The following is a 72,089-nucleotide window of genomic DNA, read 5'->3' as shown; positions in this document are numbered from 1 at the left end:
ACCTTATTCCTTTTTTATATATGGGTACCAATGAGATCCTGCAAATAAAGTGAATCCAAACACATTCATAAAAGTCCTTCACAAGCCATATAACAATAACTACAATTAAACCTATTATGTCACAAGTGGTTATGGCAATGTTTTCTTATTATTTTCTTTTTCAAAGCTTGTGGAAAAGAAAATAAAACCATATTAAACCACAAAAAGACAATGGGCTTATAATAACATGGTGTAAGTTATCCTTCTTTGTAGCCGAATTTGTAACCCCTTCTGAAGCCCTGAGATGCTCTGTTGGAACGACGTTGCTCCCTGCTGGCTTCAGTCAGCACTGCTAATATCTGAGTATACCATTTTGACTCAACACCACCTTGCTGTAGCTAATGCATTTCTCTGCATGTTTAAATAGACAGACAGACCCAGTCAAACAAAGGTGAGTGTCGGGATTGCTGGAAGAAAATCTGGCATTTCGAGCAGATCTTTGGAAATACTCAAGAGTCAGTGAATGTCACTGTGTTTCTCATACCCACTTTTTCCAGAGATGAGCACACTAGGGATGAAATCTCTGTGATGACGTCAGCAGTACACCTCCAGATTCTGCTCCGGCCTGAGTCCTAGTCTCTTCTAAAACTCAGCCATGGATCTTGATATAAGAACACAAGTTAAGCAAAGAGTGTTTGAAAAGCTAGTCCTTTACTTCTTTACATTATTTTTTCTAAGTCTGGAGAGAGACAGTAAAAACTTCAATGCCACAAATCATATGAGTATCCTATTTATCTTAAGCAGCACTTTTAAATAATCCACTTTTTATCTTGTTTGTCAACACTGTGTTTGATGCCCAAAAAGATTTACTCGAAGTGCAAACATTATCAGATACCTACTGTTCCTCTGTAGTACCTCAGGGGGGTTTCAAAACCGGCCAGCTTAGATCTCCTTACTTCAAAGAATTTCCCCTGAAACCTTGTTTACAGCATAAGCAGAAAAACAAGGTCCCTTTCCCCTTTTGTACTACCATTAACCACATTAAAGCACAACACTCCACTAAATAATTCCTCCAGAACATACACAAAAACTGCACCACTATCTAAAATAGGTCAATTGCTTTCATTTTAGCATGCTAATTTACAACCACAGAAACCTGATACTGGGAGAGACAAGAATGTTTTACAGTAATTTCTGCCCCATCCCCTGCTGCTCACCTATGTTATTTCACAGCTTCCCAGAGCTTTGTGGTAAGATACATTGACACATATATATGACATTAAAAAATTAGATTAAAATCGAAATTTTAAGAACTTTCTCTTTTGTCCTCATGCCTTGAATATGTCAGAGAGGTTTATAGCAGTTAATCTAATATTTTATTGGTCGTGTCTTTCTTTTGAGTTGTGCTTTCTTTGTTTTATTGCAGTGAAGGCTATGACTGAATTAAACAGCACATCCGAGCATGCTCCAATAGCTTTAAACACAAAATGAGAGGTGCCTACATAAATATATACACTGTGCACTCACACCGGATGTGCAAACTCTCCAAAAGCCAATTACAGTTGTAACTTTGTTGTGGTTTGACCTTGACTGTCTGCCAGACCCCCACCCAAGCACTCTCTTCTCAATACCACAGGAGGAGACATTAAGATGGACAAGCTCATTGGTTGAGATAAAGGCAGTTTAATAACAAAAGCAAAAATCACACATGGAATCAAAGCAAAAAGAGGAAATTTAGTCTCTACTTCGCATCATCAGGCAGATGTCCAGCCACTTCCTGGGAAGCGGGTAATCAACATGTGTAGCAGTTGCTTGGGAAGACAAACACCACGAACTCCTTCCTGTTCCTCTTTCCTTTCCCCTAGCTTTTATTGCTGAGCATGATGTCATATGGAGTGAGATATTCCTCTGCTCAGTTGGGGTCCCTCCCAGACTCTTGCCCATCCACAAGACTACTAGTCTTGTGAGGAAGAGACAGGTGTTTGGTGACCTAGCCTTAATGCCATGTCAGCACTGCTTAGCAATAGCCAAAATACTGCTGCATTATCAACACTGTTCTAGCCACCAAACAAAAGCACAGCACCATATGGGCTGCTATGAGGAAAGTTAACTCCGTCCCACCCAGATTGAACATACTGTTGAACAGCATCATAAAGTATGTTTATTTCTAGCAATGATTTGGAGTCTAATCCTTCTCACCTGCTTGTAACAATCCAAAATTATTCTGCTGACATAAATGAGGTTATATATCAACGTGTGCAACTAAAGTAACTTAGAAGAGCATAATGTTAACTTACATAGCTAGTTTTATGAAAACCTACTAAAACCTTGCAAATTCTACAAACTTGGAAAGCACACTGTCCTGGTTTCAGTTAAAACAAGACCAACTATCTTATAGTGAATTTTGCTTTCAGCTAAGTTTCTTCTAAGTGACTACACTTCTCTGAAGCTGGCTACTTGTTTTTCAGACAGTGTCTGCTCCAGGGCTAATAACACCTGATGTTTACAGTTTTATTGATCTAATGGTGGGAGTAGTATGCTGAAAAGGCCCGGGTTTGAACTCTTTTCTATACAAACCAAGGTTGTTGATAGATCTCTTATGTTCCATAAGTTGAAGAGCCATAAAAGGGTGATACTTGCAGGAAGGGTCAGACAGAACAGGTGACACAAATTGACCAACAAGGTGTCACATTTTCTCTTATCTTTCGCCGTACAGTTTCTCTTCATTCCCCGTACGAGCCACCAATAAATCTGCCACAGTTTAATTGCAAGGTGACAATAAACCATGGCAGATGCTCTCTGTTAATCCCTGCTGCCCTCTACTCTCTCCGCATGGGAAAAATTCCTTGCTAAGGGAAGGTGATAGGACAGAAAAAGAGACTTCGAGTTGGAAAGGTTTTAAAGGCTTTACTAATGCTACTAATAAATAGAGAAAATAATACAAAATATACAAAATTCAATCTTGAATATTCCAGGTAGCAGCGTTTAACCCCTCCTGTGGTGGGTGGAGCTGGTGTGGCTCCAGCAGCTGCAGGGCAGGCACCCGGAAGTCCTGGGCAGGACTTCACAGCAAATCGGAAACTGAATTCAGGGATGCAGGGTCTCAGGCCTTGGACTGCAGGGACAACAGGCAGGGTCCTCTCTAGGTGTCATCCATGGTCGAAGAGAACGAGACCCTCGTGATCTCCCTCTTTTACAGGGTGTATGATGTGTATGGGATGGAATACTCAGTTGGTCAGTTTTAGTCACCTGTTCTGTCCACCCCTCCTTGCTCATATACCCCTCTCATGACAGAATGTGCGAAATCTTATCAGAATTCCCGGTTGTTATAGTAATAAATCTAAACATGAGCTTCTTCTGCATTCTATTGGTCACTCTTATCAGTCTGGAGCGCAGTGTCCAAAAAACATGCAGTTACTTAGAAGGTACTTAGAAGAACTTAGCTGAAAGGAAAAATCACTAAAAGAGAACTGATCTTTTTTTAACAAAACCAGGACACAAGGTATTCCATGCCATACAGATCATACACAGTATAAACCTGGGACATCATGAGGATCTCACTTGCTTTGTCTCTGTGTAGCACCTGCAGAGGACCCTGCCTGTTCTCCTGCCTGCAATCATGATCCTGGTTTCAGTCTATGCATTACTGAATGCAGTCCCTGTCTACTGATGTGTCCAGTCCAGGACTTCCTTGTGTTTGCCCTGCAGCTGCTAGTACAATGCCAGCCCTTGTGGCATGCAATTCCCTGATCATCTGGGAGACTCAGTATTGGTTGTATATATTTTACATCAATTCTTTTACTAGTAGTATTATTAGTAAAGCTGTTGAATTTTCCAACTGGTAAGTCTCTCTTCCTTTTCCTCCTTTTCCCTTTCCTTAGTGGGGAAGGCAGGGGCTAATGAAGAGCCTCTGCCACACTTTACTTTTACCCTTCAACATGTAGTGACATACACATAAAAAACATCCATAGTTTTTTGAATTTGATTCACAAGGCTGTAAAGTGGGAATTCACATCTAAAAGGAGATGTCAACAGCATCCAGAAATTTCCCTTGCTGTTTCTATTCTTATATAGCTATTTTCCCTGTTGCAAATGTAAGCATAACTTTAATGAACAACTTTGTTTTCATAGTGTGTAATGTCTTCATAAAGCCTACTTAACAATAAAGGAACCAAAATATTTGAAAAACTGAGTAAATTAAATATTTCTGTTTCTATTTTTCAATTTTATACCTGATTCATCCTTAAAAACAATTTGTCTTTTACCAAGACAATTATCCATTGAAGTTATTTGGTTTCCTTGTGTTGCAATAATAATATTACACCACCAAAACCGAGTGACCCTCTCTTACAGAACACATGAAAAACTGAGTTTGTGATGATGAACATGGGCAAATCTCTAATATTTCTCAACGTCATCTGAAGTTTATTTAAAAGTTACCTTCTGCTCTCAGGGATGAGAGCAGTAACTTTCAGTTACAGAATCACAGAAACACAGAATCACAGAATGGTTAGGGTTGGAAGGGACTTCTGGAGATCACAGAATCACACAGAATCACAGAATATTATGGATTGGAAGGGACCTTGAAAGATCATCTAGTCCAATCCCCCTGCCAGAGCAGGAACACCTAGATGAGGTTACACAGGAATGTGTCCAGGTGGCTTTTGAATAACTTCAGAGAAGGAGACTCCACAACCTCCCTGGACAGCTTCTTCCAGTGTTCTGTCACCCTCACCGTGAAGAAGTTTCTTCTCATATTTAAGTGGAACATCCTGTGTTCCAGTTTGAACCCATTGCCCCTTGTCCTATCATTGGTTGTCACCGAGAAGAGCCTGGATCCATCCTCCTGACACTCACCCTTTATATATTTATAAACATTAATGAGGTCACCCCTCAGTCTCCTCCAAGCTAAAGAGCCCCAGCTCTCTCAGCCTTTCCTCATAAGGGAGACGCTCCACTCCCTTCATCATCTTTGTTGCCCTACACTGGACTCTCTCCAGCAGTTCCCTGTCCTTCTTGAAATGAGGGGCCCAGAACTGGACACAATATTCCAGATATGGTCTCACCAGGGCAGAGTAGAGGGGGAGGAGAACCTCTCTCGACCTACTAACCACCCCCCTTCTAATACACCCCAGGATGCCATTGGCCTTCTTGGCCACAAGGGCACAGTGCTGGCTCATGGTCATCCTGCTGTCCACCAGGACCCCCAGGTCCCTTTCCCCTACACTGCTCTCCAACAAGTTGTTCCCCAACTTGTATTGGAACCTGGGGTTGTTCTTGCCCAGATGTAAGACTCTACACTTGTCCTTGTTATATTTCATTAAATTTTTCCCCGTCCAACTCTCCAGCCTGTCCGGGTCTTGCTGGATGGCAGCACAGCCCTCTGGTGTGTCAGCCACTCCTCCCAGTTTGGTGTCATCAGCAAACTTGCTGGCAGTGCACGCTATTCCTCATCCAAGTCATTGATGTACATATTGAACAGTACTGGTCCCAGCACCAACCCTTGAGGTACTCCACTAGATACAGGCCTCCAACTAGACTCTGTCCCATTTACCACAACTCTCTGGCTTCTTTCCTTCAGCCAGTTCACAGTCCACATCACTATCCGATCGCACAGGAATGTGTCCAGGTGAGTTTTGAATGTCTCCAGAGACGGAGACTCCACAACGTCTCTGGGCAGCCTGTTCCAGTGCTCTGTCAAAGTAAAAAAGTCTCTCCTCATATTCAGATGGAACCTCCTACGCTTCAGCCTGTGCCTGTTGCCCCCCATCCTATCATTGGGTACCACTGAAAGGAGTCTAATCCCATCCTCTTGACACCCACCCTTCAGATATTTATAAACATTGATGAGATCCCCACTCAGCCTTCTCCAGGCTGAACAGACCCAACTCTCCCAGTCTCTCCTCAAAAGAAAGGTGCTCTAGGCCCATAATCACCTTCATAGCCTGCTGCTGGAGTTCCTCCAGTAATTCCTCATCCTCTCGTGCCATTGTAGCCAAGAAAGCCAACGGTATCCTGCGGTGCATTAAGGAAAGTATGACCAGCGGGTCAAGGCACTCCCTCTCTACTCTGTCATGGTGAGGCCACATCTGAAGTACTGCATGCAGTTCTGTACTCCTCAGTTTAAAAAGGGCAAGGATTTACTGGAGGGAGTCCAGCAGAGAGCTACGAAGGTGATTAGGGGTCTAGAGCATCTTTCTTATGAGGAGAGACTGGGAGATCTGGGCCTGTTCAGCCTGGAGAGGAGAAGGCTGAGAGGGGATCTCATCAATGTTTATAAATATCTGAAGGATGAGTATCAAGAGGATGGGACCAGACTCTTTTCAGTGGTGCCCAATGATAGGATGAGGGGCAACCAGCACAGACTGAAGTGTAGGAGGTTCCATCTGAATATGAGGAGAAACTTCTTTACTTTGAGGGTGACAGAGCACTGGACGAGGCTGCCCAGAGAGTTGTGGAGTCTCCTTCTCTGGACATGTTCAAAACCTGCCTGGACACATTCCTGGGCAATCTACTCTAGGTGACCTTGCTTTAGCAGGTGTTTTGGACTATATGATCTCCAGAGGTCACTTCTAACCCTAACCATTCTGTGATTCTCACAAACGAGAAGCAAACAGGGGTTAACATCTTGACCTCATCTATTCATCTGTGCTTTCAAATCAGAAAGGGTCTTTTCATGCACTTTGAAGCTACAAACTGCTGCTAATCTTCGATGATACAGTGACATTTTACCAATCTCAGTAACACCTGGTAAGTGCCTCCTGTTGACAAGAGTACTGTGTTTTAATGAACAAATAAATGGCTCATCTACCACTCTTGGCAAGAAGCCCCAGCTACTGAGGCAGAGCACCAGCTCTCCCAGTGTTACTTGGGCTAATTGACTCCTTGGATGAAGTTAAATCACATTATCCCCAGTGGGATGTATGTTTGCCAGTAATCAATAGCTCAACAAGATCCACATGGCAGGTAATTAAGTGGAAAGTAATTAATACTCATCAAATGTTTTATTAAGTGTTTGCCGTTCCTTCACTCAAAAGTCCCAGTGTATCATAAATAAGGCTGTGAAGAAAGGAATTAGTATGGTCTGTGTTTTCTAACGACTTATATATTACTGCTAAATTCTTCACTGTTCTGTACACCATTTCAAAGTAGCAACTCATACACAAAAATGTTGTCGTCTTACATCTAAGGAGAGATTTTCAGCTGACAGTGTCCTAAGGATTTGGAAGTTGCCTGAAAAAAAAGAGATGGTTCAGTCCAAACCAAGGGAATTACATTAGTTATGGTGAGCATTTGCAGAGTTTATTTTTTGCAGTGTTTTAGCTGTCATACAAGTAAGGCAAGACATGTAAGGAAATGTAAAATCTTTCATATCCACCAATAAAACTGAAAAAAAAAACCCAACAGTCAAGATTTTTGGCACAAAGACTTGTGAACAGTTATTCATAAGTGTATCAGCAGAAACACACCCCTCACTCACCCTATTCTTTGCCTCCTTAAACTTTGCCACCATAGTCTTTTGTGCACTTTGAATACATTGCAGACTGACTGTTAAAGGGCAAATAGTAATGCTTTATGCAGACTAAGATAGAGATGGATTTCCACTTTATAAAATTTCCTGAGTGAATTCTTACCTTGCCCAAAACTTTGCAAAACTGAAAGCTACCACAGAAGACGAAGCTCATCACAAGGAACCTTCATTCTCCCATATTAGCCTTTCCAGCTGCAGAGGCTAAGCTCACCATTCTTTCCACATGTTGTTCATCTGCATTTTTATTTATTGTTTTTCTTCATTTATTGCTTTCACTCAGTTGTATATAACCCAAGAAGCACTGAGACAGCAGTATTCCTAGAACCATTATTTTAACAATAGGCTGTCACTTTCACTTCCAAGCCCTGGCACCTTTGCAGAACATTTTCCTAGTGCTATTCCAGTGACAGAGTTTGGCCTGTCACAAGATGTTGGTAGGAGGACTCAGCTACTGGAGTATTTGAAATTTAACATTTGTGGAGATTTAAAATATCAATTATTTTCTTGTGATTTGGTTTTGAATGGTGCATCCTCTGCCAAATACCTCTATTAAATTTCAGTCCTGAATTCACGCTGCCTATTGATTCATAATCTAGCCTTGACTTTTAAGATTCTTCTTGTGCTAGAAGCACACTTCTTCCCTCAAAATATCAACAAAAGTGTAAATGCTTGGGAGTGAAGGGGAAGTACAAGGAAACAGGTAATTGAGTACACTGGTGGGCATTACCAGTGTCTTTTATCGAGACACAGAATTCTTCCTTTACTGTAGTGTTTCCTAGTTCCTGTGGAAGTCTGCAGGAGCAGTAGACTTTGTCTTTCCTGGCCTTGGTCAGGAGTGCTGCTAAACTGTAACCTGCTTATATAGATTTTTCCATTCCCCCACCAAAACTTCCTGTCCAACTTTCCCATCACCTTAAGATACTAAAAAATGCTTGTCTTTCTCCTTATACTTTGGGAGGATGTACCCTTTTTATCAGCTACAATAAGATATTGCAGACCTCTCTGGACAAATCAGCTTTTTGTGGTGGGAGACACCTTCCAGTCTAAATATGTGTTTGCACCTGGAGGGAGAGTCACCTCTGTATAATAACAGTTTATTGGTAGTCTGGCCAACAAGCCCCTCAGTTATAGTGTAAAAAAGGTTGAAAATATAAAATGAAGGCAAAGAGCAGCTTGTGGCTTTAGCAGTAAAAAGATTTAGGAATATATTCACAGATGGCATTTGTAATTGCAAACAGAGTACACAAAAGGAAAACACCGAGACTCCCATATTGCCTAGAAATTTAATTCAGTTTAAATTATCTGCTTGTTAAAAATTCGCTATTTTGACACTATTTTATTATGGTACAACTCATTCCTTGCCAAAATGGGCTTTACATTAACTCTTTCTGTATTCTGAAGATTGATTCAAAGAAGACAGAAACAAATACAGTAAGCGTTTTTTAATACGTTTCCTGGTGTGGTATCTCTTAGGGTTGTTTTCCAGACATTTTAACATATCTAAATAAGCCTGAATCTTGTGTTGCTGTGCAAGCAAAACTCGCAATCAAAGTCTAAGGGACTAAGAATGTAGTCCAAGTGAGAGCAATAATGCTCTCTAGTATAAGTACAAGATTTCATAAATATGAAAAATAATCATAGCAGAAAGGAATTGTGGAAACTCATCCTCTGTTTTCTGCTATAAACTAAAACATGCAAAATATAGATGAAATATGCTGTGTATATTTATAGATATGCCTATTTCAAATCTGTTCTGATGTGTATTACATATGTGTGTTAAGAATGCCCCATTACTGTCAAATACACACAGCAGGATTAGGAGGATTTATAGATTATGTCACTGTTCTGAATATTTCAGATTTCTTATAATCTCTAGATCTTCCTATACGAAGTATAAAGCATTTGATTGAACAAAAAATGTGCTCTGATACACACACACAGAATTCCCATTGATTTCTGTGCTGCTGAATTCAATGGGAGTTGAATGTGTGTATTGGAGGGCAAAAGGCAGCTATTTATAGTCTAGCTTTCCCAGACAAAATGAGCAGGCTGGGTGTCCTTTATCCTGTCATCTACACTAACTCATCTAACACTTTCTGAATTGTCTTTTATCATTTAATCTAATTCATTACAAATGAACTATAGCAGAAGATAATCCTCTAATGAATAACTGCAATGAAAAGAAAATGGAAAATAATCTAATAATCAGCTAGTTTTGAAAGACAAAAAAACCCCTGTGATCTTCTTCCCTTGTTTCTAAATAATTTGTCTGCAAGTACTGTTAATTTCTAAAAATCATGTGTTGTCTAGTAATCTAACAGAGATCTCTTGGAATTTCTTTTTAGTACAGAAGAACTGATAGAGTTTTACAAAAAACACAGTTTTCTCAGCTTTGTAAAACCAGCAAAATGACCAAAAAAGTCAAGCAAGCATCTTTATCCATGTATATTCATGTATTTTTAGAAAGCTATGCAGTCATACAGGTGGTCTGCTGTTTCATAATGCCTTTCCATTATGTCTGGATATTTCAAAAAATACAGAAAATCAAGGATATTTTGACATCAATAAACACAAAAAAGAGAAAGGGAAGAAGATTAATTTTCTGAATAAAATAAGAAAGCATCAATGTTGCTAAATCTTTGAAAGATTTGCACAACAACATTCTGGGTTTCAAAGTGAAAAATAGAAAGCCTTTCTTATGTGTGAAATTGTTCTCCACTTTGTTTTCCAGCCAAGAGGATCCTATACCTTGCAATCTGAAATTAGAAAGGTTCCATGGCAAAATGTCTGGTTTTGTTTTCCACTATCTTGGCTTTGCAGAGAAAGCATGAGTTTGAACTAGGGCTCGAGACACGTCAGAGGTACAATCCTTTCATGTTTGAGGAAACAGGAACAAGCAAATTCAGCTTGAGTGTAGGACTAAGAACCTACAGTTCAGAAAAAGGTAAATATAAACAGTCTTAAAACAAGGTCAAGGTCTAATTCTGTCTGGCTGAATTTATCACTTGTCAATGTGATTCAACTTTCTTTCTCTTAAGCCAAGAATACCTTCCCCATCTTCCCCATAACACTTCTCTTGGTAATATTTGAGTTTTTAATTCTAATACCTTACTGAAATAAAAAAGATCTTGACTTAGGATTTGGCCACACACTTCGAAAAACACTATCTGGAATACTCAGAGTATCTCTGAGGAGTGGTACCACCAGGAACTTTATATTGAACATTCCTTAGATTTCAAGGCCACACATTTTTCTGGGCTAGGTAACTTAACAAACAAAACTCTGGAGTTTGATACTAGGACACCCCTTACAAGAACAGGAAGTTTTAAGATCCTACCTGCAGCTTTAGGTGTGGTTTTGGTATCTCAGCAGTAAATAAAAGTTTATCTCCATCCAGAGTTGCCAAGAAAATCATAATTGCACCCTTAATGTGACAGATGGTCACTGGATAGCAGTAAAAACAGGTACATAGGAAACAATGAAATTTTAAACTCTTGAAGAAAAAAAAAAAAAACACAAAAAGACAAGTAAAGCAGTAGCACTACTCAAAAATGTAAATGAACGATGTGGAAGGGGATTCCCTGTAAAAGACTGCAGTTGTAGTGAATGTGTTCATTCCAGACCTATCTGATTCCCTCCTAAATCTCTTAGCATAGGTAAAATATCAGATGTTTAAGGACTGACCCTTCTGCCAAATCCTCACCAAGGTCAAAATCACTTTTCTGCAGACAGCTCAAGGCCTTGTTCTCTCAGAACTAAATCATCAATAGCAGCTATAGCAGCTATTCCAGCTGTTGCTGCCACAGCGCAGACTGTTCAAATCACCTTTACAATGGCTAATCTTCAGCAAAACCATCTTCGTTTAATCTGTTTTAGGATTTCAAACAAGTATATTTACATTACAGTTATTTTCCAACACCTCATTAAACAAAGTTTCTGTAAAATTAATTTTAAATCCAGAGACTTTGTCTGAAAACAAGTATAACAAACATATATACATGTATATGACAGAAAATGTTATGTTCCAAGATCTCATCCTCACTGATGCAAGAAGGAAGGCATAAAAACATTTCTGTCCAGTGACAGAACTAACATCTTAGTCTCAAGTATGTTTCAAGTGCCAGAGTCAATCTTCCTTGGTAGCAGCATGTCACAATAATACTTCCAATAAGTTAAATTAAAATGATGAGCTGAAAAATGTGTGCTTGGGGTGTGTCTCCCATTCTGTTTTAAATTTAAAGTGCTCTATATAAATGACCTGCACTTTTGCAGTAAACATGCTTTGTTTTGATTGATTGTGTTTCTGCAGCTGAATTTCCATATGAGGAAAATCAAACTTGAAGCAATCCACTCACAGGAAAGCTACTTAAGTTTTAAATTAAGTCATTTGATAGAAGAGGCCTGTGAGGGGGTCATCCGTTAACAGAAATGTATATCAAATTATGCTAGATCCGTGTCCAAATTCTCTTTTAGCAGCATAAAACTTATGTAACTTAACAAACTAATAAGAAGCTCTATCTTGGGTAGTGGGGAAATAAAAGTGAATGCACAGAGTTTCAGGTAAACATTGTTGCGCGTGTGGAACTGGATGACAGGAATTCATGCCATCTTAGGAAAGATTAAACTGTCCTCTGCATGTTGTTCTGTCTTACCGTTTAAGAGGAAACAATATTTCCTCATTGCTGTGAAGATGACAAATATTAATGTATACTGGAGATACAAAAAAAGAAAATGAAACATTGATATACCACCTTTTCAGTGACTGAAAAACCAAGGCCAGTGCTTATCTATGTGATAATAAATATCAAGTTGAATTGTTCAGGTTTAATTTCAAATACATTACTAGTAAAAGAAAGGGGCTTGGCCGAAAGAGAGGTCCTGAAGCATTAAAACTGAAAACACCTCGGAGTGCAGTCATTACCAAGATCATCATTACCAAGATCTCAGCATGTTAGACTGTGTGTCATTATTTGTTCTTCCAGTCAACAATAAACACTAAAAGAACTAGTGTCATGAGTAAAAAGCAATCCCTAACTTACAAATATCCCATGTTACCGAACAGTGCCTTTTCCAAAATCTTGACTGAAAAGGAAAAAAGTCTGTGTTTAAAAGATACACATTTAAAAGCTGGCAAAACGTTGTATTTAGGAGTCTACAGGATAACTTAATGCCTTTCTTTAAGTGGTAGCAAAAGTGTAGCAAACAAGTCTAAGAAAGAGATTCTTCCTGCTCATCTGGGAACTGGAAGACTATCTTTGGATGTCTGTATCATGGTTTAGGATCCCCAGAAGAGGACATGGATATACCGGAGTGAGACCAGCAGTAGCTACCAAGCTGGTAAGGATGCTGGAGCACAAGACATGCAAGGAGTGTCTGAGAGCTAGGTTTGTTTGGCCTCAGGGAGAAAAAAAAAAAAAAAAAAAAAAAAGAACCCGAGAAGATAATTGATGGCTCTCCACAGCTACCTAATGAAGAGGACATAAAGAGGACATAAGCAAAACAAAGCTGGAAGCTTTGTTAGGAAATGCTGGCTAGATTCTAGGAAAAAAAAACTTTTCATCATGAGTGTGGTAAAACAGTGGAAGATATTGCTCAGGGAGGGTATGGAATCACCTTCCTTGCAGATACTCAAAACTCAGCTGAACAGAATTCCCTTCCAATCTAAACTATTTCTCAGTTCTAAGTGTTTGCTTTCACTGTTAAGATAAAAACATCAGGAAAGGTTTCCTGGGCCTTGGTTTCTGATGAAAAGACAGAGTCCATTGTTCCCTTAGAATAACTGTCTGAGTTAGGTCCTTCTGTTGATTTGTGGACAGCTCAATGCCCATGGTAGGCCAGAAGAATCGCAGAATAGAAAGACAGATGTTAGAGTGCATAGAGTTTTGTTGCTGATTTTTACACATTATTTGTATAATTTGTTATAGACACATTATCCATAGTCTTGGATACAGCTTCTGTTTCTTGATCTTAATGTGAATCATATAAATTGCTTAGAAGAATTTTCTTTTTTGTTTTCTATGATGAAATCTCTTGTTTTTGTCTCCACAGAAAATAGAAGAAAGGATATTAAATCAGTTTTGGGACACAGAAAACACTTCAGCTGTATTATACTGTCTATCTGGACACCCTCACTATAAAATGGAATTCATGTTTATCAGAAATCGTTGCAACCCTTATTGTCCTGGTTTTGTTAAAAACAAGACCAGTTTCTCTTTTAGTGAATTTTCCTTTCAGCTAAGTTCTTCTAAGTAACTGCACTTTCCTGAAGTTACCTGCATATTTTTCTCAGACACTGTGCTCGGTGCTGAAAAGGTGACCAACGGAATGCAGAAGAGCCCCATGTTTAGATTTATTACTATGGTAACCAAGGTTAGCTGATAACGGGACATATTTGCAAGGAGGGGCGGACAGAACAGGTGACTAAAACTGACCAACTGAGTATTCCATCCCATACACATCATACACCCTATATCAGAGGGAGATCACGAGGGCCTCCCTCTCTTCAACCACAGCCAGCATCTAGAGAGGACCCTGCCTGTTGTCCCTGCAATCCAAGGCCCGAGACCCTGCATCCCTGAATTCAGTTTCCAGTTTGCTGTGAAGTCCTGCCCAGGACTTCTGGGTGCCTGCCCTGCAGCTGCTGGAGCCACACCAGCTCCGCCCACCACAGGAGGGGTTAAACGCTGCTACCTGGGATATTCAAGATTGGGTCTTGTGTATTTTGTATATTTTCTATATTTATCAGTAGCATTAGTAAAGCCTTTTAAACCTTACCAACTTGAAGTCTCTCTCCCTGTTTCCTTCCTATCACCTTCCCTTAGCAAGGACTTTTTCCTATGCGGAGAGGATAGAGGGTGAGGGGGATTAACAGAGAGCATCTGCCATGGTTTATTGTCGCCTTGCATTAAACCTTGACACTCGTGAATAAGAGCTCCATTCCTAATCCTTCCCAGGGTTTCCCACCATGTATCTGAGGGCATTGTCGAATCACTTCTTGAATACTGTCAGGCTTAGGGCCATGACACCTCCCTGGGGAGCCTGTTCCAGTGCTCCACCACCCTCTGGGTGAAGAACCTTTTTCTAATGTCCAACCTAAACCTCCCCTGGCTCATCTTCCTGTCATTCCCTCAGGTCCTGTCATCAGTCACCAGAGAGATCAGTGCCTGCCCCTCCTCCTCCCCTTGTGAGGAAGCTGTAGCCATCATGAAGTCTCCCCTCAGCCTCCTCTAAGCTGAAGAAACCAAGTGACTTTAGCTACTCCTCATATGGCTTCCCTTCTAAACCCTTCACCAATTTTGTGGCTCTCCTCTAGACACTCTCTAGTAGTTTTACATCCTTTTTATTCTGTGATGCCCTGAACTGCATACAGTGCTCCAGATGAGGTTGCACCAATGCATACCCAGGACATTCTATGATTCTGTGATTCTATGACACGTTGCGCTTGTGTGATATTCAGATAGGTGGAGTGAAGGAATCTGAGAAAATCACCTACCTCATCTTCATAAAATGGGAGTAAGACACAAACACCTCCTAGAGGATAGTGCCGCAAAGCCAAGCTGTGAGATATGAATAGATGCTCTGTCCAGGTTCTTCATAGCCCTTTGAAGTAGCTCTACGCAAGTGTCTAAAGTGAATCTTGGAAACAAAGATCGGTCATGAAGATTACTGGGGTCTGTTTTCATTTTGCAGGATGAAAAATGTTGCCTAGTCACAATACCAGCCCTAAAAGCAGGAATGAACCATAACTTCTATTAATCTTTTTCCACCAAATGGGAAAGTGAATGGCAATTAAGCTCAATGGTTCTTGCTGAAATTATTTACTAAACTCTCATGTTCTTTATTGCTATCTTCTGATTCCTTCAGTATAGAAAAGCTGAAGCCTGCTCTGGAGTACTGGCATAATCACATCTAGCATTGTGGTACCTAAAGCTTGTCCTAATTCTCTTATGTTTACAAGCCTAATCCAACAGTTTTTCTTCCTTACCTCTGTTTTAATGCTAAAACACACATTTTCCTCTCCTTGGAATATCCAGTATTAATATCCAGAATCTGGTACTCTAATAAAGGAAAAATAACATGCCCATGCACAAGGGCAAAAGTACATTCCTGGTTTAAAAAAAAAAAATAGATTATTTTTCTGTAGGTGTCAATGCAGTTCAGAAGATACTGTAAGAATGTGTCAGACTGGAAAAAAAAAAAAAAAAGCTAAAAACCCCCCCAAACAACAACAACAACAACAAAAACATAAACAAAACCCAAAAACTAGACTACTCTCCATTTTATAAGGTTTTTCACAAAATTACAAAGCTAGAATTATTTTTTTTGGTTGGTTTGTTTTTTGTTTGCTTTTTTTTTTTTTTTTGATTTTGTGTTGAAACATAAGCAAGTCCCTGATGTCCCCAGGTTTCACGGATCAGAAGAGCATCTCTTTTAAGATAGAACCCTCCTGTACCCAGGATTAAGCCAGTATAAGCCATTAGGAGATTTGTCTAGAGATTGCTTAAAAATATATTTACTTGTGTAAGTTGACCTGAACAAAAGCGTTTAGAGGTGGATTTTTCCAGGCTTGTCCCAATGGGATGCTACTATATAGAAAGTGACAATGATTTTTTACTGTTTTATGATGGGAAACTCTAAATCTTATACAGTCTGGGAGCTACAATCACATACCTTTGTAGTTTTCTTGTTTGTTGGTTTGTTTGTTTGCTGCTATATTTGGTTGGTGTAGTGAGAAAGAAGATTCAGAATTTTTCTAAATCAGGCAGTCCTGGCATTTGATTTAGTGATGCACAGTACTGCATTTTGACATTTGTCAGTGCCACTGAGTTCAACAGTAAAAGCCGCAGGAAGAAGCACAGTGGAATCAAATTCTATTTCAGATTTTCTTGATGTTTTAGAAGTCTGTGTGGGGTTTTGCATGTTGGTTGTGGCCAATTTTCTATTTCTGTGATTTCCTCTTAAGGCTCCTGAGTTGTCTTCTAGTGTAGTCACTGAGCTTTGTGTTAGACCTAAAATCAAATGTTCTTTTTCCTTCTATTCTTGCCCTTTACTGCTTTCAAATCAGATCAAAATGTATACTGTCAAAAAAAAAAAAAAAAGGAAAAAAAGGAAAAAAATACTTCCTCTTTCTTTTAGATACCTTTTGAAAGAAAAAAGCTGTGGAAAATATTATTTGGGGTTCTTCATTTCATGAGATCTCTTGCAGTAAGTGCTTTTTCAATGGTGAGAATGCATAACAGTAGTTCTTCAGACTCTGTGCTAGCTGCATATTTCTCCCTATGTTTTTCCAGTTCTTTCTAAGCTTGAACAGAAAAGATTTTTGGTTTGGGATTCAGCTGTCAGCTTTGAATATGCTGCTATCGTACAAGAAAAGCTACATCATGCAGAGTACGGATAGTTATCAGTCATCACAAAGAGGGGAGAGTGAGAAGCTGAGGATATGACAAAGGAGTCAATTTTGGCTTTAGTATTGTTTAGGGTTTGGTTTTTTTAATTTGCTTGTTTTTTAATGTTAAAATAGAGAAAGTACGTGGATTCTTAACATTACATCAGCATCATATATAGCAGAAAGATAAATATAAGTGGTGACAAAGAACATTGCTAGAAAACTCTCTGGCTCTCTATCACAATGTTAATAGTTGAAGATGAACATATGTAGAAAAACTAAGACAGACTTCTCAGGATCTCCATGGAGGAGCCTGGCTGGTGTCAGGAGCTTGGAATAGAACCAGGAAAACTTATGCAGGCTGGTAGGAAAGAGGAAGTAGATAAGTATGATGCAATACATTGCTTCAAACTGTAAAATTAAAAAGATAAATCTGCAGTTTACAGTTAAAACCTCTTGCTTTTAGATCAAATAACTCCCTCTTATCTCTTTTCTAGTTTTACAACCCTCTAGTTTGCAGTGGTATTAGGACAATAGATTCAACAGTGCAATATCAAAATAACAACTAGAAAAAATCCATACTAGTGAGATATTCTCACTCTTAAATTTATTTATCGGTAGTTCTGTTGATAGGTTTTACTGTCAATGCAGGACTGGCATTATTTATTATTAATAACAAAATGATTAAATAAGCATTCCAAATATGCATTTTTGTAATAATTGTTTTTTAAAATAATACATTAGGCAAACACGAATGACTACACTTTAGGATGGAATATCGATTACCTGCCTGCTACTGTATCATAAGGAATCTGTTCACTGGTGAAAGCCCTTATTAGTAACAGTAGTTGGAAACATTTCTGTTGAAAAATATCCCTAATAAGGATTCACTAATCACCTTTCTTTTAGAATAACCTCATTTTCATCTAGGAATTTTAAATATTTCTTTAGACAAACAAACTTGTTTGATTTTGAGTTTTGCATTTTTGAGAATTTCTTACCTCTTCCCCTCTTTTTCCCATTGAAAATGCAATTGAAAAGTATGAGGGTTTATAATTTTCCTTTACCAGTTCTAACTACAGGAAAGAAATCCTAAGTTAAAGTATTATAAAAGCTTTAACTGCTTTTTTGTTTCCATTTTTGTTTTTCCCTACAGATACACTAATTCTGTACAAAAAAAATAAAGATGAGAGCATGGAGAAGACAAGGAAAAACATTTATTTGGAACAGTGAAAAGAATTGGAAACTGAAAATCAGTTCCATTTTAAGCACCTCCTAATAAACCTAGACTCAGTCTTGAAGAATTATACCAAAATTATGTTTTCCAATTCTGCAGACAGCTTTTTTTTTTGTAACAGCTGCACATTTTTTATTGATTAGAGTCATGCTGTGGCCATACCAGCTCTCTACAACTGCTGAGTGTTTAAATGAAAGCATAAGCAATTAGAACAGGAGTGGTCAGTAAATTTTCTTACGAGTTCTATCAAGCCCTATTAAAATATATGACTGATGTATATCTGAGGGCCTTCTTATATGACATCTTACATCTTAATGCTCACTTTGGAGGATTAGTTGGGGTTATACAACTTTTCTAGGATTCATAGCTGAAACTTCACTTATCTACTTTCCTCTTGACTTATATCTACCAGATATATCCCTCATGATTGAAGGATCTTCACTTTGATGTTATTTCTTTTCAGCATGGTATACATTTTAACCTTTTCAAGACAGATCACTAGAGTAAAGTGATGGTCAAAAGTTAAAAACACACTATGAAACCATACCTGAAGACATTCCACAGGAAAAGAAGATGCATTCAGGGGCATGATGGTAATTCCTATGGCCTTAAAGCTAGACTAATTTTCAACTTTATTTACAAAAATATATGTGAAAAGTCTACTGTAGTATATTGTGGTTCAATGGCACCATAAACTTTCAGACTGACCATCACAGTCAGGAACACAAACTTAAGAACTATGATATAGTTAGAACCATATATTGCATGTTAGAGACAAGTGAAGGTAGATAATAACTTTATCTGTTGTCCTAGCAGGGAGAGAAACAGAAGTAAATAGTGATAGAAACAGGACATAAGGAAGACAGAAACAAATATTGATTTAGATTGTTTTGTAGTATTTCATCTCAGCTACAAAATAATGCAATCTTCCATTGAAAAAGCAGCATCCTGGGAGCAACCATGCAAACAGCAGCAATTTTCAAATGCTCCTTTTGTAATAATGTGTCATCTGGAGGTCAAAAGTGTGATTCTTGCATAAGCTTTGGTGAAAGTGATTTGCATAATATCAGGGTCCCTGCTTTCAGGTTATAACAGTCTTTACTGCTGCCAGGGACAATCCTGGAACACACACAATGATCCTCAGAATGCAGCAGTGCAAAGCAAATAATTACTGTAATAGCATAATGAAAGTAAGAAATGCAGAAATGAAGGGAAAAGTGTGGTAAGAAATTGCTTCCATCTAGTATTTAGGAAGGCTATAGATTGCATTAGCTGCAATTCCTAATAAGTATTTTTGTACACCTATGAGTCCTTGTACAATACAGATTTTGACAATTCCCATAATATAAAATGGCTCAAACTACCATTACAATCAACAGCCATTACAATCAACCACAGGAAATTGTAGGAAGATTCTGAAATGTCTTTTCTGCCAGCTTGTCATTCACTGAGACTGACCTCAGACCATATTTTTTTCCTTGCTGATTAGACCATCCTTTACGGCAGCCAGGACTCTGATTTGATACAAAAGAATAACACGGTAATTCTTTGTTGCTGGGATTTTTTGTTGTCTTGTCACTTTTCGAAGGTTTCTAACATTTTGCCAGTTTCAAGAATGTAGATCAAAGTTGCTCAGGGCGTTTTAATAGATTTATGTGTGCTGACTACCACCATCTTTGCTGATTTTATGCCATTATAACTACAAGCTGGGAAAAAAAAAAAAAGACAGGCTTTCCTCTAAAAACATACTAACAAGGACTTTCTACATCGACATCCCCCCCCCCAAAAAAAAAAAAACCAAACCAAAAAAAACCGAAACAAACACAACTTCCTCTCCTCCCCCCACTTTGAGTTGTCACGTGTCAACCTGCTGCTCCTCTGGTTTACAAATATTTCTGTTGTTGCATCTGAAAACAATGTAGTAGCAACGGGCTTACCTGCAAAGTCTGATATTTTATTTTCTTATGAGTTCTTTCACTTTTATCTCTGTGAAGGCAGCAGTCCAGACATAACTCGGTATGCCACAGTATGGTGTTCCCCTAAATACACTGCAGAAGGGTATAATGACTGAACTAAAATCCACCACAGACGAGAGTGTGGAGTCTAGTGCTTTTTTACTGAAAGTGGACTTAGGCAAATGCAGTTCTGTTGATGTCAGTGATATCAGAGGAAGTGACAATAGAATGGTGAATTTCAGCTTTAAAAACAGAATGACCGTTTTATCTCTGAAGACATGACAGTGGAGATTTCTGTGATACTTATCTGCGGTAGATTAATTGCCATTATGGCTCACAATTGGATTAGAAAAGGTAGCTGGCTCGAAAGAGCAGATGGATTTTGAGATGTTGGGAAAAGTCTGATTTCAGTGGGTTTTTTTCTTCCAGTGGATGGTCAATCATTAAATTCCCTTTAACTTGCTGGAGCATGTGTTTGTTCCCCAATATGTTGCACACGATGTCTGAAGATGTATTACAAATAGTTATGTTGAATTTCTCACATCAATGCAGAATTTAAAAATAAAAATACCTGGATGACCTCAAAAAAGATGAGCTTATGACTGTTTTCAAACATCTTATCACCTATCTTTTTTTGGGTGGGACAGACAACGGACTATTGTGTATATAGAAGAGCAGCCAGATAAAGCAGCATAACTTTCTCATAAGGGCAGCAGTAACATTAGCTACACATTTCACATGGGACTTATTGGCATCCATTTGTCTTAAACTTGCCTTCAAGAAAGTAGGAATTCTGTAAAATGGCAAAGATCCCTTCTGGCAGTTCTTGCTTCCATTAGGTAATTTTTTTTTCCTGAAAAGAGAAATCAAATCTCATCAGATACATTTCATAAGTAACAATATACAGAATTATGTTTTTGTTCATTTGTTGTTGTTGCTAGAAAGTCACAAAGTTACGGTTCTTTGCTAGAGGAACAGAATTAAATGAAAATTAATTCAAAGCATCTTCCCTGTTCATTAACACCTGCCAAATAAGTAATGGGAGTAGTCTTGTTTCTTCAGTGGCAAAATATACAGCTCCATTTAAAAAATGATAAGACAGCTGTTTTCTCTGGAGTGTATGTGCGCAACAGAAATTAGTTCTTTAACTCTGACATGATTTCTGGAAGATGGTTCCCTGAAAGGAGTGTGTACTCCAAAGTAAAGGCTGGACGCTGTGAAAGTGCAAGGAGGATCCAAGGAAGATTTGCCATGAGTCCAGAAAACACAGCACCAACCTTAGAAATAGCTTCAAATGGCTTCAGCAGGTGTTCCAAAACTGTCAGTGGAAGTAGGAATCTGTTTGAAAAGCTAAGTGAGACATGAAGGTAAAAGACATATCAACAGCCATTCTGACCTCTTCTCAGCAGCTGCACTTACTTGTGACATTGGCCTTAGTGTCAGCCCTTAGCAGAGGGGGCTACAGAGCACATGCTGTCACACTTTTTTGTTTTCTGGTTTTGAGTATGTTCTCATGCTTTCATGAGCACTTTCAGTAAAATGAAAACAATTACTCTTTTTACATCACATGGCAAGCAACTTACTAAACTGCTTCATCAGTGAAACTGTGAGATGTTTTTAAGTGCATACAATGAGGGCTAATGGGAGCCAATGGTCTGGCAAAACATGTCTGCTGGGGACCTCTATGGAAGTTTGACCAAATATGCTCCTTCAGGTGTATCTTTGTGCATAGTTTCTTTCTGTATTAAATGATCATTAACAGTCACTTCATGGATGCAATCTCTCATGTGCAGTCACTGGAATAAATACTACATGTGAGTATATGCTTAGATGCATTGTTATTATTAAGAGGGCAATGAAGCTGGTGAGGGGTCTGGAGAAAAAGTCAGATGAGTAGCAGCAGAAGGAACTGGGGTTGCTTAGCCTGGAGAAAAGGAGGCTGAGAGGAGATGTTATTGCTGTCTACAACTACCTGAAAGGAGGTTGTAGCATGGAGGGTGTTGGTCTCTTCTCCCTAGCAGCAAGTGATAGGATGAGAAGAAATGGCCTCAAGTTGCACCAGGGAGGGTTCAGATTAGATATCAGGAAAAATTTATCCACAGAAAGAGTTGTGAAGCAGTGGAACAGGCTGCCCAGGGAACTGGTTGAGTCACCATCCCTGGAGGTGTTTAAAAAACTTGTAGATGAGGTCCTTAGGGACATGGTTTAGTGCCAGAGTTAGGTTATGGTTGGACTCAATGATCCTGAGGGTCTCTTCCAATGAAAATGATTCTATGATTCTGTGATTCTATGATTCTATGATTAAGACGTCTTGATACAGTGTAGCTGTGCTTATCTTCCAGCTTTTTAATTGGATTTGCCTATTTCAATGCAGAAATGCTATAAACTGTACTGTGAAAATGTATTCTTGGTACTAGCCATTTAACAGAACATGGTACTTCCCATTCTGTCAAAGAATTCTAGTATTTGTGAAGAATTACATATTAAAAAAAGATTAATTTTTATTTTACTTAAAGCATCTCAGCCTTTTTGTCATCGTCACATAAAGTACATTGTCATTGTCATTTGTCACATAAAGTATATGTGTAGAGGCAGATGAGTCCATGTGAAACACCAAGAGCCTTGTGCTCTTATTAATTTTTTTATCTTGAGAGGCATCTAAAAATTTTCAGAGTCTAAGAGGCACTTCACCTACCTGGAGATTATTAGGTCTAGCCAAAAAGGATGTATGTGGCAACAGGATATTTGAGAGCATAACAAGTGTAGCTACTGTCCCTGTTATTGAAAGGGTTAGTCTAGGTTTGTAATTTAGGACTGCTTTTTGGACTGGGACTGTTCTCATATTTCCATTTGGTTCTCCTGATTGAAAGCGTTTATATTGATCTGAATGTGACAATCTTTTCATCAAGGGTCAGGCTCACCACAGTGGGTCAGGCACATGTAACTTTTAGACGAAATCACTCTGGTACTCTCTGCAATATCTTCAAAAGGCTATTGAAAACTCTGAAGCTGGATGCAGCTGCCCTTCTATTAAGCCGTGGCAGCCGTAAGGAGTGTGTCACACTACCTGCATCGCACTTGTTTCCACCAGCAGTCCAAAGCATTGAGCATGAGGGCTACACATGCATCCAGGAATCTTGATGTACTTTGCAGGTGCCATGAAGGAAAGGGATACCTACTCCAGTCCAAGGACCAGAAAAATAGCAAGGGGCAGAGCAGACCTTTAGCCAAATTCTCTGATGATTAGTAACTTGTTTAAATCCACAGAACAGAATTTTCTTATTTCTAGGTACATGAAATGCAGTGCAACACCTCTTTTGAACTTCATCAACAAATTCATTGTAACCATAGAAAGCAAGCTAAAAAGGTTTCAGGCGCTTTTAGTCAGAGTCAGAGCAGGCAGTTTAAATGAATCAGGGATACTAGTAATGTTTTGTATTTGTATGTGTTTGCATTTCTTTTCTAAGTAAACAAGTTTGTGTGGCAGCAAGAAACTCAGTTTCAGAATCATCTTTATAATAACTGACAATCCATTTCAGATTCTATAATTCAGATACTTCAAGTAAAAAAAAAAAAAAAAGATGGGTTTGGTTAAAATAAAAGTTCATTTAGTGTAAAATGGATGACATCAGTTTGGGAGTTCAGGCTTGTTATCCTTTTTGATACCAAATGACTGAGTCATTGCTGGAATTTTTAAGCTGTAGTAGTTTGTTTTGATTGCATTTGCAAGTATCTGATGAAAATGTGCAAATCAGCCAACCTAGGCTTTAAATCTTCTTGTTGATTATACAAAATGGTATGTACACAGAGTGCTTGTTTTCATGACCCTCTGTACTATATACATATAAAGCAAAACGGTTGTACCTCTGAGAGGGACATCACAGAGTTCATGGCTCAAGGAGACCAGACACCTGTTTGAAACACAGATTAGGTACAGTATGGGAAACAGAAGCAAAAAATTACTTTTCCTACCCTACTTCACAGCTTTTGCTGAGATATATCTCTGAGGTAGTTTTTGTACACTCTTTCTTTACCTTGTATACAATTTTTATAATGTGACTTTTGTCTTGTAAGACCTAGAATTTCCAAGAGCAGCAGCTCTCCTGAGTGTGATTTCAGCTTTGAAAATCATTTGAGTAGTTACCATCTCTGTACAGGAGGTTCATAACCCTCCATCCCTGTTAATAAAACTGATATTTCCTCTTTTTTTTTCTTTTTTTTAAAAACAAATGAATAAACAGACCACCACCAACTGGGATTTAAGAATTTACTTTTCTATACTATATTATGGTATTCTATATATAGTATTCTATACTATATTGTATATTTCTATACTAATTTTCTATATTATTCGATTTCATATTTTCCATGCACAAGACAATTAATATGACAAAAGAATACCAAAAGTTATACATGAATATGAATACATTCAGTGAAAATACACCTGATTTGAAAAAGGCTTTGATACTCAGTAAGCCAATGGTGCAGGTATACTTGTTTCTCTTACAGTACCAGTATTTAATCTCCACTTCATACAATTACCAGTTAGACATAACACACCAAATTTTCACCTCCAGGATGGAAGCTTTGTTAGCATAACTGTTTCCTTAAAAATATGCATAAAGAGAATTATTTGCTGGTAAAAGTCTTGCAGAAACAGCTCCTTTCTTTGTCTGAAAAGAAAATAAAAGCATATTTGTGGCACACATACATTCCAGAATGGATCCAGGCAGATCTATTAGATCCATGTTTGACACATTTCATGCATTTGAAAGACAATTTTCACCCATCCTGCAGAATTACAGAGAATTCAGCTCAGTTCTGCAGAACTTTGCAAGTAGAAATACCTGAAGATTTCTCCAATTTGTATGCATAATTTAAGGCTTTGGGGATACATAAAGTTCTACCTTAAAAAACACCTCTTTGGATTAATATGATTCAATGTCAGTTGAAAAGCTTAGCCTAGGTGTACAGCCAACAATATATTTATTGCTAAGAGAAAGGAGAAGTTTTGAAAGAGAGATGCAGAACTACTATTCATAATTAAGTATATCTTATTACATCAGCTTTTTTAATTTGTTAAGTGACTGCTCATTTATCCTGCACCTGCCTGGGGAGAAGAGGCATACAAATACAGAAAAACGGAATTAAATAGAAAAAGAAAGTTGCTGTGGTATAAGAATAAATATCCAAGTATGATGTTTTCCTTAGGGATGAATGACAACCTGGTGGATGCTAGACATTAATGACAGATAATTCCTGTCTATCTTTCAAATGTCTGTTTTATTTGTACTGTAAGTGTGTGCACAGTGTGTCCTCATGCACCTGCACCTAGTTCATCATAAAATATGAAATCAGGCAGGAGAAATCTCCTGCTAATGGCTAGCATTGAAGAAGCAAACATGAGGGGAAGAGTATGACTTAGTAGCGGAAAGAGCTGTCTGTCTGTTTGTCACTGTAGTCTTCACAGTTCCAGAGGAAAAACTGTAAAAGCAGAAGCAGAAGGGGAAGCACAAGTTTGCTATACAACTCCCAGCCTTGCAGTGGGACAGGAGAAAAACAACGCTGAGTGGGAAAACAAGGAAAAGAGGAAATGAATCAAGACTATATCAAAGTAGGAAGAAAGAGAGAAGGGGAGGGAGAAAATGCACCTATGCTGATGAAAGTCCTAGTGAACAGCATCAGAGAGAAAAGACAAACAGTTAATGATGAAAAGCACCAGTCAATTTCAAAGTAACAGGAAGGTCAGCAAGAAAACTGTGTTGTACGAAAGGCAAAACACATGAATAGCCCTTTAGCTGAGTGAGTGCAGTCAAAGGTGCAACTGGAGAGATGAGACCACAGATTTATGAGAATAAGGCCATAAGAGAGTCATCAGTATGGAAGAGGAAGTCCTCAGAGAAATGTCAATGTCTGAAAAGAGAGCACAAAGAGAGCAAACAGATCACATATGGCAGTATGATGTCAACAAAATACAGCCAGATGCAGAAATGTCTTTCGCAAAATAAAAAATATTGAAAAAGAGAGGGAGGAATACAAGTGACAAGGGAAATAAAACTGAGCCAGAGACCCTTGGTTCTTGATGCAAGGTAGGAAGGGACAAGAGGCAGATGAATTCTTAACATGCAAGTAGCTTCCGAGACAGTGCTGGTGGAAGAGATAGGGGTCTCTACTGCCATCAGAGACTGAGGAACTGAGCACATACAGTGAGATTATTTCCAAGGGAGAAATAATCATTCTAGAGATACCAGGAAATTGAGGAAAAGGAAAAAGAGGAGAGATACAATGTTAGAAACCAAAGCACTGCGAATGACAAGAAAAGTCTTCACAGGAGATCTGAATTTGTACTAGATTTCTGATAAAACATCTTAAGGGCTTGTCTTCTCCTCCTGTATCCCTAGGATATGGAATTGGAAAAAGTCGGAAATGAGGAGGGAAGGGTAAGAAGGTGGCAGAGAAAGGGAGAGGAGAGGACGTATTCTATGAGGCTGGAACAGTGAGAGCAAAACCGCATTGAAGTAAGCAGCGGCATGGGACTAGGTGTAGGAAAACAAGAGCCAAGAAGTGAAACCAGCGGACAGAACAATAGGCAAGAAGATCACACTTGTCAAGAAGATCAAATAAAACAGGACAACTTCAGAAAGAGTAAGACTGCTGCTGTTTTTCTCCTGGCTTGGTGGCTGGAGTAGATTTACACTGGCTGAGCAAGGAAAGATGCCTAAGAAACCAGTTTAATTCATTATTATCTTAATGCTTCAGGGATTAATTTTAGTTTGAATTCTGGAGTTTCTCACAGCAAAATTCCTGGAGGTGAATTCTGGTTTTGTTTAAATACCTATAACCCTATCACTCTGACCATTAGACTGTTTATTTATACTGACAATCTACTGCACTGCTGCCTTGACCAGGCATTTGCCATGCTTTGAAGGCAAGATGTCTGGACAGGTTATCAGTGCTTCTGTGAAAATCAGCTGGGCATCACAGAGGCACAGTATCATATATGGATCTACTAATATTAATATAGGTGTATTTATACTACAGCAATTACACTAAAAAGCAAAAGAAGCAAAACTGAGAAAAGGAGATGGGCTCAAATGACAAATGACCAAGGGAGTGGATGACACTGTTACGTGAAAGTTTTTTTGTATCATTCAAGTAGGGGTGTAGATGCAATTGTTCTACCAGTAGTTTGTATGTATAACACAACTCACGGTAATAACAAATAAAACACTTTCACTAACTGTACACTAAACCCAAATCTTCATGCATCTCTCTCAGTAATATGACATTCACAGATGTACTGGTACATGTGCTTGTCAACTGTCGGTCATGAACGCTCTCCTGTAACTACAACTTAGTTATATTAACTATTTGTTTGCATTCATGAGCTAGAAATGTAAAGCAACATCAGACCTCTGCTTCAGCTCTTTTTCATTCACAGGGCATGAATGAAACATGAAAACCAGGAAAATGCATGAGCATCCACCACCATTTTCATCCTTTCTGTCTCTTTCTCTCTGAATGCACATTTTACAATTATACATTAGAAAAACATCTAAATACAAACACATGTGCCTGCAAACATACTTTTCTTAACCACTGCAGAGGAAAATGATACTAAAAGTTTTGTATGTGCTAACACATTCCTTATTTTTATTGATAAAGAAATTCGTATTTCTGCATGTTATCTTCTTAATTAAACTATCTCTATAAAATATAACAGAGTAGCACTGTCAATAGTATTTTGAATTTTATTATGGTACTGGTAGCTGGAAAAAAAAAAACTGTAAAATCAATATTGCAAATCGGGTATCCTTATAAATACAATTTCCATGAAGATGGTAGAACAGAATGTGGGACATTTCTAGATGTCACTGAAAATAAAATCTCATGATATATTTTAATTTGGTTCTGCAAGCACTCCTTGATATATTGCCAAGTGGTCACCGAGTTCAACAATCTAGACAGATTACTAGAGGACTTCTATTTTTAGAGATCTGTCTGGTATTGTGGCAATTGCAGCTGATCGGATTACTGCTATATCCTAGCTATGTAAAATGCGTTGAAGCTGCAAGAGAAACTTGCACTATGTCACTCTAGTTGCAATGTCAAGCCAATTGCTGGAAGTATATATCCTAATTTATTTTCAAGCATAATTACTTTATAATAAATTCATGAAAAATCATGTCATCTTTAAATTTCCTACTCTTAACTTTCTCTATCACATGTAATGGAAAAGAGACTGGAAAATCTAGGGACTGTGAAAGACGCTCCCTAATATTTTAAACAAAACCACAATATGAAGATTTGTTTTAAAAAAAATCCAAAACACCACACCCACACACAACAAAAAAACAACCAACCAACAAACAAAAAACCACACACACAAACAGAAAAAAACCCGTCTACTTTCTCGAGGGGTGAGGGAATAAAAATGTGTCTTTCTCCTGCAAGTATCAAGAGCTACATCTAGTGGTTTTAGGCAGCACAGGCAATTTCTTCTACAGCCAATCCACATTTCAGGAAAGCATTTTGTATTTTTCATTAAGGGGAAAGGTAAAAATATTCTCCAAAATAAAGCTATGTAATTAATACCCCTAATGATTCACTGAAGCATCTTTTTTTTTTGTTAGTTTTCAGTTTATCTTGTGCAAATTAATCTATGGAAACTGGAGTTCTTTTGTCACTGTAAATTGTGAGTTGTGTGTTTGTAAGAGTTTCATATATTACATGTGTCTATTTTCCTTACTAATAAGCTAAACACATCTGTAGATGAAATGCACCTCAAATTATAAATTCTAAAGTCTAATATTTACAATTTGTGGGGTGGGATTAAGCAAGTTCAAGCAATTTTCTACATGTTCATATCTGCATTTGATAAAAAGAGAAACAACTACAGCATTTTTTCCAGACATGGTTAAGGTACCATGGATTAACAAAATCTTCCATTTTCCATAGACCAAGTGTCATGTTTTTTAGACATTCCAGAAGTGTTCACCTCAATCAAATAGCAGCAAACTGATACATTTCAAGCAATGCCACATACTGATAATTTCAGATAATGCAACAAATATTCCAAACACAACATGCCTGGCCTTTTCTGAAGAACGGAACAGCGTTCACAAGAATAATAAACAATGTATGGTAATTATTCACATAGACTTGTTATTTGGAATAAGCGACTCTGGAAATAAGAATATCAATTCTTAAATCAAAAGTATGTATTTGTCAATACCTTCATACTAACTGAAATGTGAAACACTTAGAAAAATTAATTAAAAATCACCTAATCATTCTCATAATTAAACATACATGACTCCATGAAGAGTGGAGTGTTTTGCTGTAAAATTGCAAAAATAGCAGAAGCTTCAGAATTCAATTTGCCTTCTTGAAGTCTGACATAGCCTCCCAAGAAGCTTATAAAAAATCATCAGTAGCTTACCAGCCAAGTTCTAGCATAGGTTAAAATATGATAAGAGGTGGTGGAAGAAAAAGGAAGTGTTGAATTTCAAAGTAGATAAAAATGAGCACTAAGAAGTCCAAGCTTCCTGTTCATTCATCAATTTACATTCACCAGCTATGCAAAAGCTCAAATGGCAAGTCTTGATAATGACCCACAGTCACATAATGTGGACAGGAAGGAAGGACTAAGTGGAGTTTGAAATAGGAATAGTGAATTTGATTGCAGATGCATATTATTGCCAGCATCATATAAATGCATATTAGACAATACTAATTAATTGCAACTGTTCTGGATACCTAGATCAGAATCACAGTGAACAATTCAATGAAAGCTTCTGCATAGTATGATCAAAGAACATATGAGATCTAATTTCTGCTATTCCTCATTCAGAGAAATACAGAAACATCCTGATCCATTGAAGTATAAAGAATAGCACAGAAAAGAATACTAAATATGGTGATGGTCACCTTCTCTAGCTGTAATAAATTGCCACAATTTTTGAAATATCTGAATTCCTTAAAAGCCGTTTGTTTAGCTTTTCTATAATTAGTTGAGCTGAATGAAGGAGGTACTTCAACAGATTGCAAAAAAAAAAAATACATTGAAAAATCAAAGGCTAGATTTTCAAAGGCCTTTTGGTCTTTGACAATTTGTCCAATGATTTTAACAAAAAGAAGGCTACAAAAAATGCAAAAAACAATTGAAATCTTTCTTCACAGATTGTCTCCAGAATGGAGATGGAAAATCAGCTAAATTTCCAAAAGCAAACTGGTGTATTTTTATCCTTATGCTAAACACACAAGGCTGCTTAGCTGTATCACCCCGCCATATCACTTGCTATTATGGCATCTATTAGAAAATCACCCTTATTTGCCCAAATCTGCTGAATAAGAATCTCATAAACACCTCCGTTCAGAGCCTCCTTTGTATCACACGAGACAGAAAGAGAGGTTTCAGGATGGGTGAGTCTGTCTTTCAAGTGCAGGGATTTGTGTAAGTACCCATACACACTTGACACATTTGGGTGGTGGTGGGATTTGGTTTGGTTGGTTTGGTTTGGGTTTTTTGTTTGTGTTTCGTTTGTTTGCTTTCATATTCTATGATTGTCTGTCACAGTGCTCTGAGAAACCTCTCTTTGTATCTCTACTTAAGAACACACTGGCTAGTTCTAGTTCATTCTTTCCCCTGCTCTTTCCTTTTGAAACCAGAGCTCAATAAAAAGCTACTGGAGAAAAAAAAAAAAATAGGCTGAACTGGTTTAGCTCTCATCATTCTGATGGCCTGCTACTGCCAAGCAGTGTTTGATGAGATCTTTACTTGTTTGTGACTGAATTTGTACTGTATAACATTTCCTTGTCCTTGCTATCAATTTGCTCACGAGGTGGCACCAGAGTTCAAATTTTTGGAAACACCATTAGGACATTCTGGATTACTTTTTCTAGCCTCTTGCAAATTTTTAAGTTGTTTTGTCAGGACAAAGCCAATAGAACCAGAGATCATTCACAGTGAAGTAAAAATGGGAGAACCTCTCCAACTAGTTCAGGAGATGGCTGATCAGAAAGCTAGATGTGATAAATTTAGCATTTTCAGTGCATCTTATCAAACAGTAGAGAAAGAATAAGTTCTATTTGATGGAATGGCTTTCCAATACTTTCTAACTGATTAAAAGATTACCGTCCCCTAAGAAAGCTTTTCCTGTCTTGAATCACTGAAGATGAAGGGTGATTCTTTCATTTACAGGGTTGCTTTGAAGCTGTGTCCTCACTGTATTTTCCTGGTTATAGGCTACAAGTGTACCACGATGAAAAAAACAAAAAAAAACACAAAAAAACCAACCAACCAACCAAACAAACAAACAAACCCCAACCAACCAAACAAACAAAAAAACCACAAAAACCAAACAAACACCAAACAAAATGAAAGCACCTTTCAATTATCTTGGGGTTTTTTTGTGACCCCTCCGTCCCCCCCACTCCCACCAACTTACATCAAAGCAAGGAAGCCTTCTCATGAATTTCACTATGGCTTTTTCTGTAGCATAGTAACTGACATTTGCTTTCCTCCTGATTTCACCTCTCAACTAACCTTCTTAAGGTTTAAACGGCTGGATGACCATTCACCATTAAATGGGTGGGCTACTATTGCTCAGAAGTCTTAGTTGGATGCAAAAATCTCCACTCTACCTCAATTCTAACAATATTTTTTTCATTCTCCTCTCTTATTTTTCCATTTACTAGAGTATAATTTCTAGTGTTTATTTGGAATACAGCTGCAGAAAATGTGCAAACATCCCATTTTGGTAGAAATCTCTGAACTCAACCCATGCTTGAAGCTCAGCACAGAGAGAAGCACGCTATTGAATGGAGTTCTTAGGAACTTACATTGCAAACTCATTTGCAGAGATTTTATGTGACATTTTATCTTTTGATACACTGAAAGGTAAGAGCAAACAAGATCCAAATGACCTTTGCTTACTTGTCTCCCGTGGTAACCCAGCTTCTTGTAACAGTGTTCTGACAAGAATCACTTAATCCTTTGAGCTTCACTTACATTGCCCTGTTGATTCCCTTATTAAGTTGCACTGAAAACACTACCTTACTTTTGCTGGTCCATTAAGTTCTCTTGCTTTCTTCCCCCCTTGATTATGCAGTATAGCTCTTTAGGACAATGACTACCCTTTCTTAATGCCAGGAAATTACTTTGCCACTTATGTGTTGCTATAACTGAAAACCTCTTTTTTTTTTTTTTTAGTTTAGAAATATTCTCCCCTTCCACTGCAACCATAAAGGAGCCTTCTGGCACTGAAATGGATGGTGCAATCACTCTGTTCCACAAGCATTAACCTAAGCCCTATTTTTCGCAGTACTTGAAAACATTTATGGACTATAATGGTTGGCTGAAAATTTCCCATGGAAATAAGGAGTCATATAAATACATCATAACATCACACTTGTGAAATGTCCATGTGAGCAGAACATTAAAAAAATATATATGTATATATTTTTTTAAATGCGTGTGGAAGTAGTACCCTCACTGTACAGAAATGTGTGCTTCTCAGAGAGAAGTGAATGCCTAGGGGAATTTAGCTGGCTTGCAGTGGTAGCAAACCAGTCACTTCTCATTGATGTACCACTATGCAGACCTCCACCAATCCTTCCTCTTCAATGCAAGCAGCATTTGCATTTGTAGAAGCAAACACAAACAGAATACAATCAAAATGCAGCTACTCTTGTTTCTAGCAAGAGTGCACATAAAATTATAGGGAGATATCTTAAAATTAGAAACACTGTTTATAATGCAGCAATGTACATAATCATTTACTTGTGTTGCACAGTCCTGCAAAACTCATAATCAGATAACAAACATTTTTCTATTAATAACACATTTAACTTCATACCATCCCCTCTTTTACTCTAAATGAAAATTCTGGGTGCTCACTTGTTTTAATTTTGAAGTTGAATTGTTAGGCTGGTCTCTTGCACTTAGCATGTTGCTGCTGAGCCCCTCTTGAATTCAGCCAAAAAGAAAGAGACTACTTCAAATAAAATTAAATTTCCAACCATTCCTTCAGTATTACTTGGAAGTAATTTAAAAAACTCTGCTATATCTTTTTTTCGTGAATTTTTTGCATCTTTTGGCTTCTCTGGTAAACATACCTCTTGAAAAACAATTCTCCTGTGCTGTTGAAATCACATTCTTTCCCTTTGCTTAGCAATACCACCTCTCAATTTCACAATGACTGAAATTTTGAAACAAGAGTTTCACAATTATGCCTAGTGATCTACTGGCTACAAGTGAATTCATTATGACCCATACGAGTGCAGGTTTACTCTGTTTTCTTTGTTTCACTAAGAGTCCAGTCAGCATCACGGGCAGTATCTCAAAATCCATTTGTTGAAGTTTCTTCACTTTTAAAAAGTTTTACCCAAGCCAAAGAGGTTAACAAAGCACATATGCTTCATACGCATATATAGTTACATAGATATATTTATATGCAGATGATATAAACATACACAATTATCACCACAAGTTCAAAAGGAAACCACAGCTGCAAGTCCTCATTCTTAGAATCATAGAACACTTCGGGTTGGAATAGACCTCCAAGTATCATCTAGTCCAACCTCCCTGCAATGAGCAGGGACATCTTCAACTAGTTCAGGTTGATCACAGCCCCGTCCAGCCTCCCTGGAATGTTTCCAGGCATGGGGCATCTACCACCTCTCTGGGCAACCTGTGCCAGTGTTTTGCCACTCTCATTGTAAAACGTTTGTTCCTTATGTCTAGCCTGAATCTCCCATCTTTTAGTTTAACACCATTAACCGTTGTCCTGTTGCAACAGGCCCTGCTAAAAAGTCTGTCCCCCTCTTTCTTACAGGCCCCTTTTAAGTACTGAAAGGCCACAATAAGGTCTCCCTGGAACCTTCTCTTCTCCAGGCTAAACTCCCTCAGCCTGTCCTCATAGGAGAGGTGTTCTATCCCTCTGATCACTTTTGTGGCCCTCTTCTGGACCCTTTCCAACAGGTTCATGTCTTTCACATACTGAGGGATCCAGAGCTGGATGCAGAACTCCAGGTAGGGTATCACCAGAGCAGAGTAAAGGGGCAGAATCAACTTCCTTGACCTGTTGGCCGCACTCTTTTTGATGCAGCCTAAGATATGACTTGCCTTCTATGCTGCAAGTGCTTGGTCTTGTTCAACCTCATGAGTTTCCCATGCATTTTCTTCAGTAAGAAAGGAAATAAAGGGATTCTGGTAAAGAATTAAGATACCAACTTCATTTCATATTCAGTAAAGTTAGACTTTCCACCCAATCAACTTTTACTGTCACAATCAGCCTTTCCAACTCATCATTATATCGACTAAAGGGCTGGGGAATAGTATTCTCCTGACAACTGCCTCTTAAGAAAATGGACCAGTGCAACACTCAAACCACAAAAGGTACTTTCATTTTATTTTCTCTGAAGCTTGTCATTTGACCAAACAAGATCCCTCAGCACATGATCTCTGGGCATCTATCTGCTTGTTTGTTCATTTTTGTGTTCTAATTGATGACTCCCATGTCCATGCCCATCAACTTCTTTGGTCAGAATCTCTCTCTTCCACTTATCCTATAAGAACAATAAGAATTGCCAACAAAGTAAACTGTGGTAGAGTAGGAACTATAGATCTAAGAAAATAGTTGGGGTAGATCAAAACTTGGCCTTGTGGACGGCACATGGGAATTTTCTCTTCAGCTCTAGCAATGCCAGTGTTTCCTTTCGAATAACACTTCCAGACACCTACTTCTGTTATCCTAGGCCATACCAATACAAACCGAAGATGGTCTGCAATGTTTAATACAATTTAGCCAAGATTATCTTTGATCTTCCTACAGTTTAGCATGCCATTTTTCATGTAAGTGATTAGAGGCCACCATAGAGAAGACCAGCAGTGTTTGCATGAAATGAAGAACCAACATATAATGCTTAATTCCACCAGTGCACCTGAGTGCCATAATAACTCGTTTGTGCAGCATCTAGCACAATCAGGACAGTAATGCCAGGTGTGAACTCTGTCAAAATGAGAGGCAGTGACAGTAGTTTTTTACTTGGGAGATAATATAAAAATTTACAGAACTCATCAGGAAAAAGATAAAAGTCCTACATGGGCTATGAAGATATTTTCCACTCCATTTTTCTTTCCTCTGTGTACAAAATATAAAGGGTTTATTTACTCTAGAATTCAAAAGAAAAAGAGTATGATGGAGATATTGTTAGCTTTTTTATATTGTTCATTTTTAAAATAAGTTATCTTTAGTTATTTTTCTTACATCTGGCTTACATACGGCCTAGCTGAACTGAAATGGAAAGGTATAGGCTCAGCTATACCGTCTGATAGTGCCACACTCTTTTTAGATTATTAAATTTATTTACTGATTATTCTCTCATTCACTGTACACAGACGATTTGAAATTAAATGCAGAGAAACAACAGAAAACATACAAATATCCGCATGGGTTAATTGCATTTTTAAAGGTTTATTTATTTTGCATAGAGGAAAATTTTACTTTTCTCATGATTAATCAACCATATAGAAACTTGGGGCCATTCTTTGACTTTGGATAAATCATGGCAAAAAGATATACTAATGTCATTCCATATAAAGACACTGAAAAAATACACTACAGGTTACAAGTTTTCAACATAACACATATGGACTAAGGACCATTCTGGAGAAACCTCACTGTGTAAAGCCTGTATTTTAAAGAGCGAGTTGAGTTAAATATAAAGAATTACAGCAACGGAGCTTGAGGGCATTGCAGGAACAGGAACCTTAGTTATCACTTCCACATAAAGCCACCAGGATCTTTTCATAATCCCCTTTGAGTTCATCCTGTCAATTTAAGCACAAAAAACCACAATTGTCAGGATAATGGTCTCCAGTAAAATAAATTTCAGTAAGCATTCAATATACATGTATCAAACATGGAGCCTTCACCTACATAAATTAATCACTTGATAATACATATACATTAGCCACCAACTGAGCTTGAATCGAGTACCCTCATTGAAATTATTCCGATGACCTAGAAATTAACATACACACTGGATTCCTTCCTGTGTAACCTCATCTAGGTGTTCCTGCTCTGGCAGGGGGATTGGACTAGATGATCTTTCGAGGTCCCTTCCAATCTCTAACATTCTGTGATTCTGTGATTTCCAGAGTGGAACAGAGGTAGGCCAGGCAAGTCAAAATCCTGGAAAGCCTCATGTCATAAATAAAGATGAGAAGCAGAGAAGATTTCTGTCCACCAAAGACCTTAAGGTTTTCTTCTCTAGAGAAAGTGAAAATGCCTTCCTTGATCAGTGATGTCCAATGTTCATTAATATTAAACACTATACACTTTGTATCTAGGATTATATAAAACACAGGCTAATCTTACGATGATAGCTGATTCAACATAGGATTGCTTGTTCAGCTTGGAAAAGATGTGTCATATGCATTAAGTACAGACATTAATTGTCATACACTATGTTTTTCTCAAATTTGAATCTACTTTTCAGAGACATATGAATTGTTTAGTGTAGCCAAGCTATGCCTCAAGGCATAATAAACATTTTGGAATATGCTAAGGTGATGTGACTGCATATCAAATTACACATCACACACACTACTGATGGAAGACTAAGAGTGATCTTTGGCACCTACCTGAAAAAGTAGCGGACAGCAATAAAAATTAAAGAGGTATTTTAATTTATGTGGGGAGTATGCTTCTACTCTAATTAAGGCGTATGTATACATATCTATTTATTTATTTATTGCTGTCTACTAGCATCCACAAAACTGCTTTGCAAGTTTAGCTTTCTTCAAGTTCCGCACTGCTTTAAATTTTCTGCAAAATACATTGGGTGGCCTGTCTCCTTTAAGAAGGTGGTTTTACTTAAGTCACCTGGAAAGCAGGCCTCATAACTCTCAAGTTAATGAGGTATTTACAGAATTACCTCAAACGCCAAAAACCAATAGGGAGTTGCATCTATATCTCTTACAGAGCTCTTAGTGTAGTCCTCTCTCCTGCCAATATTCCTTATCTCTATCCCAGCATGGGAACTTGGGGACACTGTAGTTTTAATTCAGCTCTTGGCTTCTACTGTAAGATGATATTCTGAGACACATACCACTAAGATATTGCTATAGCTTTTGTGACAAAAACATTGCCCTAGCAATGTCGGTCATTGGGTACATGAGTCACTCAGCTACAATGAGTTGCTCAGGATGACCTGGTGACTGAGAAACAGAATTAACAAACCTCTACTTAACTTCCCAAAGCATTTGCTTGTCTTACATTTCATACATCACCTGAGAGGAAACCTACCATAATGGCTTGGCAGAGAGAGATGCCATACATCTTCTTGTAATAGCCTTTGATCTCATTCATATCCACTTCATGGCGTGAAACCATGATTCTGATGAGCTCTTTGTGCCGTGTCCCAAAGCCCTATTAAAAGAAAAAAAAAAATTGAAAAAGGGAAGAATAAAAAAAGGCTATTTATTTGAAACGTATTAAAGCACGTTTCTATGTGTTAATTCATCAGATTTCTTTGTGAGTATACATGGCCCACATCCTATTCCTTTAACATCTCTCAGGAAGGAGTCCTCTCATTTCCCTCTTCTATTCCCTATGAGCAAAATTCACTTCTGACAGGCTACATCCACTTCTGGATTTCCTTTCTAAGCATTTCTTTAGCTGTTTCCTAGAAAAAGACACATTCTTCAATGAGCTTGCTAGATGCCATAGACAATCTAGACTTCCCTGCCTTTTCAATATTTTTCTCAGAGTGCAATGAACTCACAGTGGTCCTAGACAAGTCACAGGAGCTATGAAAATACCTGCATACTAGACCAGTTCAGGATCTCCACCTGACTCACTCAGCCCAGGTTCCAAATTTTCCAGAAGGACCATGGATGGCTTGCCAAAGATCAGGCTTCTACAGGGTTCCTGTCCTGACCTGTAAGTGCTTTCTTATTTAATTTTCACTTATATTTTTGTGGCTTCATAAAAAAGAAAAGTTCCAGTTGGCTTTCTGTCACTGTCTAGAGTCAAAGATATATGTGAGGATGGACAGATGCCTTCCTGAATACCCATAGCAAACAGACAGCTACTCCTATGGGAAGACATGCAGAGGTTTCAAAGGAAATAACAGAAAGAGTGAGAAGAAAACACTGAAATTCCTTCTGTAGTCCTGTTTCATCACATAAAGGGCTTAGAGATCTCTAGATAGCTGGTTATTTTTCAGCTTACAAAGCACCCCATGTTTACAAAGCTAAATTCTCTCTCTAGGTTACCTTCATCGCCAAGTGGAGTTTTTCGGCAAAGAAGGCTGGCTTGCTTGTGGCACACTTCACTGTAATGAAACAATGAGATAAGGTCACACCTCTTATACATATAATGAGTGACAAAAGGCAAAAGTGTGGAAAGAAAACACTCTACAAGCAATCTCAGTGTTGCTAACAGAATATCCTATTTATATGCTTTTTTGTCACCTGTCTTCAAAGTATGGGAGAAGTAGCCATTCCTTTACTACATTTGTTTGGAAAGCAATTCAGTCAGAGGAGAGTAATTACAAGAATGCCCTCCTTTGTTTACTGCCACAAAATTAAGAAAGATGTTGCAGTTCCAAAGAAGAAAGAAGTGAAAACAGAGCTGGAGGATGTGATCTGATGTTTTGTAAAGCAAGTTACTTGCCCCTCGCTTGTGAAGATCTGGATGAGGGGATCGAGTGCACCCTTAGTAAGTTTGCAGATGACATGGAGTTGGGTGGGAGTGTTGATCTGCTGGAGGGTAGGAAGGCCATACAGAGGGATCTGGTCTGGCTGGATCATTGGGCTGAGGTGGTCAAAAGCATCTTGGCTTGTATCACGGATAGTATGGCCAGCAGGACTAGAGAAGTGATCATGCCACTGTAGTTGGCACTGGTGACTCCCCACATTGAATCCTGTGTTCAGTTTTGGGCCCCTCATCATAAAAATGACATGGAGGTACTAGAGAGAGTGCAGAAGAGGGCAATGAAGCTGGTGAGGGGCCTGGCGCACAAGTCTGATGAGGATTGGCTGACGGAACTGGGGCTGTTTAACTCAGAGAAAAGGAGGCTGAAGGGAGAGCTTATCACCATCTACAACTACCTGAAAGGTGGTTGTAACATGGAAGTTGTTGGTCTCTTCTCTCAAGTAGCAAGTGATAGGACAAGAGGAAATGGCCTCAGGTTTCACCAGGAGAGGTTCAGATTGAATATTAGGAAAAAATTCTTCCCAGAAAGGGTTGTCAGGCATTGGAACAGGCTGCCGAGGGAAGTGGTGGAGTCACCATCCCTGTGGTGTTTAAAAGGCATTTAGACGAGGTTCTTAGGGACATGGTTTATTACTAAAGTTATGGTTGAACTCAATGATCTTGAGGGTCTCTTCCAACCAAAATGATATTATTCTATGATTCTATGTTCTGACAGGACTTTTTGGCATATTGACTTGCTGTAAATATCTTCCTATGTTGATGACATGTCTGTTCTTAAAAGAATTTTCCCCATATGAGGAGAGGTATTTCTAATCATTCAGCAACTTGACCCGACTTTAAATTAGTCAGTTAAATCACTGTGCTCGGACTAGAATTTCCAAAGTATCATTAGCAAATTTCTCAATGAAACATCATAAGGCCAGAATGGGTTCCCATCAAAGCAAGTACAGTGGAAGTAAAAAGCAGATTTTCCTATCGTTGGTATATCTACTAGTTTACAATCTGCAGAACCACTTACCAAGGGCAGTCAGGCATTTCTCAATATCACCCTTCATCTCCATATCCACTACCTTGTTCATGTCATGCTTGCTGTATTTGGTGTACTTCTGAAAGACTAAATGAGGGAAGAAAACTCTGTAAACAGTGATAAAAATACAGTGTTCTCTCTGCATTGCTTCTGCCTTATTCTGCCCTCACTGCTGCAGCAGTGCCCACAGATGACTGATCGTAGGCCACCTTTCTCATATTCTCTGGCCATCACTGTGTAAAGAACAATGTTACTGCATGGCCTGGGGGACTCAGCGTAAGGAATGGGACTTTGTTGGGGTGGTAGCATTGGTGTTCTCACTGGTAGGGACAGAGGTCGTCTAGTGACTCCGCTGGACCCTGTTACATTAGATGATAAACCCCTACCCAGGGCGAACTGGCTGAGGAGCAGGACCATGTTGGGGAGCATTCAGAACCCCTGACACACTGATCCCTTGGCCTTGTGATCACTGGCCCTGTAAGACTTCATCAAAACAGTTTTGTTAACAACCTAAATGATACGGCTCATCACCAGTACGGAAAGAACAGCCAAGCTGCCAACTGCACCCTTAGTCAGCAACCATGTGTCCTATTACAAAGGCCTTTGCAGCAGTCAGGGTCATGTCTTGATAATCTGTATCTTCTCTGAGTTAATGAGCAGGCCATATTCAAAATAGGATCCCCATAAAAACACAAAGTTTCTTCCAACCTACCCCTTCGGAGATGTGGGTAACTTCTTGCAGTAAGAACAGTAACAAACACATTAATATCTGTCCCTTTCTTTTTCTCTCCTGCTTCATACAATGCCTGTCATAAAGAAATGAAAGTGGTAAATTTAACATCAGCATAGTAAAGCACGAACAGAAATACTGTACTTCTGAGGCTACCAGCCAAAGGTAGCCATTGCTTCTCAGTAATGCACTCTAGGCCTTGATGGAATCCGTAACGAAACCCTGCAGAACCTCAAACAAACTCTAGCTCTATTAAGCAATACTTCATACTTCACTTATATCTTAAGCCTACCTAGAGAACACTATGCAGGTAAAAAACATATTTTGAGAGTTTTTACAATCGCCATCAAGCTCTCCAGGATATATTACATTCTTGGATGAGGATAATTTTCACATGCTGTGATATGCTTCCAGTCTGCACGGGTGTTTAGGACTGGCAAGATTTCTTTGGACAAATAAAATTATCTCTGATATTAACTAGACAATTTTGAAGGAGCAGCCTAAGCACCCAGGACTCCTTGTCTTTCCAGGAGGGAATTAATGGAAAGTAAGAATCAAATCAGTCTCCTTCATTTTCTTCACCTCCTCAAACCTCTCTACAAGGAATAACTGAAGAACTCCATAGAGCAGCAAAGAAGATTTAACAACACTCTCCCTACCAAGAGCAATATGGACTTTTGAGCTTAGGCAGAGTACTGATTTACTGAGCTTTAGTATCTATGCTTGATGACAAAAGTAAACACCTTATGTAGCAGGAATAAAAGCAGTATTGCTCAATAGCCTTTTCTTCATTGGATTAAAAAAAAAAATGGTTTAAAGTCAATCTATATTTGAATTACAACAGTGACCTAAGATTTCATAGGTGAAAACTCAGGAAAGACTGCTAAGTTTTACCAAGATTTTAACAAAAATATTCACACTAATGGTGGAAGAAATAAGGGAAAGATCAGTTACTTATTTTAGAATTATTCAGAAAATACTGTGAGAATTACCTAATAATCTTGAAAGGTTTAGCACTGTAAAGCAATGTCTTTAACATACCGCAGAGTTCATTCAGGTCCAGGTATGGTAGATGGTTCTGCATATACTTGAGCACACCCTAGTCCCTAATTCAAGGACTATGTTATAAACAGAAGTAAGATTGTGTCTAATTGTTCCATTAGTTGACCTATACATCAAATGGTCTGCACGCTTTATGTGACGTAGAAGAGGTCTTGCAGAAATGTTTCTGGAGCTAGATATTAGGGCGAAGATTTCATTTCCTTCAGATAACAAATCTCATCTAAACTTGTAAAATACAGGGTGTTTCAAAAAGATGGACCCAATTTCAAAGCAAACATAAATCAAATTTGGTCTGTCTTCTTCAAACACCCTGTAGTATCCCTTCAGAAAAGATTGCTACATAACACATAAATCTCTGTTAGGTACAGAATGCACAAGATTCAGGTAGGACATCTGCAGCCAGAGTTTGTAGTCTCAAGTAAGCTAGATGAAGAAGCTCTGAAGAGTGCCAAGTGTGATCTTACCCTGGCATCACATTCAGCAAGATCATCATTCACATGAGGATCTTCACATCGGTCAGCCTACATAAACAAATAAATAAAATTTCACTGGTTCTCACAATCATCCAGTTCCCCAGAACCCTGCATTTTATAGTTGTGCCCTACCATCCTCATACATAATAAATAATTGCACATAGATACAACTATGTCAGTCATTCCGTGTTATTGCATTTGTTAATCAGAGTTCACATTTCTAAGGCCATCAGTAACTTATTTCTAAAGTCTTACATTAGAATCCAGATGAAGTATTGTTTCTCAACCTGAAGTTATAGCCTTGGAAGCTATGATTTGCTTCCTCATGGCCATTCAATAGACTCCTTTCATGCTGGTTTAAAACCAAAAACTGAAAATCAAAATTATGCACACAGGCCTATAAAAAACTAATCCTGTGTCTGTGTACAACCTTCATAGACATGAAGGAATGATGGAATCAAATATTTATGCATTTTAAAAGGGTCTTTTTATTAGGCAATGCCAGTGTTTAATCTCATCTGCTTTTAAAGACAAATTCACACAAGACTTTGTCCACTTGTTTGCTCCCTGTCGCATTATCTAACTACTAGAAGCATATCTTAACAGCAAGGCAAAAGACTTAATTCTGTAACTGGAGGCATTTCTTGTTTTTCTGTTTCTAGTCTATTGACATAACACCATCCTTTTTGGTTTTTTTCAATTTCTTCCACTTACCACATACACAAAAGTATTCTTAAAGCACAACTAATAAACAGTAGCAAACATTGCTGTGTTTTGAAATGCATTTGACATAAAAGCTCATTATCATAACTTGGTTAAGAAATATTACATACGGTCTAAGACATGTCATTAAAAATAATGCAAGGAAATAGATAATACCTAAATCCTTATGTATTATATGACTTTCTCTGATTCAGTTATGACAACATTAATTTTTTATTATGGGCAACATCACTCAAAAACCTTAAGCACAGCATACCTTGGCTAGAGCAACCAAAGCCTTCTGAAAGTCTCCCGATGTGTCAGAGATAATGTCTTGTGTCAGATCTCTCTTCAGCACTGAAATCAAAACAAAAAGAATTTGTGGTTTGTTTCAAAGTTATCAACTAGGTTGATTAGATGATCTTTAAAGGCCCCTTCTAACCTGAACCATGCTATTATTCTCTAATTTTTCCAACTTTTTATTTCCCACTTAGATATGCCTACTAGATATGCAGTTTTCTTACTTTCTCTCATTTAGCTTCGAGAGATGGGCATTATCTTGGGCTCTTGCTCATGAAGAAAAAAAAAGTTTAAAACATTTTCTGCACTATTTGTCTTTCATTCTTAATTCTGTTTGCTCTTACCAACACTGAACTTAAGCACAAGACTCTTCCAAACCCAAAGTATTAATTTGGGCTTCTAACAGATTTTTGAAAGGAAATCTCTTGGAAAAGTTAGGGCATCATGTCAGAAAACACAATTTAAGTAGACTACACTGGCTGATTGCAGTAAACTCCACATACATGAGAGATAACACATTATGTTTTAGCTATCTCTTTAAAGCTTGTCCCCCTTTACTTCACTGGTTGCTCCTACCACAAATGTCATCTGTGTTGCTAACTCAGTAAGTTGTGGGTTTTGGTTTTGTTTTCATTTTTTCTCAAGCAGAGATCAGCCAATGTTTAGTTACAAGAAAACCAAGTGGATTTTGTTTGCATCCTAGAAAGGGTCTAAATGCATGGCCCATTCCATGAGACACCTGCAGTTCCGGAGGTGATGATGTGTCTTTTCCTTCTGAATTGGGATCTACATAAGCTGGAAAAAAGTCAGTATGACCTCCATCCCCTGCAACTGTATCAAGATTACGTGAAGCTTCACTCACAACCTGCCTTGGTGCTTCAGTTTCTTGTATAAAGGAGTGGGGCTGTGACTGTAATGTGTCTGCTATAGAGTTAAACCATTAATATTTATTTCTTGCTCTGAATTACCTTCTTTATAGTATCTGCTGGCTTCTCTGATCTCTTTGTTGTTTCTTGAGGCCAGAATCTCAATTAAGGTATCTTCATCAGTTCCAAGCCCCTGATAAACATGGTTGAATTTTTAGAAATGTTGATAAAACAAAGTGAAAATTTAGAAGACCAGAAATAAGGTGAAAACCATGGACTTGGCTTTGAAGGCTCCATATGGAACAAGAAAGAAAAATGAAGAACATTGTGCTTCCATGCAATGTTGTGATGCCAGCTCTTGGTATTATTCTTGTATCACATCTCATATCACTGGCACCCAAAAGAAGCACTAAACGGACCAAACAGTGCACATTGAAATAGGAATGTAAAACTTACAAAGAAAATATTCCCTTCTCTTTTTTTTTCCTCGAACGTAAACATTTATGCTAACACTAGAACCTTCTACCATGGCATCAGCAACCAGTTTTCAGAAGGCAGAAAGAGTTCACTCTCAGAACAGAATACCGTTTGCAGCCAATCTCCTCCAAGCCTGAAGAAACTGTATTACCAGTATAGATTAATTTTACAAAAGAGTATTCAAATGAAGACACGACACAAGCTTTAAAATCCAAGTCCAGTGTCCCTTACAGGCTCTGACATTATTTATGCTCTTCAGGAAAGTTTTTCACAGAAGCTTTTGACTTACCTTCATAGAGGCTCTTAATTCTTCAGCATCAAACTGAGCAGGAGTTTTGAGCAGAGCCACAACAACGTCTTCCAGGTGGCTTTTCAGAACTTGTTTCATGGCTTCTTCCAGACTCTGTGACAGGAAGCATAAGGAACAGACTAAGCTAGAGAGAAGGGTAAAAACTGCTGTTCAGCTACAGTCCAAACACTGGGTCTGATCTCTGAAGAATCTTAATCTACATCATTCCTTTAGCTACTAGAAAGGATGATGAAGCCCTACTTGAAGTTTTTCATTTGTGCCCTTTGTGGTAGTCGAAGTGTCAGGGTTTTTCAGTAAGTACTCAGAGAGTTTCACACAGCCAGTTCAGCCACATTCTCTCATTTACGCACCAGAAGAAGACTCAGAATAGGCTGCTTGTTTTTCAAGAGAAGGTATGACTATATTGCTGTTATGATTATGACTGAGTTGGTTATCTGGATACCATTTTAATTCACCCAGTTATTGGATAAAGGGTGCAGAATTTGTAGTGGAAACCATGGACATACTATCATACTATCATATTCTCCTATTCAAATCTGCAGGTCCTAAAGTTAAGAGTTGCGCTTTATTCTAATTTTTACCTAAATTTAAGTTTAGGGTTTTTTAAAAACAATCAACTAACCAACCAACAAACCAAACAAACAAACAAAAAAAAAGAAAGTAACAAAAAATCCCCCCCAACCACAACAACACATAAAACAAAATGAAAACAAACAAACCAACAAACAAAAAAACCCCTAAACAAACCAACCAACCAAAAAAACCCACCAACCTTATTTTGCATGCTCAGTGCACATTTTGTTGCATTTAATGTTACAGCCTTGTATTTGTCAAGGCCGTGGCTTTAAAGAGTGAGAAGGTCAACCTGCTTTGTCAGGATACCTAAGTCAACAACATAATTTCAGAGTCAAACACTGTGTCTATAGTTTTGTTTTGTTTTGCTTTTGATGGTGTGTCAGGAACCATGGTATCTAATAGTCTAACAGCATTAGTCTCCTTGTGTCTTTGAAGTTATATTTTAGTTCACGTCCTTAAAAAATATAATTGCAAGGCTGAAGCTTCCTCTGAAGTGGGAGAGGGCTGTGAAAACCAAAAGTGAGGTTTCCTAAACTGAAAAAGGAGGTCTAGGCTAAAATGAGACTTTACACATATTTTCTAAGTTGGCCCCTAAAAGTTACGCTTTTAGAGTTACAAAGCAAAAAGCTCCAAGAAATTACTTTGCAGGGAGACAATGCTCAGTCACTCTGGCATACCAACTGTGCAATTTTAACTTCAGTTTGGAGTTACAGGTCAACTGAAGAAAATTTGTTATAACAGCAATTAAAACATTTTCCAGAAAGACGCACTAATTTCCAAGGTTCTCGGCAGTTCCACAGACTATCTGTTTTACCCCTCAGAGGAAGAAGAACACTGCCCTCTGTATATCCATCCCCATGAGACTGTGAATATACTCATGGAACAGAGTTTTGGTCCTACAACTTCCCTGTGCCGTTTAGTATTTTATATGGACTTAAATAGTTAGAAGAATGCCTCCAAGTCCCTTTCTCCATCTCTCGCTTTCTCCCAGCAGACTGTCTCCCAGGTGGTCATGAAACATCTCCATTACCAGCGATTCAGTGATTTAAAGGATCTCTACGGCATTCAGGAAGATGGAAAGTCAGAACTTAAAAATCTGTTTAAATTTCAAAATTGTGGCTGCTGTGTTCAAAGGCTTTGAACTTCTTGTTGTATGAAACCAAAGCCATAGGTACCATCTAAGCCAGGAGCAACACTGATATTCTGGGTGCAAATTCAAGCTTGGCTTGAATATACTTTACCTTTCCTTTAGCCTTCTGATAGGCAGCTTTGATCTGCTGACGCTGAGCATTTGTTCTTTTAGTCATGATGTCAATGATGGTGGCTTCATCCACACCTATGAGTCACCAAACAACAACATGTCTAAGGCACTGCAATTATGATAGTGGTCTCTAGAGCATCCTTTAGCCAAATAATAATTTTTCCATGTTATTGTTTCCTTTATGTCATATTTGGATTTCTTGACACACTGAAGCTTAACCAAAGGAGAAAGCGTAATCACCTACTGACTTACAATTAGTGATTTAGCGAAGTAATCCAATAAATACATTCCCAGAGAACACAGAAATCTATGATTCTACAATTTCATATAGGAAGTCTTAAAGTGTTCTGAGTACAGTACTTACACTACAGAGGAACTGGAAAAAAAAAGTTAGAAGGCATACTCATTTAATCTCAGTACTTCAAACTGGAAAAGGTTTCAAAGTACAGGCAAGTGCCAAGTGAGAATTTCATTACAAGAGAGAAGCGCAATAGAAGCATATGCTGTATTATCAGCATATTCCCTGTCTCTTGCACGAATTTCATTCAAATCAAATAAAAACCTATTAGTATGGTATGTTATAGTATTGATTGATTCTCTAGAATCTCCTTCAACATATTCCAGAACTTTAAGATAGTATTAAGGTTTGACATTGTAATACAGCATCAGGATGTCAAAGAGTTGAGATTCTTTACCAAATGGCATAACTGAATTTATTGCCAAGCTCTGGAAAGCAGAGGCATCTCTCCTGCTTGCCATTGCCTCCCGCTCTGATATTTTATTCTGTACAATTCTTGAGTTTTCCTATGGAAAAGTCCTAATGTAGCAGGTTCAATAGTTACTCCGCTTACCCTGTACAGTCATAGCTTTCTCCAAAGCAACAACATCAGCTGATGGATCAAAGTTAGGATGTTGGGGTACTACAGGGCCTCGTTTTGTACTTTTCTGAAAAGAAAAACAAAATAAAGCAATAAAGTCCTTATTCCAAAGAATAGTTTTGCAAAGAAGCAGTTTTAAAGGCCTAAATAAACTGTGTCTTTGGGATTGCCTATTATGGGACTATCAAGGCACACACAGCTTTGTAACTGCAGAGAACTAAACAGGCTCAGTAATGGATACACTTAGAATGTATTCCTTTCACATCTCTTATTTTAAATAGCAAGTACTTAATATACTATTTTAGGTCCCTTAAGACCTATTTCTCAGAGTAAGTTGGTTTCCACAGGAAAATACTCCTTAACTGTCATGTCAGGCAATTATGTCCAAATTTTAAAAGCTCTACAACCGCAATGAAATCCTACAGGCACTGACAATAAAGTCCTATTAATTTCCTTGCTCATCTTATGCAAATTGACTGTGCATCACATTAAGGGACTTCGCAGTTGACTCATCTCTAAGGTTACAAGCCCTTCTTGCATGTAAGATCTTGGAGAAGAGTTCAAGTGTAATCCTATGAGGAAATGGAGAATTGTTACCCAACTTCTTTGAAACTCCAGACACAAGCCACCCTTTCTTCACAGCTACTACCTAGTGAACTTTGGTGAATCCATTCCTAGATGGGCGCTCCCTAGTCATTGCCTAAGGTGCTCAGGGAATAGCAAGGGATGATGAGTTCCACTACGTGATGCATTACGTGGCTTATCCCAAATCAGCAATATGACAAATCAGCTTACTGGTAGAGCCTATTATCCAATAGCATGACCTCACCAGTGCCACACTAGTTACTATCTTTTACAGAAGCTATAAAATGCCTTAAGATTCTTAGATGAAATATTTAAAGATATGACATATGACGAGATATTTAATTAAAACAAAACAAAACCAACAAATAAATGAACAAACAAAAAAGGAAACACAAACCAAAACCAAACCACAATACCAAAAAGTAGTTTAGCTAAATTTTTTCAGAATCACCTATAACATTTGTCCTGTTTCAACAACTCACTATTTTATTTTTTTAAAATCTTTTGCAACTAAAGTTAAATAGCACAAGACAAATGGCAAGGTCTTAAGGATATATGTTTTATATACAGCATTCTCCATTGACTTTTTTATACTTTTAACGACTGACAATTAAATATTTAATTCCCTACACAGTTATATCACTAGTAGTTTTATGAGAGAAGAGAGACTGCATATTTGAAGCAGTGTCTTGCATACTTTTGAAAAAATCACTGTGACTCATGTGATAAACCAACAAAGGAACAGGACCAGTTTACTGCCTGTTTTCCAGGCATGCCAGATTAGTCTTTGTATACTGGTTTCCATGGCAAACTTTTCTCCTAACAATGCAAACCTGACTGTAACCAACATGACCGTGATGACTCAGGACCCTGGAACTGAAAGGAGGATGAGATGGTGGAGCCACAGGTTTATGCACAAAATGTTTTGGAGTCAAAATTTCAAAATCCACAAAAGTCTAGAGCAGAAATCTTTATGTGTCGAAATTTCGCCATGTTCCATTTTTCTTAAGATGAAAGTTGTTCAGGATCTCCTGTGACTTCACAAGGTACTGCTTTACTATTAATGACAATCACTTCAGCATCTTTATGTCATTATCACAGAAACTCTGCACATCATTCTAGTGCATTAACTCGACTTCTCACCACCATAAGCATCCCTTCAAATCAGAGTCAGTACTGACCATCCGAGATGTTTTCTTACATACTGTGACTCTTCCCAGCATAAGAACAACATGTGATGCAAAAACTAAGACACATACTAGGGATTTAGTTCCTCCTTTACACTTCTGGGCTTCAACTCATGGCTTCCTGTACCTCGGGCTAAGAGTTCTTGTATCATCTGAACATGTTCTTACACATTCACACACATCTGCATCAGATTACTACTTCAAAAAGCATGTCTTGAGTGAATCAGTGATTGGCTACCGGGAATAATAATTTAATTACAGTAACTAGTTCTGCCTAGGAACTGATAACTAGACTGATATGTGCAAATAAGAGCAATTTTTCATCCGATAGAAAATTTTCTAGTTTATTGGATTATATTGGATTATATGATGCAATCAAATTGGGTTCCTGTTCTGATCAGCTGGAGTTTTGACATTGGTTTTCACCTCTTCAAATATAAGAAAGACATGGGGTGGCCTATGCCTTCAAGTCACTTCTAAAAGTACTTGAAAATAAGCATAATGCTCTCAAGAGGTGATAATACTTACAATATATTCCTGCTCCTGATGTTCCATGAACCATGCCTGTTTCAGAAATTCCGATACCATAGCCATGTTGACAGAGTTTCTGGGAAGAGACACATGAAGTTACAAGCCATTTTTCGTCATTTCCAGAAGCAGTGCAATTCAAGATTTCCCACTCTCAGGATCCTTTCTTTTGAGTTATGATGTGCAGGGATTAGTTTCCCAAGCAGTAATTGCCTGTGATACAGGAAGCTGGTAACTTTTGTTTATGTTTGGCAGGTGTCACAAAGCTCTACAATTGCTTGCTTGCCCCTACACCCATAGCTACTTGGAGAAGTTTTAGATTAGAGGGAGAACAGTAAACTAGTTGGACTATTTCCTTATTTACTATGGCAATACCTAAGGATTACCATTGACTTACAAAAGGAAGTTACCAGAAACAAATGAAAGTCTGTCTTTTCCCCTTAGTTGAGGTATCCACTAGGCCCATTTAGATTACCAAATATTTTATTCTGTTCACATTCAGTAGTAAACAAGTATTCTTGTCTGATCATTTACTGAGGTTGGAGCTCTTGTGTGTTAAGACAAAGCATATTCCCTCGTACGCTATACTCTCATGTAATTTCTTAGAAGAGCCCATTCCTAAGGAAAATGAATAAAATTGGACAGTTTCACCTACATCGTTCCTTAATTCTTATATATGTCCTCCAATTTCTACAGAAGAATTTAACATTACCCATTTTGGAAGGGAAAAAAAAGTAATTTCTGCTTTTTACTACTCAAAATGAAACACAGTCCAGCTTTTCCATAAAATACCATGCAGAATGGGAAAAATGACCGATGGTGATGTGAGCATCCAAAAATAATGAAGAATTTCCTTCATAACAACTTTGGTGTGCGGAATATTCTGTTTGCTAACAGAAACAGTGAAGGAACAGAGAGTAGAAATTAACATTTTATCAAATAAAGTACTTTGAGTCTGCTCAGAAAGTTTTTTTGTGTGTGTTTTTTTGTGGTTTTTTTTTCAAAACCCACTTCCATAATGAACTCTAGGGAAGGCTTTGTTTTAAGTCATACTTAGAAACAATCAGCTAAAGATAATGTTCAGGGTAAACTGGAGTCTTTGAATCTAGTGTGATGAGACAATGCTATTGGTGGTCTTGAGGTACAGATCATGTAACGTAGATCGTATACATGAGTATAAAAAACAATGTTGCTCATGATGCAAACACACCTATGCTTATGATTATGCCTTATTCATGCCCTGTGTCTCATGGGAAGGACAAAGAGCAGGCACTAAAGCAACACAAACACATGACCAAGCAGCGTGGCTGCATCCCAGGTTCTTCTTTCTCTTGTAGCAAAACTGTAAAACTCACTTCCAGGTTCAGCAGCCGACAAAGTAGCAGCACCCTCCCAGAGCCCTCCTCCAGCCCAGCTCCACCCTTCCCTCCCCTCTCCAAACCAGGAGCCATCTACAGTCCCTCCTCCTTAGAAAACTCTCACATTTGTGCCCTTCTCTCAGCCCTAAGGGCACAAAATTCAGCTCTGCCTGCACTGCTAGAAAAACTGAAACCTGACTCCAAACCCATATTTATATTTTACTTAGAGCACGTATCATCTGGGTCAGAATATTGCATTAAGTTGTAATGATCAAATTTTATGCGCATGTCATTTGTTGAGGATCAGAAATGCATACTTAGATTGCAATTAAAAACAATATTTTATCAAGCTATTGTAGTGAATCCTGTACACTTCTTGTACTGACAGAAGTATATGAGGCCAGATGAGCTGCTACAGTATCTAAAGTTCTGCTGCATTTTATAACAGCACAGATAAAGGCCATACGCAGTGGGATGAAAATCTTTTAAAGTCTCCATACTACATACATTGAGTTGCCAACAGTGACATGTACAGATATGTCTGTCAACTCATAGCTTCACAGGGTGTGTAATCATTTAAAACCAAGACACAAGATTCGGTCTCACAGCACCAGATCTGAGAAGAGGTGGGACCAAAACTCTGTTCTGGTGGATAGAACAGCATTTCTCAGGAATAAAGCTGGTAGAGATGCCCGCATAGGGAACTGCTAACATCTCCACTGCTTATTCTAAGTTCTGCCTGTTTGAACCCCCGCCTCCCACAACCAGCTCTAGAGGATTCTCTGCTCTTGGGAATGACTAGAGCTGAAGGCTGCTAGCCTACACTAAATTTGGTTTATTAAACCTCTAAACCCTTATCTCTATCCTAATGTGAAGTAGAGCTACAGAAAAATAATTAATTGCCTTAAAAACAAAGTTGTTTTATATTTTTCCCTCCTTTTAAAATAAGGACACTTTCGCATGCAGATTCATTCATTTCCATCTAGCAAACAAATAACATAATTTTAAGGGAAGTCAAACTAGGCAATGGCTTTTGAGAGGGACTGAAGACCTTAGTCTGCTTGAGTTCGCTCAGAAAGCTAAGAAACCACCCTACTTATAAAACTGTGATCTGCTTTATCAAAAGCTATGGCTAGTAAGAAATAAGAAGACTAGAATCTAGGAAGCCAGCCAGCCCCCTGACAGAGTAGAGGTCCTTCCCAACACTTTGACTTATGCCACTCTAAAGTGCAAATAGCTCATGTAAACAATACCTAGATCCAGGAGGGATAAATTCTGTCAAAATAATATTTTAATTTAGCATAATAAAGGATGGGAAACACTGATGGCTTTCTGCCCTATATTTTCTGTTTCTTTTGAGCTCAGGACAAAGCCTACAAACAGGGAAATGAAAAAAATGCATGTAACTACAGAATGGTGCAAACAGAAGGTACTGCAAACAAGTGCGACACTTCTATCTGGTTACTCCATACTGAATACCTCTTTGAGAGTTATTCTGTTTAATAAAATATCATCCAGGCCATGTGTTCCACTTCCTAAACTGGATTGTATAGAGGTCCCGTTTAAAAGGAAGGAGGAGCAAGAACTTTCAGTTTCTCAGTTTGAAAAATATACTGATTTTTATGGACTTTGTCATTCCCAATTGGAATGATCAACATTGCAACTGGACTGAAAAGCCAAATTGAGATCCAAATGGGAAGTCCTAACTGTTGTTTCACAAGAACTACTGCACTGGTGCCTTCTGTCTAGCTCTCAGTCCTCAGAATAAGCACCCTAGAACTGGACATGTGCAAATGTTCAGAAGTTTTGAGAAAATACTCAATATTTATTGAAAATATTTAAAGACACAAACTCAGCTTTTACACTACGGTCTGTGTCAAAACCATTTCTTCATGCTTATTGAACCATGTCATGAGCCGCATCAGAGATACACTCTGTGGTTACTGTCCAACGCTAGTTACCAGGATGAGGATGTAAATTAAGGTCATTACATCCTATCAGAAAAATAGGCTGTAGATCTAACACAATAATTAATTTTACAGTGGGAAGGTCTACCAAATGTGAATGAAAACATCAGAGAAAAACAGTCTCATCCTTGGCAGATTTAGTGGAAAGTTTTAGCAGAACAAACACCAGATGATACCACCCTTACTTACAGACTTTTGCTCTTATGTTTCTAAGAGATTGCTTTGCCTCATTTTCATCACTTTCTTGAGCAAAGCCCCCTCTACGCGTCCCAAACCATCAAACTGTTGTTGAACTAACAACTTTTTTTAAGTTTCCATACAAAGAACAGTAGTTTTCTAGCAATGCAAGTTTTACTGCACATTTCTACAGTAGTCCACTACAGAGGCAAAGAGAAACACAGGAAACAGTCAACTTCAAATAAGTTTCCTTTTAAACTTTTAAGCCTTTTTTTTTTAATTCCTTACAAGCATTAAATAAAAGCAGTAACTGTTCAAGGCCTTCTGTGTACATGAAACATTTCAAAACTGAAATAATTTCTACTGCTCACACCCATCTTTTCCCGTGCCAGCAAATCCAAGCCACAGAACATTGCACCAAGTCACTTCACATATTTAGCGTACAATTCTTAAAGTGTGTCAGGTCTACGGAAAGCAGCAAAGAACTGCAAAAACTTACCTTCTTCCTCACAGACACTACTTTTCAGGGCAGCACAAGTCAGGAGTAAGAGAGCAGAGGGCTTGTGATGCTTTTATAGCGCTGCATGGCAGACCCCACCCAGCAACCAGCATGTTTGCACAGCCCCAGCAACTGGTTGCTCTTTGCAGCAGCTAAATCTGGGTGTTGTCCAAAACACAGATCCACACAAAAATGTGATTGCAAAACTATGCGCTGGAGAAAGCAGGAGCAGATTTCAAAAGGGAAAAGTCAAAAAATGAGAATGGTAGCTCTCCTCCCCTGCCATGGACACTGTAGTAAATTGCTATAAATCCTTCAGGATCATAAGAATAAAACACTAAAAGCTAACCTAGTTACTCCCCTCACATTTTGACATACCTGATACCACTTCAGATAAATATAATAAGGTATATCTTTGCTTAGTGAAAATATCTTTGCTTAGTGAAAATCTAAGAGGAAAAAAGAAGTGTAGAAATGTCAATGTGGCTGTGTGCTTCACTGAGCTCTGATGGCTATTAGCTCTGCTTCTTGTTCACATGAGCCCCTGACAGAAATGGTCCAGAAACAAGACATGTCTAAAACTTAATATCCATACCCTACTTTATATATATATTTATCTATCTATCTATCTATCTATCTATCTATCTATCTATCTATCTATCTATCTATCTATTTATTTGAAAGAGAACCTCTGGAAACTGACAGGTTACATGGAGGGACAATAACTGGCAAACTGGCACCAACATAATTAAAAAGAGGTTGAAACATTCAGATTAAACTCTGAAGTTCTGTTTGCACAAGATGAGTCATTTCACCAGCCTGCTAGAAGTGGTTTTCTGCAAGTACTTCCTCACCAAGCCGGCTAAACACATTTTCCAGAGTACATCTGGCACAGCAAAATGCAGTGTGTCACTAACATCTCAGATTGGCCCGGAACATGATGCCTGGTGAAGAAATACCACCTCCTGAAGCAGAAGAATTCGCAAGTAGCAAATTGGCCTCCCAGCTGTCTGTCATCTTGCTTTCTGCTAACTTGGCCTTGCTGCGACACACTGGTATCTCCAGAATGAGGAAGTATGGCTGATCTGCCTCTCATGAATGTATATGATACGAAATGTAGCCTGTGCTTGAAACCCAAGTGTAGCAATAAATGACATGAGGAAGAAGGGGAACAGGCTGCTTGGTAGCATTAGGGGGGACACTCACGAATCCCTCAAATGTAGCAAGTCATTACATACACCATCCAGCATTGCTTATTCCTTCCTCTGTTTAAAATATCTCTGTAAAAACTGTTTGGTGTCTAAATGCTTTCCCCCAATAGGGCTTTGTTGTGGGTGTCAGGGGTCAGCTCAGGATCAGCACAGCCAGGGGGGTCCCCATCCCACTGGGCCAAGGCAAGAGCCTCCAGTAGTGCTGTGGGAGGTGGTGGCCAGGCCACCCCAGCTCTGGAATATGCCTTCAGCTGCAGCCCCAATGCTTGGTCCTCACCTGAGCCACTACCCTGCTGTCTTGCAGCCAGGCTGGGACTGGCTGTGGGACCTGGGCTGGGCCCAACCTGTGGGTTGATGTCCTGTCCTGTCCTGTCCCATTCGCATCCCCAGGGAGGTGCCCAGTGCCTGGGGCTCGGGCTACCCCCAGTGCCTCCCAGCTGTCCTGCCCCTTGTTGGGAGGGTGAGACAGCAGGGACTGCCAGACCCTGTCTTGCTAAATCCCATGGGGATGTCCCCCAACAGTCCTGGCCCCCAGGTAGCCCTCAGCTCACCCAATACTCTAACAGTAATTTTCCCCTGCATGTGATTTTTTCCTTTTTTTTCCTGCAGATTTCACATTATTTAACAAAGGTATTTCAGATATTTTTGGTAAGCTGAATAACTGAAGAGAGGAGGTAGAAAGTTTGAGAAGTATCAGGGAGCAGGAAAAGGAAATTGACTGGTGGGATCAAGCTCTGGCCTCCCGGTGGCGGGTAAGACCACCAACAAGAAATGAAGATCAAGGGATTCCTGTATTCTCCCATTGCCTGACTGAAGAAGGCAGGTCAAGCGAAAGGGATGAATGGAAGAAAGTCCACACTCAGGGTGGCAGGAGAAACAGCCCCTTACCCACCCCACCTTCCCAGGTGCCTCTGTCCAACAGGCATGAGGCTTTGGATGTGGAATGCAGCAACTGGAGGAATAAGGGGAAATGGCGGCATGCTCCTACCCAGTGAAGAAGGAGGAGGGTCCCTGCTCTGATCACTCCACCCACCCAGATTTCTTTGCAGAACAGGTATGAGGCCTTTCAAATGGAATCGAACAACAACATTGAGGGAGGTGGTTCCACTAAGTTGAAGGTGCCACAGAGGATAAGTCACCCTGCACCCTCCATCAAAACAGCTCCCACAAAGAAAGGTGGGTTGTGGTTGTAGGACACTCCCTTTTAAAGGGGACAGAACGCCCTATATGCAGGCCAGACCCACTTCCTAGGGAAGTCTTCTGTCTCCCCGGGGCCAGGGTTAAAGATATAAAAAAAAACCTTCCTGCCCTGGTTAGGATCTCAGACTATTGTCCACTCATAATTTTTCAGGTAGGCACTGATGAAACTGAAAAGGGAAAAACTAAATACAATCAAGAGAGATTTCAGGGCCTTGGGACACACGGTCAAGAGATCAGGACACAAGTAGTGTTCTCCTCTGTCCCCACAGTTGCAGGGTACGATGAGGAAAGATGCAGGAAGACCCACCAGATCAATAACTGGCTGAGGTACTGGTGTCACCAGCAGAATTTTGAATTTTTTGATCATGGGTTGGCTTACATGGCACCTGGCTTGCTAGCGAAAAACGGGTGCATCTGTCTCAAAAGGGGAAACGAATCATGGGGCAGGAGTTAGCAGGACTTATTGAGAGGGCTTTGAACTAGATTTGAAGGGAGAAAGGCAGGAAACCAGGTGTGGCAGAGGCACACACAAGGACGACATGCCACCATTTGAGAGTAGTACTAGCAAGGCCCTTTGGTCTGCTGTCCCAGTGGAGGTAGGGGCTGGAGAGCCATGTGGTAGGAGAAATACAAGGGTTATTGGTATGTTAGAAACTGTGAAAGCACTTGATGATGGCCACAAAGGAATTAGAGCTTCTCACCAGAAAAAGGTGGTGGAATCAATGGCCCAGCTGATGTGCATCTATATGAATACACACAGCATGGACAACAAACAGGAGGAGCTGGGAGCCATTGTGAGGCAGAAAAACTATGATATAATTGCCATCACAGGAACATGTTGGGATGACTGTCATAACTGGAATGATGCATTAGATGTCTATAAACTCTTCAGAAGGGATAGGTGAGGAAGGAGAGGAGGTAGGGTAGTCATGTGTTTTAGGAAGTGTTTTGATTGTCTGGAGCTTGATGAGGGTGATGATAGAGTTGAGTGTCTATGGGTGAGAATCAAGGAGAAGGGCAACAAGGAGAACATCCTGGTGGGGGCCTGTTACGGACCACCCAACCAGGATGAAGAAGCAGATTAAATATTTTGCAGGCAGTTGAGAGAAGTCTCCCAGTCGCTAGACCTTGTTCTTATGGGGAACGTCAGCCTACCAGATGTCTGCTGGAAATACTACACAGCAGAGGGGAAGCAGTCTAGGAGGCTCCTGGAGTGCATGGAAGACAACTTCCTAACACAGCTGGCTAGTGAGCCTAGGGAAAGAGGGAGGGAGCCCCACTGGATCTGTTGTTTGTAAATAGAGAAAGACTCGTAGGCAACATATCTGTTGGACGTCATCTTGGGCATAGTGATCATGAAATGATTGAGTTTTCTATTAGAGAAGTTAGAAGGGTCGTCAACAGAACTGCTACTTTGGACTTCCGAAGGGCAGACTTTGATCTATTTAGAAGGCTGGTTGGCAGAGTCCCTTGGGAGGCATTCCTGAAGGACAAAGGAGTCCAGGAAGGCTGGTCTTTCTTGAGAAGGTAACCTTAGACGTGCAGGAGCAGGCTGTCCCTGTGTGCCAGAAGGGAAGCTGGTGGAGAAGAAGGCTGTCCTGTCTGAATAGAGAGCTGTGACTGGAACTTAGGAATAAAAAGAGAACTTATAACCTTTGGAAGGAGGGGCAGGCCACTCAAGAGGAATATAAAAATGCCGTGAAGTTATACAGGGAGAAAATTAGAAGGGCCAAAGCCCAGCTAGAGGTCAGCCTGGCTACTGCTGTCAAAGGCAACAAGAAATATTTCTAAAAATATATCAGCAACAAAAGGAGGGCTAAGGAGAATCTCCATCCCTGGATGGATGTGGGGGGAAACATAGTGACAGAAGATGAGGGAAAGGCTGAGGTACTAAATGCCTTTTTTGCCTCAGTCTTTAATACTCAGAACAGTTGTGCTTCAGGTACCCAGCCCCCTGAGCTAGAAGGCAGGGATGGGGAGCAGAATGAAGCCCAAATAATCCCAGGGGAAACAGTTAGCAACCTGCTTCCTACACCACTTGGACACCCACAAGTCTAGGGGGCCAGATGGGCTACACCCAAGGGTGCTGAGGGAGCTGGTAGAGGCTGTGTACACATACGCAGGCACATCGCAAGAAGAGCCAGAGGCCACTAATGCATTGCAAAGAGCAAGTTTTATTTTAGTTACCTCTCTACTGGGGGATCTCTGAAGTCGCACCTAAGCTCCCAGGCAGAGGTGACACAAGGGGGACGCAGGCGCTGGTGAGTTCAGCCCTGCTGGAAGATCACTGGGCCTGCTGAGCTCGCCTATATTTCAAGGCTTCAGGCAGGTGCAGCCTCCCGCTCTTTCTCACAACAAAGCAGGAATCTCAGACATAGTGATAAGGTGCTTAGAGTTTCTCACAGGCCTACGTTATCTAACACAGAGGTTCTACTCATCAAGCACACAAGGTCAGTAAAACAATTTGTGTGATGTATGTGCTTTTTCTACAGACAGGTGCAAGTCACTTTGAGCGTATTTACATTTAACTAACCTCCTTGCCAAATCTTCCGCTACGTTCCCATACAGAGGCGATCACTAAGCCACTTCCTTTCTCTATCAGCAATCTTGGCTAACTGAGGAGGTCCCAGTCGAATGGAAGTTGGCAAACCTGACATCCATCTACAAGAAGGGCAGAAGGGCGATCCAGGCAACTACAGACCACTCAGTCTAACCTTGGTGCTGGGGAAGGTCATGGAGCAGATCATCCTAAGTGACATCACACAGCACATACAAGAAAACCATGCAATCAGGCCCAGTCAACATGGGTTTATGAAAGGCAGGTCATGTTTGACCAGCCTGATCTCCTTCTATGACAGGGTGACCCACCCCACTCTCCATCATCTTTGGTAAGTTGTGGGGAACGGGAGAGGTGCCTGAGGACTGGAGGAAAGCAAATGTCACTCCAGTCTTCAAAAAGGGCAAGAAGGAGGACCCGGGTAACTATAGACCAGACAGCTTCAACTCCATCCCTGGAAAGGTGATGGAACAACTTATCCTTGGCACCATCTCAAGGCATATCAAGGATAAGAAGGTCATTAGGGGCAGTCAGCATGGCTTCACCAAGGGGAAGTCATGCTTAACCAACCTCACAGCCTTTTATGAGGACATAACCAGGTGGAGAAATGATGGCAAAGCAGTGGATGTGGTCTATCTTGATTTCAGTAAAGCATTTGACACAGTCTCCCACGGCATCCTTGCAGCTAAACTGAGGAAGTGTGGTCTGGACGTTGGGTAGTGAGGTGGACTGTGAACTGGCTGAAGGAAAGAAGTCAGAGAGTTGTGGTCAATGGGGCGGAGTCTAGCTGGAGGCTTGTAGCTAGTAGAGTCCTTCAAGGATTGGTACTGGGACCAGTACTATTCAATATATTCATCAGTGACTTGGATGAGGGAATAGAGTGCATTGTCAGCAAGTTTGCTGATGACACCAAACTGGGAGGAGTGGCTGACATGCCAGAAGGCTATGCTGCCATCCAGCGAGACCTGGACAGGCTGGAGAGTTGGATGGGGAGAAATTTAATGAAATATAACAAGGGCAAGTGTAGAGTCTTGCATCTGGGCAAGTTGGGGAACAACCTGTTGGAGAACAGTGTAGGGGAATGAGACCTGGGTGTCCTGGTGGACAGCAGGATGACCATGAACCAGCGCTGTGCCCTTGTGGCCAAGAAGGCCAATGGCATCCTGGGGTGTATTAGAAGGGGTGTGGTTAGTAGGTCAAGAGAGGTTCTCCTTCCCCTCTACTGTGCCCTGGTGAGACCGCATTTGGAACATTGTATCCAGTTCTGGGCACCTCAGTTCAAGAAGGACAGGGAACTGCTGGAGAGAGTTCAGCATAGGGCAACAAAGATGATTAAGGGAGTGGAGCATCTCTTTTATGAGGAAAGGCTGGGGAAGCTGGGTCTCTTTAACTTGGAGAAGGGGAGACTTGAGGAGTGACCACATTAATGTTTATAAATATGTAAAGGGTGAGTGTCATGTGGATGGAGCCAGGCTCTTCTCGGTGACAACCAATGGTAAGGCAAGGGGCAACGGGTGCAAACTGGAACGTAGGAGGTTCCACTTAAATTTGAGAAGAAACTTCTTCACAGTGAGGGTGACAGAACACTGGAACAGGCTGCCCAGGGAGGTTGTGGAGTCTCGTTCTCTGGAGACATTCAAAACCCACCTGGACACATTCCCGTTTAACCTCATCTAGGTGTTCCTGCTTCAGCAGGGGGATTAGACTAGATGATCTCTCGAGGTCCCTTCCAATCCCTAACATTCTGTGATTCTGTGATTCTGTAAAAGGCTGTAGATATTATGTACTTAGACTTCAGTAAAGCCTTTGACACCGTATTCCATAGCATTCTCCTGGAGAAGCTAGCAGCTCATGGCCTGGATGATTGCACTCTTCGATGGATTAAGAACTGGCTGGAAGGCCGGGCCCAAAGAGTTGTGGTGAGCGGAGCCAAATCCAGTTGACAGCCAGTCATGAGTGGTGTTCCCCAGAGCTCAGTACTGAGGCCAGTTCTGTTTAATCTCCTTGAGTGGGCCCTTAGTAAGTTTGCAGATGACACCGATTCGGGTAGCAGTGTTGACCTTCTGGAGAGTAGGAAGGCCATACAGAGGGATCTGGTCTGGCTGGATCATTGGGCTGAGGTCGTCAAAAGCATCCTGGCTTGTATCAGGAATAGTATGGCCAGCAGGACTAAAGAAGTGTTTGTGCCACTGTAGTTGCCTCTGGTGAGGCCGCACTTTGAATCCTGTGTTCAGTTTTGGGCCCCTCATTATAAAAAGGACATTGAGGTGCTAGAGAGAGTGTAGAGGAGGGTGACAAATCTGGTGAGGGGCCTGGAGCACAAGTCTGATGAGGATCAGCTGAAGGAACTGGGGTTGTTTATCCTGGACAAAAGGAGGCTGAGGGGAGACCTTATTGCTGTCTACAACTACTTGAAAGGAGGTTGTAGCATGGAGGGTGTCAGTCTCTTGTCCCAAGTAGCAACTGATAGGACAAGAGGAAATAGCCTCAAGTTGCACCAGGGAAGCTTTAGATTGGATATTAGGAAAAAATTCTTCATGGAAAGGGCTGTCAGGTATTGGAAGAAAGTGCCAAGGGAAGTGGTGGAGTCACCATCCCTGGAGGTGTTTAAAAGGCATTCAGATGAGGTTCTTAGGGACATGGGTTAGTGCTAGAGTTAGGTTATGGTTGGACTCCATGATCTTGAGGGTCCCTTCCAACCAAAATGATTCTATGATTCTAAGTCAGTATGGCACTAACAGTCTTGTTTCACCGGCGTCAGATATTGCCCAAAACCTCAGTTTACACTCTTTTTTCTGGGACTGTTTCCCTTGTCAATTAATAAGCATGGCTAATTACAATTCACTTATACTGAAAAGCTGGAGATTTGTGCATATTCCCCGTGCATGTAGCTGAGTCTATTGAAGTACTGAAATAACACAAAAAGCTGGGTTACATAGGCTGAGAGAATCATTGTAAGTCTTTGGCATCTTGTCAGTAAAGAAAATAGCACAGCAGAGTTTACTGCAGAGTAAGAATCAGTGCATTACAAGTATTTAGTAAGACATTCTTCCACTTTGATTCTTTTTTATAATACACTTTCTCAATAATTGGATTATTATCCCATTTTCATCTTGGTAGTTGTCCTGGTTTTGTTAAAAATGAGTTTCTCTTTTAGTGAATTTTTCCCTGTCAGCTAAAGTCCTCTTACTAACTGCAGTTTTCCTGGAAGTTAGGTACATGTTTTGGTAGACATAGCAATGGAATGCAAGGTCATTGATAATGATGCATCCCGCGAGATGTGCAAGCAGGAGGTGAACCGAAAAACTGACCAACTAAAGTATTCCATCCCATTCATGTCATACTTCATATAAAAGTGGGAGATCACGAGGATCTCATCCCTTTTCCTTATGGCCGACATTGGGAGAGGACCTTGTGAGTTGTCCCTGCGAACTGAGGCCCAGTGACAGACTGAATCCAGCTCCAGTTGGCTGCAGAGTCCAGAGTCCAGTCCAGGACTTCGGGTGCCGGCCCCACATCTACTGGAGCAGTTACCGGGACTTTCAAGATTGCTTTTGTATATTTTGTATTATTTTCTCTATTTCTATTAGTAGCATTAGTAAAACATTTTTAATTTTTCCAACTCTCTTCTCTCTGTCCTTCTTTCCCTCCCAATCGCCTGTCCTTAGTGGGAAGGGGGGAGAGGGAGGGGCTGAAGGGGGAAGAGGCGGGGAGAGGGGGTTAACAATACATCTGCCACGGTTTTATTGTCACCCTGCAATCAAACCACGGCCGTAGTTTACACTTTTTTAAAAATTATCTTGTCTTTCAGGCCTGTGTTTCTACTTTCAGAGTGATCTGACTTGAAGGCGTTGTGCTAGAACTCATTGCAGCAGCTGTTTTCGTTGGCTTTTCCTCCTTCTTTATGGGTGGGGAAATGTTGACTCATCATCTTCCTGAAGCTGGAGTGAATCACCATCTAAGCTAAAGAGCTTTATTGTACAAAATGCTTACGCTTAAAAACTACAATTTAATTGGAGAGAGATTTAGTGTGTATTTTAAACTGTAACTCCATCATTTGTCGCATAAAGTTGTAACTGTTTGTATATTTTTATTGTTGAACCAGTATTGTTTATTCAAAAGTGACAAGGCATGCAGCCACTGTCATAGTATACGTGAGAAAAAAGAAGTTTTTCTTTACTTTTATTCTCAATGAGACATCTCTCAGACACTGCTAGCATCACTATTTTGTTGCAATAGTCAACATAATATGGAATACAGTTTCTGCTGAGAGAAACAGAAATTTTCAGTAAAAATTGAAAATAAAAATATTCGCTTTTGGTAAACTGCCAGATTTGGTCTTGCTAAATATGCTTCTTGAGCCTGTGTTAACAGCTTGAGTGGACAGATGGACTTTCCCCAAGGAATTCATCCTAAACAAGATGACAGCAAAATGAGTCAGGAATTTTGTTGGATGTTGAGACAAAGATCATAGAATCATAGAATAGTTTGCGTTGGAAGGAGCCTTCCAAGATCATCTAGTCTAACCCCCCTGCAATTGGCAGGGACATCTGCAACTAGATCAAGTTGCTCAGAGTCCCATCCAGCCCGGCCTTGAATGTCTCCCAGGATGGGGCATCTACCACCTCTCTGGGAAACAGGTTCCAGTGTTTTACCATCCTCATTGTAAAAAAATTCTTCTTCATGTCTAGTCTGAATCTCACCCCCTTTAGTTTAAAACCATTACCCCTTGCCCTATTGCAACAGGCCCTGCTAAAAAATCTGTCTCCATCTTTCTCAGAGGACTTTTTTAAGTACTGAAAGGCCACAATAAGGTCTCCTCAGAGCCCTCTCTTCTCCAGACTGAACGATCCCAACTCTTTCAGCCCGTCCTCACAGCAGAGGTGTTCCAGCCCTCTGATCATCTTGGTAGCCTCCTCTGGCCCCTCTCCAACAGGTCCATGTCTTTCCTGTCCTGAGGGCTCCAGAGATGGACGCAGGACTCCAGGTGGGGTCTCACCAGAGCAGAGCAGAGGGTAAGAATCACCTGCCTCAACCTGCTGTTCACACTCCTTTTGATGCAGCCCAAGATACCATTTGCCTTCTGGGCTGGGAGCTCACATTGCCAGCCCATGTCCAATCTTCCATCCACCAGTATTCCCTAGTTGTTCTCTGCAGGGCTGCTCTCAATCCCTTCATCCCTCAGCCTATATTGATACTGGGGGTTGCTCCGACACAGATCAGCAGCCCTTACATCTATTTCAGAGGCTGATGCCTCCTCTTCTGTAACACTATGCTTGTTCTACCTGGGATATCTGAAAGACTTAATTTTGGGTGTACTTGAGAGATGACTGTTCTACCCACACTCAGCCAAAGGACCGTATTTTATAAGTGACCTTCAGATTACCCATGAGATTAAGTAGAAATTGATGGTAACAAATTGCATTTTTATGAAATAGCATGATCCTGCAGGAGCTCCTGAGTGTACTAAGTCAGACAATAAGTCATAAAACAGAAATCTGCCTATTTTCCACTGGAATAGTCTTCCATTTTGAGCCAACTCATAGCAAGCCAGAGCCACCTGGAATCTGCTTCTCTTATGTTTTGGACCTTGTGACTTAGTTTGTCTTCAGTAGCTTTTATCTACATCCTACACAGCTGAGGAGAAGCACATGACTGCATTTCCATAGCCAGCCAGGACTTGCAGAATAGCCAGCTGTACTCAGATTTCAAGTAATAGATAGTGATATAGATGATATAGGTCTAAGAACATGTAATTTCACCACTGTATGAGTTACATCCATCCTACTGAAGATAGTAATAGTTCCAACAAGTCATTCCAGATCAAGCTCAGCACTTCTTCTACTAATGTGTATTTACCAATTCCTATGTAAATTCCTGTTATATGAAGCATGTGTCAGTGACATTATTCAGAAAAATATCTTTTCTCCATACTACCTCCTCAGACCTCCACGTCTTCCTTTGACATCACAACCAATTAGATTTCAGTTTTAGTGAAAACAGCAGTACTATGTATTCATTTGCACCTAATATGCATGATTCAAGACAGGTCCACCTAGAGTTGGGCTGTCATCATGGGTATACCCATGATCCTATGTGATAGGCTGGGTGGCATAGAGCTTCAAATCTAGACACACAACTGCTTTTTTTCTTGCAGGCTTAAAGAAAAAAAATAAGATCTTCATAAGACACATCATCAAAACTGTGTAATGCTTCTTAGAGCTTCTCTGTTAAAGGATTTATTTTCATTAATGCGTTATTTCCCATTCAGATGGTGTTTCAGCTGCGGACCTTGTTGCAAGCTTGCAAAGAGTGAAAACATTGGGCAACATCTGTTTGTGTCTTGATACTGATTCAAAATAGTTCAAAGAATTCAAAATGGTTTTGAGGCATTTTCTAGCTGGGATTGATTGTATTTGGGTTTGCACTACACATAAGATATTTATCATTCACCTCTCTCTTTTGTTATGGATTAGCCAATATTTTGTGTTTTGGCATTTACACTCTGGCCATAGGAGCTCCTTGCCTTCATCAACGTGCATCGGCTTCTATAGTTAGCTCCAATACTTACTATTTGCTTACTTGCATTGAATACCTCTCTGTAGCTCCTAAGATTTCTAGAAGTGTAAAGGTATTTCCTAGGTCTTATGGTAAAAAAAAAAAAAAAAAAGCTTGGCTGTCCAGAAGATGCAAAATGTTAGTAAACCAACCCCTAAAAAAAAAAAGAAAAAGTCCATTCAGTACTAGAAACAGGCAGGATACCTGTGTGTATAAAGTCATGTCAAGATGCCACCATTTTAGGAACTAGACGTCTCATTCGGCTTAAATGAATTCAAGCTTTGTCAGTCATTTTAAAGAGACCAGGAATTCATCTTAGGGATGCAGATTGAGAAACACTTCCAGAATCTTTTCCAACTTCTCAGAGTGCCTTCCAGGCATAAGCCCAAACTCCACCATGGTTGCGTGCCAAACTAATTCATAGGAGGAAGATCTGGACCTTCTAGGAAGCCTCTAGGAAAGAAAGCTTTGGAAATCCTGGCTACACAAATCCTCCTCCAAATCGCAGGAGAGCAAAACAGACCTGTATGAAGATGAATTTGCAAGAAAAATAGGCAATCACTGGGGAAGGCAGAACTCAGAGCACATATAGTGGGAACTCTTAAGGGGATAAAACAAAGAAGTAAGAAAATATAAGATTTCACTGTCCTGTATAGTCTATAATGCTAATTAGGCGGGGTCTATAATAACAGAAGTGTCATTCAGGAGAAGGGAACACAAAAGACAGAGTTCTGCTTCAAACATTTTAACAATATATGAGAGCAGTGGAAAGCTCCATGTCCATGAGGACATGAAAACAAGCAAACAGGCAAAGAAAGAAACAAATAACAAATCAAACAAAGAACATCAGGAGAGCTGGAGGTGTGTCGCAACTGGTCCTAGGAGGACTGGAACTAGGCAGTGTCTTCCAGAGAGACCAAGAAGCAGGATGAGCAGTCCTCTGTATGGTGAGAGACTGAACCCTGCTGCAAAATTATGTTGTTGTATCTTCAAATAAATAAGAGACAACGGTAACCAGCAAAAAATTAATGAGCAGGTGACGCTCCAGTGGTGTTGCTACGTGAAGGTTAAATTTCTCTCTCTGGGGTTTTAAAGCTAATTTGGTCTTCTGAAATTGATTGGATTCTCCCAAGTAGCTTAACCTCTACTACCATTTCTGGGTTCTCTTTTTCCTTTAAAGAAGGTGAATGAATTAAACATTTCCAGCTATCTCTTTAGCAAACTGTATTCCTTTTGTTGTTCCTGTATGTTGAAATGAATACCAGTGAGTAGATCTCCTAAATATGAACATTCAGGTTAAAACAATAAAGGATATCTTACTCCCTGTCTACAATGAGGAGCAAGTATCATGTTCTGAAGCTTCAGAATCACTTGAGTCAAGCTGAGACCTGTTTAGACTGGCATAGCCCTTGCTTGGCTCCCACTACCACACTGAAACAGGAATGGCATAATAAATGTATAATAACAAATAATGTTTTTCTCATTGTTTACATTCAGGGTGTGAAAAGAACCATCAGCAAAAACTGAGGAAACTAGGCATACCATTTTTTTTAATAAGACCTGACAGTAACAGTTCCTTTTATTAATGGGGGATTTTTGTGCTTAGGAAACTTTGTCCGAGATGGCTTGGGTGTAACTATTTCACTGAGTAGCTTACCTGTGAAAATTAGGAGTGAAATTTCTGTGCAGAACAGACACAACTATTTCACAACTATTCAGTGATGGTCGAACTGATTTACTTCTATGGAACGTTAGAATAGTTTCATCTCAGACAAAAGGAAGCTTTTTGTGGTTTTTTTTCCCAAAACTTCATAGAAAAATGTAGATAGAGAGAACAATCTAAACTGCAATATTCCATTTGAAGATGTAGTTTTTCTGGCTTACTCCATTTTATGTGTTCTCTCCTCAATTTAGCTATAATTCTGTTGCTGACTTTCAGCAAAAGAATTTGCATCCAGCAGATTTGTTGGTGACTTCTGTATTTGGATATTGAATAGCACTTGCTTGTTGTGTTTTCAGCTAAAAACCCAGAAAACTCCTATTTTGCGTTTCAGTTTTCCTCCAGGTGGAGTTGCTTCAAGGCTACTGCTGCTTGGGCAGAAATATCACATAGAGCACAATGGATGACCTGGTGCAAGTCATAGTTATTCATGAGAAATTGTCAAGGGTTTGGGCTTGTTTCTATCTCAAAGAGAAGGAACTTCAAGGCATGTTTGTATTTGTTGTAATTTGTCCCATTATAGAACTATCTAAAGTTACATAACTCAGACCTTTATTTGCATCTGGATTGCATCATAGGGGGAAGTCGCAGATATGACATTTCAAATGTGGCTCAATTCTATACTACAATAAATTACTGATCCCTGGAGCTGCTACAAGGTCTTTAAGAGAATCAAAGTGCTTTGGAACATACAAAGAGGAACATCAGATTTCTAGCCTTAGAAATTTACCTTCTCATAATTATGCATGAAATATTACTGGTAGCAAAATACCAGAAGCAATAATGGAATACTGAGTTCCAAGATGATGGTGATTTAAGAGAAAAAACAAGCTGCAATTGATAACTAAAATGATTTTTTGAAGGGTGGTTTAAGTAAAAACGTAAAGAAGATCTGTCATGTGAAGATTCTGCCTAAAGTAAGATTAGCAAGAATGCCAGCCAGAACAAAAGTCCTGAAAGGAGTAATTTAAGATATCTGTGGCACAGCCAATCTGTTTCATTGTGCTTGTTTAATAGCTAGAACAGTCAGGTTCTAGGTCAGGGCTGGGGCCACTACACGTCCTTTAAAAGAATAAGTAAGAAACCTTACAGTGAATATTAAAAAGTGGAAGTCTGTTTTGCCAGTTTCATTTTTTTTAGCAGTAGTTGCAGTGCTCATTCTGTGTCATACATCCTTTTACTGTTGCAAGAATATGTATTTTACAAAAAATACAAAAGTGTAGCGTTATATTTTTGGGTTTTTGGAAAGAGAAAAATCACAATAAGTTTCTTTCATATAAGGAAAGTATATTTCCAGAGAAAACTTTCATCTAGGCCCCACATTGTGTCATATTCTTCACATCCCAGTGAAGCTGTAACATATTGAAGACAAGAAGCTAGTCATAAAAATCAATAAATTGTGGATTATTTGGAAGAAGATTCCCAGTGAAGCTCCCTCCTATAAACGCACAACAAAACTCCTTGTTGAGTTAGTGATACCAAAAGACTTTCTTTGGGACTACAATCTAAAGGCAACCTCCTATTCTTAATCCTTTTTGACACAGGGGTGGAGCACAGAACAGTATCAGTGAAGTAGAAATCCTGATCCACTGATCTCACCTGCCGAAGCTGGGTCACACCAGCCTGCAAACAGTTTATTCTGTATTTGCTTTTGCAACTGCTGAGTAGTACTAGTTTCTCCCAGTTCCTGCTGCTGCATTGTTCTTATTAATATAGGAATACATCAAACGTTGTGTGCCTGGAGTTATTCCAAGAGAACAGCATATTTGATTTACAGTTCAAAACAACCTTCCTGTCTCATTAGCTGACACCAGTCTCAGCATCATGGTATTGACAATGATAAATGCATTTTTTTATGTTTCATTAGCAGAGAAGGGAGACAGCAATATACTTCCATGAAGCAGTCCTCCAAAGCAATGCAAAATTTGCTCTGATGTAATAGCAGTTTCACCTGGAAGCACCAAATGACTCTGTCTATGTGAAATTAGGGCTGAAGTTGCATAAAACACCCATTATATCTTTACCAGTTTCACCTCTGCTGGAAATGCAGCGAGAGTATCACATTTCACATTCTTTCAGCTGAAACAAGGGAGCGTGGATGTTTCTAAAATATTTTATAGAAACTCTTCTAATCTTGTGAGTATTTGTGCTTTCAGGTATATAACATCTGCCTGTATTTCTTTTTCTTTTTTTTTTCAGTTCTAGTTAAGTCTTCTACAGCTTAGAGTTTCATCTAGTTTGTTTTGGTCTCCTGGCAAAACAGACTTCGCTAGCCACAGGAGACAGTGAGGTTAAACCTGATCCATGTCTTCCATTTTACTTTCTGCAGATATCTTGTTGCCTCATGAAACTCTTCCATGTTTACAGGTTAAATATTCATGCACAAGGGGTCGGAGCCTGTCAGAAAATACCAGAAGTTAACTCTGATGTCTGTGGAAACGCTGACCCTGAGAAACAGAACAATTGCAATGGATGAAGGTAATTTTTAGGACATAATGTTTATTTAGTAAAAGGAAAAAAAAACCAGTTCCTCTGTGTTTCATTTTGGCACACAGTTGTTGAGAGTGGAAAGGTGGAGCAAGGCCACTATTACATTAAACAAGCTGAGTGAAAAGTGCAAAGAGGATAACAATCTATTTTTAAGCTTCTCAGCTGTCAATGAAAGCCAAGGATAAAAATAACTCACTGATATGAGAGACATACTGAAAGAGATAAGTTTTTTAATATTGTACAAGGAAATGATCAAAGGGCTAATGAAAGTGGAATCCCTGAAATGTCACCTTCTGTATGCTGAAAAAAAATCATTTGCAAGGCAAACAATTTTACCAGAGGATTCTGCATCAAAGAAGATAACATAGTGCCACAACAAAAGGAAATAAGTTTACACTGACAAACTTTGGGGTTTGCCTACTAGGTTTTCCACAGAGATAATATGCATCATAACTGAGACCTCTTGAAATTGTCATTAAATTACATGGGTATCTTAAGCTAATTTTTGTTACATAGAATACCTCTTGCAAGATACTATAGTGAGTTTTCAGATTTCTTTGGTTTTTTTTTTTTAGACACACCCCGAGGTGGCCATATTTGGAGGCTAGCAGGTAACTGAGGTTGGCCTTCAAAAATTAACACATTCAGTATATCTAGTCATTTTTAGTTTGAGGCTTTTACTGCATACCCATTTAGGAGTTTCTATAAGTGAGAGCAAAAGGCCAGATTCTGTGCGTACTGGATATGTGAGTAAAGAATAAATGAACAGTTATGCAAAGCCTATGATAAAAGCAGGATGGTTTGCCTGGCCCTACCTTAGGCAGCAGGCTGCTGAAAAGCTGTGTGAGGGAAAGATTAGGAAGATTTCTGGGTTTTCTGTGCAACTTGCAGATCTTGTACAGAAATCATAAAGGAACAGTCTGCTCTTACCTAATAGTAATGAACATATTTAAACTATTCATCAAGGACGTGGATGAAGAGACTCAGTGGACTCTCAGCAAGTGTGCTGATTATACAAAACTGGGAGGAACGGCCGATACACCAGAAGGCTGTGCTGCCAGTCAGCAACATCTGGACATCCTGGAGAGTTGAGTGGAGAGGAACCTAGTGAAGTTCAACAAAAGCAAGTTTAGGGTCCTACATCTAGGGAGGAATAGCCCCAGGCACCAGTACAGGTTTGGGGCTGACCTGCTGGAAAGTGGCCTTGCAGAGAAGGACCTGGGGGTCCTAGTGAACAACAGATTGACCATGAGCCAGCAGTGTGCCCTTGTGTCCAAGCAGGCCAATGGCATCCTGGGGTGCATTAGGAAGACTGTGACCAGCAGGTCAAGGGAGGTTGTCCTCCCCCTCTACTCTGCCCTGGTGAACCCACATCTCGAGTACTGCGTCCATTTCTGGGCTTCCCAGTTTAAGAAGGACAAGGAATTACAAGAGAGAGTACAGTAGAGAGCTAAAAAGATAATTAGGTGTCTGGAGCACCCTCATTAGGAGGAAAGACTGAGAACTGGGTCTGCTCAGCCCGGAGAAGGCTGAGAGGGGATCTTATCAATGCTTATAAATATCTCAAGAGTGGTTGTCAAGAGCATGGGACAAGACTCTTCTCAGTGGTGCCCAACAATAGGATGAAGAGCAATTGAAGCATAGGAGGTTCCATCTGAATATGAGGAGACTTGTTTACTTTGAGGGTGACAGAGCACTGAAACAGGCTGCCCAGATAGCTCATGGAGTCTCCTTCTCTGGAGACATTCTAAACCTACCTGGATGTATTCCTGTGCAGTCTACTCCAGCTGACCCTGCTCTGGTAGGTGAGTTGGAGAAGACAACTTCCAGAGGTGCCTTCCCACCTCAACCCCTCTGTGACTTTGTGATATTTAACCCTTTCCATACATACTAATAGAAGTAATATTTTCTCAAATGTGAAATACTCTTTAGAAGCATTACATTTAAAATTTAAATGCACTACAAAAGATTAAAAATAAAGATTTCCATGGCTTACTTAGAGTCGGATAGCACTCCATTAGTGGGGCATTGTGATCTGGTTTTATTTTCAGGGAAATGAAAAGTGAATGAGCAGAGACTGAGCACACCAGAAATTCTCAGTTGAGAACTTCTGTATATGTTCTTCATGCCAGTCTACTATATTACGATAATTAAGGATTTTCAATTTTAAAAAAGGAGTCAACCAACTGACTGTGTAACCTTCTCTCACACCAGAAGCTGAGCATAACAAGTTAAACAGGACCATTGATTGTCAACCCTGTGAGGCAATGACATTGGGTAAGGCTGTTTCTGAAGGCATTGTAACCTGAGAATATTAGAGAAAAAAATGTGGTCTGACCAGAATGAATAGGAAGAAAAAGCTGTAGCTTGTGATGATATAAACGAACCTCTACCTGTAAAATAATGTCAGAGGTCATTGTTAAGGTACTTACAGGGCATGGGATGAAACAATAAAAGATGAAGAGAATGAATCTTCCTTTTAACAACAGAAAGGCTGAACTCATGTGGCAGCAATCATTGCTATGAATGTAGGGTTAAATATCAGAGAACAATATCAGTGTGATGCAGTGCTCAA

General features: G+C 39.5%; 1 protein-coding gene across 1 annotated transcript; it reads right to left on the bottom strand.

Annotated features, from left to right (window-relative positions):
• Positions 1-35,558: 35,558 nt before the first annotated feature.
• LOC136001733 (annexin A1) lies at positions 35,559-53,861 on the bottom strand. Its single transcript, XM_065656341.1, has 13 exons — positions 53,779-53,861; positions 49,778-49,856; positions 47,451-47,544; positions 46,580-46,674; positions 44,742-44,855; positions 44,078-44,168; positions 43,087-43,166; positions 42,099-42,155; positions 40,555-40,648; positions 39,834-39,929; positions 38,374-38,432; positions 37,403-37,525; positions 35,559-35,922 (listed from the first exon to the last, which is right to left on the bottom strand). The coding sequence occupies exons 2-13, from the start codon at positions 49,841-49,843 to the stop codon at positions 35,863-35,865; spliced, it is 1,029 nt and encodes a 342-aa protein (XP_065512413.1). The 5' UTR covers positions 49,844-49,856; positions 53,779-53,861; the 3' UTR covers positions 35,559-35,862.
• Between the last annotated feature and the right edge of the window lie 18,228 nt (positions 53,862-72,089).

Source organism: Caloenas nicobarica, chromosome Z, assembly GCF_036013445.1.
Source record: "Caloenas nicobarica isolate bCalNic1 chromosome Z, bCalNic1.hap1, whole genome shotgun sequence".
Classification (NCBI taxonomy): Eukaryota; Metazoa; Chordata; class Aves; order Columbiformes; family Columbidae; genus Caloenas; species Caloenas nicobarica.
This window is presented reverse-complemented; position numbering and strand designations above follow the sequence as displayed.

Coding starts and splice junctions, on each gene's coding strand:
- LOC136001733 (XM_065656341.1), bottom strand. CDS start 49,843: ATGGCTATGGTATCGGAATTTCTGAAACAGGCATGGTTCATGGAACAT. Junction 39,930..40,554: donor TTACCCACATCTCCGAAGGG/GTAGGTTGGAAG, acceptor TCCCTCATTTAG/TCTTTCAGAAGTACACCAAA. Junction 35,923..37,402: donor CTCTCTGCCAAGCCATTATG/GTAGGTTTCCTC, acceptor TTAAATTGACAG/GATGAACTCAAAGGGGATTA.